This window comes from the organism of the source record quoted next, unplaced genomic scaffold, assembly GCF_019419815.1.
Source record: "Pyrus x bretschneideri cultivar Hongxiangsu unplaced genomic scaffold, Pyrus_bretschneideri_v1 Contig79, whole genome shotgun sequence".
Taxonomy (NCBI): Eukaryota; Viridiplantae; Streptophyta; class Magnoliopsida; order Rosales; family Rosaceae; genus Pyrus; species Pyrus x bretschneideri.
Genome location: NW_025999819.1, coordinates 1543722 through 1615810, shown reverse-complemented (window position 1 = coordinate 1615810; position 72089 = coordinate 1543722). Strand labels below are relative to the sequence as shown.

Genomic DNA, 72089 nt, shown 5'->3' with positions numbered 1-72089 from the left:
CTTTGATTGTATCTCTATTATGATGTCATGTAGGGGACTTTTGAAGAATGCTTTGGGTTGTCGTATGATGTCATCCAATCCACTAACTTAAGGGAAATATAAGGGTTAATTAGTGATGTCACGGTTAATCTGGGGTGTTGAGGTTCATGGTTTATCGGAAAAGCAACTGGAAATCAATTTATGTTTGAATGTATCATGTGTGGAGAAGTATCCCTTGGCTATTTCATCATCCATTGGTTTTTCTTAATTTCGTCAAAATCTGTTTTAAGTTTTTAATTCACTTATTTTTCTTTTAAATTCGTCCAAAATCAAATCCCCTCTTCTTACTTGTTCCAAATCTGTCCAAAAGTGTGTTTTTGAGTCTTTTGAGTCAAAACTAATTGTATTTTCGTCCAAATTGAGTCCTAGAGTCTAAATTGAGTCTTTTTTATTGTTTTGAGTCTTTGAAGTTTGTTTTGAGTCATACAAGTTTAGTTAAGAGTCTTTTGAGTTTGTTTAAGTGTTTTGAAGCATATTTTTGTATCTTTGAGTCAGTTTTCATTAGATTAGCAATCGCTCCTAATCCCCGGCCTAGAACGATCCCTACTTATATCTATACTACAATTGTCAAAAAGAGGGTTTAATTTGAGTGCTATCTTTTATCACATCATTGTCAAAACATCTTTTTGCACAACGAGATTATCTTAAGGCAGAGCTCGTCGTTCTTCGCATCACCAAGATCCAAGGAGCGCCCTATAAAAGGTGATCTCGATCCTAGTCCAATTCGATGAAGGTCGTCAAAAGGTGTCAAAATGGGTGTCTTGAGAATTTTTTTTTCAAAGAAGAGATGCATAGGCTACCATAGATGGAGGCAGAGGAGTATGGGTTGGGATAAGAGGTGACTGCGGAGCCGAGTTTCTGGGTTGACAACTTTTTTAATTAATTATTAAATTATTAAACCTATTTCTAATTTATTTAGTTAGACTTGTAACAAAATATTTGACAGAATTATAACGGAATGACCACATTGATTTAAGACATATGTTTTAGGACTACATTGATCGATTTTCAATTTTAGGGATCATCCTAATGGTGTGGGTTAATTTCAGGGACCATTTATGATAAAATATATAAAAATTAAAAATCTTAAAAAAAAACTTGTGGGATCCATTTATGTGCCACATATTTTTGGCACTTGACTTTTTTATTGGTGTTTTTTGGCCAAGACTATTAGACCCAATTTATCAATTTTATCAGGGAAAATTCTAGGAAAGTCATATTTTTTAGACCACATGATGTGATAATTGATAGTTGGATTCTTTTTTTAATGATCTAAAAAAAGAGTCTAACCATCAACTGCTACATCACATGGTTTACAAAATATAATTCAAGTAGATAGTCTCTCTAGAATAAGTAGAAAACTATTAATTAAAAAAATTCTTAAAAAAATAATTGGGGGAGTTTTATTGTCAACCATTCAATTTGATCCAACAAGATCGTGAGAAGACCGCACCTTAGACCATCTACAATCCATAGAATAAAACTTAAAATATAAGCTTTAAACCTCCCCCTTCCCCCCTCCCCCTAACCATCTCCAACCAGTAGAGGTGGTTCAAAAAATCAAAAATAAAAAATCGAAAGAAACTGAATTGAATACCAAATCGAAGAAAAAAAAATTGAACTGAAAAACAAATCGAACTGAACTGAAATTGGTTGGTTCGGTTTCGATTTCTATGGTTTGAAAATCGAACCGAACCGAACCGAACTAAACTAGTGTGTGTGTGTGTGTGTGTGTGTATTATTAATTATGAAAATCATATGTAGATTTACAAAAACTCAAGGTCCACAATAATCATAATTGGTCACTAACTACAATAATCATCATTGGTCACTAACTACTACACGGAGTCCTTTTACAAGGCTCTCATGGTAAAGTCAGTACAGTAACTTAGCAGGTAAGCAACGATAATATCCTTAGTTTCTTTTTTGTCATAATTATTGAAGGAATTTCTCTAGAACCAAAGGATGTAAACAGGAAACGGATCCTCTCCAGATCCCATCCATCTAATCCTCCTCATCAAATAATCCGGACCTTTGAAATTGATCCAACGGCTAATGTTATTATAACTTTTGAAGTGGATGTTTGTTTGTAGTCGTTAGATCAAATTTTAAAAGTCCGGATTGCTTGATAAAGAGGCTTAATGGAAGGAATCTGGAGAGGATCCATTTCCATGTAAACCATTATGAACAGAAGATTTGTTGTAATCAGAGTATTATGCTTCCATCTACTATTGCAGTCTTGCAGTTGTTAGGTACTAATGCTTAATTGTGGTTTTCTATATGAAACATGTAGGTTTTGACATGAACTTATAGACATAAGATTTAAAGGATCCATGTGACCAGACTGTACTGTTTAAAAAAAAATAAAAACTAAAAAATTAAAAATAAAAAATAAAACCGAAACCGAACCGGAAAACAACTAAACCAAACAAACATAGAAAAACTTTGAACCAAACCAATTAGAATGTAACCCACTCCTACCAACCATTGGGCTAAAATAAGCATTGGGAGAAAATATATCTTTGGGCTAAATTCACCCCAAAAATTAAGCTGGGCTTAAATTATTTTGGACCTAACAATATGTCATATTTCAAACCTTTGTTTGTTTTTTACTTTTAAATCAACGGAAAGAGATACTCTCTGGATCCCTTCCTCCTAATCCATTAAATCAGGGAATCCGTGACATTGAAATTTGATCCAACAGTTACAAACAGAGGCCCACTTTAAAAGTTATAATAACTTCAGTCATTGGATCAAATTTCAATGGCACGAATTACCTGAATTGGTGGATTAGGAGGAAGGAATCCAAGGATCCCTTTTTGAAATCAACGACTGTAATCAATTGAGATTAAATCTAACAGTTACAAAAAAAAAAAAAAGGGATTTAACGGACCAAAATTAAATCTAATGCCTAAATAATTATCTAAATCAAATTTCACTTATAATTTTATAAATACCTATGGATTTGTATTATTTTTAATTAATTATCAAAATTCAAATATTTTTATGTTAAAATGTTCATAAAAATAAATTAGTATAATTTATATAAATTTATTTTTTTTTAAAAAGGTTACCAAAATAAATAAATTAGGCTAAAATTTTAGGGAACTTTCATGAAAAGGGCTTGAGTTAAGTATATTTTAAAAAAAAAAACTATGCCATAACTTTGTTAAAAGAAAAAGACTTAAATTTAATGAAAAACTCTTAAATTTTAATAAAAAGCACAAAAGAAATTAAATTTTAAAAAGGACATAATTTTAATATTAAATTTTTTTTTGATACGCGCGTCCTCACACAAATTGTTTATGAAACTTAATAGTACTACTACATTGTTTATGAAACTTATTACACTTTTTATGAAACTTAACAGTAATACACTATTTATGAAACTTAATGGCATCTCACGGCGCCAGTAGTTTCGTGGATAAAAATTGCTAAAGCATCTCACGGCGCCAGTAGATATTACACTATTTATGAAACTTATTACACTTTTGATTACCATACAATTTCTAAAGCATCTCACGACGCCAGTAGTTTCGTGGATAAAAATTGCTAGGAACATGGCATTCGTCTAATCGGTGCATCATGTAAATCAAAATTGTGTGTATAAAAGGTAGTGGCTTGGTAAATAAAGTTGCACAAGGTACTCTTCAGTGCTTCATATGTCTATAATATATAATATGTAGTGGGTGTTTATGTATATATAGTACAAATATATAGAGGTGTGTGCTTTGTAGATATTGGAGCTGCAAGGTTGGAGTTGCTTCGCAAGGCAATTTTTGGACTCCAATTGATGAGTACTAGAAAAAGTAGTCGAAAGATGCAGCGGCAAAGGAGACTACATGCGCGTTTGATAAGATTCTTTTGTTTGTTTGTTCGTTTTTTTTTTTTTTTTTTTTTTTTCTTCTTGTTCTTATTATTAAATATAAAGTTATTAGATGACTTTTGATTAAAATTAAAAGTTTTAAAGCCCTTTTATTAGTTTTCCTAAAATTTTAGGCCATAACTATTTAAGGAAAAAAAAAGCAATTTCTGGGTTATAACTTAAACTTTTCTAATTTAAAATTTTAAACTTTTATCTCTAATGATTGGAGATGATCTTAGCAGCGCATTCTCAATAATGCAGATGATTTTACAATGAGTAATGTTAAGTAGATTAAATTTGCAAATTCAATAATATGTAACAATAAGAAATAAGGGCATGAATTAACACTCAAATATAATTCAATCATCAATTTTTATGTGTTTTGTTTATTAAATTTGTGCCGTAGCATTACCCTTTCGCGATACTTGGGTTACTCGCACCTATGTCGCCACGCTTGCTTCGTCACCGTTTTCCCGACCTTCTCTTCCTTCCGCGCCTTTTCTTCTCAGTCACAGCGGCCAAGTAATCAAGTTCGCGTCGAGCTCCCCCGATATATCGTATAGTCGTGTATGTAAGTGTTCTTCTTTCGTGAATATGTACATACATACATACATACATACACATATACATACATATATATATATATACACACACACTGACACATATATGTATACGTATATCTGTAGAGTTGATGTTTCCTATTGTCTGCTATCCACCAATCGTTTTCATAGGCTCCTTAAAATTGAAATTCTTGGTTGTGTATGCCTTTGCCAGTTAAGAAGGCGCTGGCCGTTTTTCCCGATTGGTTTTGGTTTCTTGGCAGCGTTGCACACCAAGTGTTTGTTAAAACGTCTGAATATGGTATTGCTCTATTGCATAATCACTTGCTGTATCCAGCTTAATCTCTAGTCATGAAGGGCTAAATGTTATAGGTTTAACGAAACAATTTCGTTTACTTGCCGATGTTATTATACCGTTCATACTAAATGTCAGAAAACCCTTCATACCTATATTCATATTTGTATTTTACTAATATTAATGTAGGATTCTGAACATTTAATAGTAAGATTATTACATCAATGAGGTTGCCTTTTAATAAAAAGAAAATTCTTAGACAAAAAAAAAAGGAAAAAGAAAACATTACGTGAATGAGGTTGTGCATAACCCACATGCCTAAAATATAGTTTCTAAGAAAAATAGTTTCAGTCAAAATTGACCGTTGCTCTATAATTACCATCTCTACTGCTCGTGTTGTATACAATCTCTCTAATTTAGGTGGGTATGTGAATCCCATATCTATTAGAGAGATCGTAATGAAGATGATCGGTTGAGATGGGAAAGAAATAGGACTTTTTACGATGTTAGAGGGTGGGTGGATAATGTGTGGGGAGAGTTGGATTTTGGGCTTACTTTATGCACTTTGGTATCTCCATAATTTAGGGATTATTCTTTTTTCAGTCTGGAGTCTCTCAATGTATTGTACTAGTAGTTCTGTTGCGAGTTTCTTTTTATCCAAAAGAAAAAGAAGCTGGTACAATGCTCTCTTGCATTGGATATGGCTCCTTGATTTACTACCTGACTATACAGAGTGTTGGGGTTCTCTGCGATAGCTCTTATGTATACATTTCTTAGATTGTTTTTATTCTACTCATGCAGGTGTGCTCGATGAGCTACTATGAGCAGTGGCGTGATCCAAGAAGCCGCTAACCAGTGCCCAACTTTTTGTTATTGAAATATACAGAAGATCTGCTATGAGGTGCTCCCCTCAGCTATTTCTATGTCTCCATTAAATATGATTTGCTAAGTTAAATTTCAGTAACCTCTGAGTCTCTTAACTCAATTCTACTACCATTATTCCCCAATTACACACAGAGGGTCATTACAGCTGTTCTATATAAACCAGACGTGGAAATGAAACTAATTCAAACCTCTTCCCATGAAGCTGAAAACCCAATAGAGCTCTCTCTGAGACAAGCCTTTGAACTTCTTGAACCAAAACTGAGGCCCCCTTTTTCATTAACAATTCCAAACCCACAAGAATACTTGTTGCTCAACAAAGCGATCCTTTATGGTGTATTATGTGAAAGCCATGTTGGAAAAACACATATGAAGCACTTACATGCTATTGTCACTGGTGGGTATTTCTGGTTTGTTAGCTTGCTAGTCAAGGTTGTGAATGAACTGTATGTGAAACTTCTTGAACCGGTGAAGTCTCAATTAATTTGGGTTACTAAGGAGTTGATCAATGTTCTAGCAGTAGGTGTTGATGGTTTGTTGGTTTGCTTGTTGAGGCAAATTATTGGAGGGGATTATAGTGATGGAAATCTGTGGCTTTGCTTTGAGATGGTGAGCATTTTTATGACCAAATGGGATTGTTTGTTAGAAGTAGAACCGATGATTTTGACTAGTGGATTGTATACATATCTTCGGTTATTAGCTGATCACTGTAGGTTGTTAAGCAATCCAAAATTAGAGGCATTAAAGCAATTGGAGGTCGATTTTTGCATTAAAGTTTTTAAGGAGAAGTTTCCTTTGTGTTTGAAGATTGGCAGGGATCTTGTTCGACTTCTACAAGATTTGGTTCATTTACCCAAGTTTAGAACAATATGGAAGGATTTGGTATTGAATCGCGGCGAATTTAAGGCTCAGGGATTTTCAGGTATTCCACAACTCTATAACACAAGGACTCCAAGCGAGTATATGTTACTTAGGATTACTCCAGAAATGGAGGCCCATTTACGATTTTTGCTCACTCATGTGAAGTTGGGAAACCAGAAGCGTCATCAGGCATGGTTTTCCAAGAAGTTTCTATTTGAACCAAACAGAGAGACTCTCATAATTGACATTGTTCGCTTTATATGTTGTGCTTACCACCCGACCAATGAAATCATTCAGTCAGATGTCATTCCAAGATGGGCTGTTATGGGTTGGCTTTTCAAATCTTGCACGAAGAATTATGTTGAAGCGAATGTGAAACTAGCTCTACTTTATGATTGGCTCTTTTTCGAGGAAAGAGTAGACAATATTATGGATATTGAACCGGCAATGTTATTAATGGTCTATTCTATACCCAGATACATTGATGTAACTCATACTATTCTTGAATTTTTGTTCCTTCTTATGGACAACTATGACGTGGAACATTACCATATCTTAGCTAAAGGTGTGTCATCTTCTTTTAGTGTACTTGTTAAGAGAGGAGTGATTTGTTCACTCGATGTCTTGACCTCTTGTGATGCATTGTCTCCTATATTGAAAGAGAGGCTTGGTAGGTTTTTGTCAGGTAGGAAATTTGAAATTTCTAAAGAGTTGCAACAAGCTTGCCATCCTGCTGATTTTGTGAGTTCGAACTCTTCATGTATGGAAACTCCATTACCATTAACAGAATGGCAACCAAAATGTAGCCAAGGAGACAGGTTTAGTATCAAATCAGCTGAACCTAAAGTTATGATATCAGATGATGCAGCTCCTTCCCATAGTCCATTAGTAGTGGACAGGGAAGGTCAAGTTCTTGATATAGACAATTTGATTCATAATCTTGGAGAAGCAATTAAAAATTCAAATCCAATGGCTCTTTGTACTTTGGAAGAACTGTTACTTTTATTTGTGAGTTTTGATGGCCAAGGACCAGAGAGTGGCTTCATTCTCCCGGATGTTTTATCTTCTAAAATAAAAAAGTTGTATGAATTGAGTGAGTCCAAATTATTTTCTCCTCTCGATTTTCATCCAGATAGTCCTGAAAACGGTGATGATGTTGGGTCTGCTACATCCTTAATTATCCGTATGTTTGTTCTTTCACAGCATCAAAATATGCAAGCTATGCTTCTATTCTGGTTAAAGAATGGTTTTCCAGTTGGAGCAAGGTTATTATTGTATGCATCAAGACTAGCTTATGAGGCACGCATGGTGGGTCTTTTTGGAGATGCCGTGGTTGACGTTAATTCTATTACTCCAAGTGATTCAGGCATCCGTCTGCTGCTATATCATGTCAATGGGTACTTTTCTTTTTTGCATGGTAGAACTGAAAACTCATATGAAACTATTGAGTCTATTTCTAAAGCAGAAAAGAAGTTAGTTGCAATGTTAGTCGATGGTGCCTTTGCTGCCTACAAATGCTTCCTTGTGTGTTCAAGAACTGCCTTATTCAAGGATACTGAAAATTCTCTGCCGCAGCTCCTTTTTTCTGACATAATGACTTGTTCTGTGTGGGAGAGGAAGCGATTAAAATTCTTGTTTTCCAGTGTCTATTGTCATCTTTCTGATATGTCCATTGGTGAGGAAGGCATCGTCAAGCTACTTGTTGGTCAATTAGATCATGCTGATCTTGTTAATATACAAATTGAGATTGGCTTGAAAAGATTTTCCATTTTTGGTGAGAATACTGAAACAGTTTTCCGCTTAATGAAGAATTCCCTTAATTGGGGTTGTGTGGAACAACATAAATTCTGGGGCTTGATTAGATCAGAGCTAGCGGTTTCGACGGTGCAAGTGCAGGGACTACTTTCAAAGTTTTTCTGGTTAGAGAAATTAGATGCAAATGCGAGTGCCATTGCTGTTGAAGGTCTTCTTACACTCTGTAGTTGCTGTCCACCCACGCCTGAGCTTGTTGGGGCTCTCATGCTATTACCTAACATTGTCTTTCAGGATTTTGCTTCTGCTGTTATGGCTAAATGGGCCGTATCTAATGGCTCCATGCTATTTGAAAGCTTGGCTGAGTTTTCAGAAAAAGTTGAGAGCAAAAATGGGGATCTCGTCATTCATGATTCAGCAGGAATGATAAACCGTTCTGCCATTTTGTGGTTATTGAAGTATTTTAATGGGAGTGACACTGATATTTCTGGCAACTTATCCTTAAATACTATGTGCAAAAATGCAATGCGACAAGTATGACGGGTTATGAAATGTGTTTCATTGGAAGGTAAGCTGTTCAGACTTCTATATCTCATATTGTAAAATTTGATCTTGAGTGTATGATTGATCTATGATACAATTTAGAACTAACAGACAAATCAGACTAGTTATAAATCTTATGAGTTCATTCTATATATGTGACATTTATTAGATTATTAAATGTTACACGACATTTGACTCTTTTATAAGATCTTTGACTCTTCTCTTCAGTGCATGACTATAAATCTGTAAACTGATTCATAATAAGATAAATACAGATTATTTTTCAGATTGAGAAATACAGAGACACACCGGCATATATATTAAGCTTTCTGCATGAGAGTCATATTGTATTGTCAAGGGAATTAGCACATGACTACATGAGTATTTGACATTCAGTGTTCTATTTTTGTTATATTTTATTGGTTAGAATGAAGGCATGTTTGCTTGACTACGATATGCTTTGCAAATGGTTGTGAAAAGTTATAGGACGTGAACCTGTATATATTTTTTATTAGTTTTCTGTTTTCACCTTAGATTTATATATGGATAACATATAAATATCCATTGTCTAGGCCTACAACTCAGCCATTTTTGAAATAACTACAGAAGAGGTATCATCAATGATGACCAAGCTAATTGGCTCTAGTGCAAGTGGGAGATTGTGGGAAATGTGCCCTAAAACCAATCATATGATCATATTTTACGGACATTTCACATGTTAAAGTAATCTACTTTAATATTGATGTGAAAATTATGTTGACACACAAATTAAACCCTATTTGTGACAATTGTAGTATATATGCAAGTAGAGATCGTTCTAACCGGGGATTAACTAGGGATGCTAATCTACTCTAAACTAACTTAAAAACACAAAATTAAACTTTAAAACACTTACCTAGACCTATATGACTCAAAACAACTTAAAAAGACTCAAAACAGCCCAAAACACTCAAATAGACTCAAACTAGACTATAAAGGGTGATTTGGACGAAATTTAACTAACTTAGACTCAAAACACTAATTTGGACAGATTCAAACACTTTTCTAACTAATCTAACACACTTAATAAAATGGAGACTTGATTTGGACGAAATTAATTAAAATGGACAGATTGTAAATTAAACAGATTAGGCACTATACTAGGTGAATTGAATGGGAAAAAGGCTAGTTAGGGGGTCCTTCTCCACACATGCACATATGTAACATAAATTGATTTCCAAATTTCACCCCTTTTAAACCATGAATCACAATGCCCCAAATTAATTGTGAAAAGCACAAATTAACTTTCAGATTTTCCTAGTTTCATTGAATTGGATGGAATACGCATCGACAATCAAATTATTCTTATCAAATTCCCTACATGAACTGCATAATAGAGATAAAATCAAAGATCATTAAGCTTTTTGAAAACCCTAAGCATTGACTAGGCATTCGTAACTATGAATTGCATGATACTCTTGCCTCGAATTTACTTAATACAATCATGACTAGTGATTTCCACTACTTATGAATATAAGGTCATAATGATTAGGTGAAATTTCCGTATATCCTAGCATCAAATTCATGTATGAAAACTAAGTATGCATCCTTAATCAACACACAAGAACAAGTTCTTAATAAATCAATTAAGTAAATCACATCCACAATTCAAGAAACAAAATCTGGAGGAAATCAATTCATATAAAACATATGCCCATGGTTTCGAATTCACCCTTAACTAAGAAAAACTTAGTTACACATGTTCATAACAATTGAAAAGCAAATTAAAATAAACATGGAAACGAAACAAGCGAAGAAAGAACTCTGAAAGTCTCCAATGGATGTAGATTTCTTGCGGCACAAGATGGTCTTTCTCCTATGGAAGCCACGTCACTCCTTCTTCTCCCTAGGACTTGCGGCACAAAGTGTATTTTCTGAATGAATGGTGGCTGATGTGAATGGATAAATGAATTGAAGGATGAATGGCTGCCTAGGGTGTCTAAGAGGGTGTAGCACAATAATAGGTAGATATATATAGCATGGCCGAAACCCTAGCAATCAGATTTAGGGTTAAACCTAGCTGATACAAGTGTTTTTGGGCCCCTAAGTTGCGGCAAGGGTTTGGGAATTAAGTCCTAGCCCAATCAATCTCAGATATGGACTTATACAATCCAAATCCAAGAGAAAAAGGGCCAATAAAATCAGAATCCAATCAGAAAAAGGTTTAAGAATACTCGTCCAAAATTGGGCCTTCTAGAAACTAAGTGTTTTATGGCTGATTTTGGGTGTTCTAGAAGGCATAAAAGAGAGGGAAGGTGTGGCACCCTTTTAGGGTCAGATAGGGCTTCTAGAAATTAGGTTTTTAGGTCCACTTACAACTAGGATTAAGGTGGAACAAGATTAGGTTAGGATAAGATAGGATAAGGTTTGGATAAGATAAGGTTGGATAAGGTTTTGGATAATGTTTCCTCTTTTCTTGCACTTTCCTTATCTTCTTTGTCATGAACTTTCCTTTTCTGATTTGTAGCATGTTTCTAACCTTTTTTGACTCCAAATTCGTCCATCCTTGTTGCTCCATATACAAGCTATCCAAAATAAGCCCAAAACTGCTCTAAAAGGCTCAAAATTGCCTTTTCTTGCCCATTTTGTCATTAGGACCTACAAACAAACAAAAATAGCTCAAAACACTATAATAAGTAGTAATTAGCTCACTAAATGTAAGGAAATAACATAACTAAGTAGCATAAATATGCTCCTATCAAATATAAAGGGCAAAGATTATTGTTTTAAGTCATCTCATATAAAATAGTCACAATCGCATTACTAGGGTATGGATGCTAAATGTCAAACCCCTAATGTGATTATTCCAAGTTATATGATTCAATTGAGTCGTATAGGAATGCCTTCCATCATTACGCTCGATACTTCGGCCGAAGATTCTCGAATCCTATCTTAGAGAATTCTTCCTCTCTTAACGAGGATTAAAGATCCCTTGTTGATCATTCACATGCCCCTGAGAATAAATCACTAACCCCAACAATGCATAGAACACATCCAAGATGAGATGTGGTCACGTCACATTATCAAATGATCAGCAACGTATCCCCAAGACAACTATGATGTCTCAGGTCAAATGATCACTTGCATTATTCCAACCAGTAGAGTTACTTGCTTGATATGTGAGTAGACCTCCATGCAAGAACTTTCGTTTGATTGTATTCAGTGAACTCGTTCCCTTAATGAACACCTACGTACTTGTCTTAGTGTCACTACACGAATGGCTTGAGACTTTCCATCCTTCCCATTTGAAGCAGACACAATACGTACTAGTCTATTTGGATTGTCAGTGTCCCTCTAACAATCATATGACTATGAACCTTTTTGGACATTATGGTTATGTGAAGAAGGTCTCTGTAATCTAACATCTTTAGATTACTTCTTCCATCGATCCATTGTCCATGGACTCACTAATTTTGGACGTATATTGTTCATTGAGATAGTCCTAATAAGTGACTTTGTCTTTTGCTGTATTAGAGCACCTACATACAGACATTGTCCTGAAAGGTTTCTTCCAAAGATTGACTATTAGGGCATAACTCCAACAATAGGAGGATCCCTCCTTTTGGTATAAACGTTCTAACTTTATCTTTCATTGCAATTTACTTATGTTCTGACATCACTTGTGTGATATGGATTTAATCTCGCTGACATGCGCACTTAAAATTTTCACTTTTAGGTTTTAATTTATTCACTCTTTCCACATCACTACACTTTATGGCTTCGTCACCTTCTAGGTGTCGGCCATCACATCGCGATTCAGATGTCCAGGTGGACATTTTGGGTCGGGGTGTGTCACCCTAGAAAGTAATCACTATTTCTAGAAATAGTGATACTAGTGTATTAAAAAAATTTTGATAATAATTTTGTTCAATTTTGACATGTAATAAATAATTCATATTATTATTTGTTAAAAAATATGATTAAATTTTAAATTATATACCTAACAAAAAAAAGAGGGGAGGAATGAGTGACATGAGAGAGAGAATAGGGAGAAATGATGGTGATGGGTGAAAGAGAAGAAAGATGATAGTGATGGGTGAAAGAGAAGAAAGATGATAGTGATGGGTGAAAGAGGAGAGAGAGATGATGGTGAGGCATGAAGAGAGAGGGGCAAAGGTGAGGTAGGATGGGAGAGAAAGAAAGGTGTAGTTTTTTTTTTTTTTTTTTTTTTTTTTTTTTGTTTCATACTAAACTTTTGGAAGCTTTATATAAAGAGACAAAAACTTTCATTATATTTCAAGGAACTCCATTAGTTCTTAAACATGTGAAGGAGAGACAAAGGCATAGACAACTAATGCCCCGCCCAAAAACTTGGAAAGAAAGTTTTAAAATACCAACCATATCCCTAAGGCTTTAGGGCTGTTAATAGAATTCAGCCCTCACAACTTTAACAATATTAATATGTGCCACAAGCTCAATCCATCATGTGCAGAATCATTTTTTGAAATTATATGTAGAATCAGTTTGTATGCCTTATTACTAGAATCAATTCAACCAGTCCTCAATCATTTTTGCATAATCGGTTCAACCCGCCTTTGGCCATTTTTATAGAATCTGACACACCCCGACCTAGATCAGGGCATGCTGGCCGTCATGTGGAAGTGACGTAACCATGTGCACAGTGCGGAAGCTAATAAAATAATAATGGAAATTGTACGAATAAATAAAAACTGGTTTTACATAAAGTAATACCAAGTGCAAGCGTAAGTGTGACGTTAAGTTCAGAGCATGAAGCCTAAAGCAGTCCGGGAGAAAATGACGCAACAAAAGTACACCCGAAGGTGGTCTTACGCTGGTGATTGTCTGTCAGATATGCCGGGAAAATCCTCAGGGAAACCACCAAACGTGCTAGCCAACTAGACCCTGGAGGGGCGCAAAACAAAAGCGTGAGTGGGCAAAAACAAAGCTTTTCGAAAACCATTTAATAAATAAGTTCTAACCCCTCGCCGTAAAACCTGTATACTTCCCAGAAAATAGATATATATATATATATATATATATATATATATATACACACACCAATGCTCAAGAATATGCTATGCCAAAACCTCAAAGTAAAAATGCAAGTGCTCAGGTAAAATCATATCACTGTTATATAATCTGTCAGCCGGAGTCACCTAACGTGACTTGTACGGCTGAATCTAGAGCTCAAATCCCAATCTCACTAATTAGACCTGCACACGAGTCGGAGCCACCTAAAGTGGTCTGTACGACAGGCCTGGGTGTAACATATATATACGCTCAAGTGCTACGATCACGTGAAGGCTGGGCGAATAGTCGCGGGTCACCTACGAGTCGGAACCACCTAAAGTGGTCTATATGACAGGACTGTGCACCTAACTTGGATCCAAGCTGAGCGTGTGGTGCGGGAGGTGAACATCACGTGAAGGACTGTACCCAACTCTGGGCGGGAGCACTGACACCGGGGGTGTAGGTTATGAGCTCTCTATGCATCTCACATCACTACTGAATGTAAACATGAATTACACTTACCTGGCACTTACCTGTGCGTCTGCAGCACCAATACATACACATATATAAATGCAACTAACCATGCATAACAAACGGCAATATAATATATGGCATAAAACTAATAAACGTTTAAATCGATTTCTGGGATAATATAAGTATATAGGTATATACGGAAAACCAAAAGCCCACTCACTGGTATGTGGAAGGGTCGTAACCCCCCTGCCTCAAGTGGCCACGCTCGTCCTCGGGATAGGATTCACCTATATGCGAAACAACTACAAAAACGTTAATTTTAAAACACATAACCAACCTTTAGAAATAACTTCTCATACAATGCTCAAATGGGGTGTATGAATACACCAACGTGATCTACTCAACCTCAGGAACATCCCCATATTTTTAAAATATTTTTTCACCGTCGCACGCGCCCCCATGCGCCGGCCACGCGCAGGCACGTTCTTGGCACGCTGACGGCGTCAGTTGACGCCGTCAAGAATATTCCATTATCCCTAACGGTAACCGTCAACGGTGTTAGGAATATTCCGTCAGTTTTGACGGAATATTCTGTCGTCTTCTCCGGCGAGGCTCCGGCGCCGGAAAATCAGGAAAACTTTAAATCGTCCTATCTTCTTCGTTTTTCAACCAAATTTCACAAAATTGGTACCAAAATGAAGCTTACAACGAGAGGAACAAAATCATACCACTTTCAAGTGCTAAAATCCACGAACTCTCGCCTGGAAAATACCCCCAACTCCGGCCAACCTCGAAACTCGTGATCCCGACGTCCAAAACCTTCAAACGAACCACCCCGAGCCTCCTAAGGACCTCACCAAGCTTCCTACAAGCTTGAAATTCCCAAAAACATGAGAAATTACGTGTGCATGAACAATACCCAAAATCGGGTATCCCGAGTTCGACGTGAAAACGAAGGTATCCTTACCTGAAATGGGTACGATTGGACTCCTACGAGCCTCACGAGCATGGATATGTACTTTGTTTCTTCGATCTATGAAGATTTGATGTGTTTGTGTGTGTGTCCGTACGTTGGAATGGAAAATGGGAAAGGAAAGGGAGCTCGGGACAGGTGCAGGGATAGGGGAAACAGTGAGGGTGAGTGTGGGGAGGAGTGTGTGGTGCAAAACCAGCCACAACAAGCCAAAAAGAACAACTACACAATGAAAAATCACGCTAGGGGCAAAATCGTCTTTTCACGCGTACGTTTTTAAAATTTTCGGAACGGGCTGTTACAGAATCAGTTCAATCAGTCCTTAACCATTTTTGCAGAATCAATTCAACTTGTCTTCGACATTTTTTGCAGAATTAGTTCAACCCATCTTTGACAATTTTTGCAAAATCAGTTTAATCGATCATCGACCATTTTTGCAGATTCAATTTAACCCGTCCTCAACCATTTTTGTAGAATCAATTCAATCAATTATCAACCATTTTTGCATAATCAGTTGAACTCATCCTCGACCATTTTTATTTTTGTAGAATTAGTTCAACCGGCCTTCAACTATTTTTGCAGAATTTGTTCAACCCATCTTCGACCATTTTTGCATAATTAGTTTAACCCGCCTTCGACCATTTTTCGTGAATCAGATCCAAATACATGTCTAATTAGTTTTGTATACTTTTTTAGTAGAATCCATTTGTATATTTTAGTTGAACTAGTTTGTATATTTCAACAAACTACATACATGTCATCAATCCAACCCGTCAAATCCTCCTCCCCATAATTTTGTTTAGATTAAATCAGATCACCGTTCTAGTAGTAAAAAAAATATACTTCCCTATGTTTTCTTTCATTGCCCACTACTGAAAACACAATGGTTCAAAAAATAGTAGACAAAAAGAGATACAAACGTGTTAGTTCTATCTCTACGCCTTTTGAGGAATTTCTCATTATCTTCTACAACAATGTTTAATATGTTGCCTATCAACTGCTTATTCTCTTCAGTCATAAGCTTAATAACATCAACCTTGCCATGCACCACCATGCCATCAACTGCTTCTTATCTTTAGTTTGTAACTTTCTTACTTACATTAAAAAAGAAACCTAAAAAGTTAAAATTAATAATTTAGCTTCTTTTTTTATTTTTTTTATTTTTTTTATTTTTTTTTATTTTCTTGTGTTCTTTAGATGGATCATAGTAGTAGTAATGTAAAACATGTGTGTGTGTGTGTGTGTGTATTTGTTGAATTTTCTTATATGGGGAAGAAGTCGTGAAAGTACCTAGTGTCACGGGCTATATGTTACAAACAAAGAAAACGCCCAAGACATCATATATCTAAGCCCATAAAGCCTTGTCTTCATAGAAGCTTCTGGAACATCCCGGAAAAATCAAGAACATGGCGGAGCGTTCAAGATAATCTAGGGCATTCCGGAACAATCCACACAAGTGTACAAATTCAAGCCTCACCTAGAACAATCTAGATTAGGCAAGTTGTATCTAGAACTATACTAGATATTTTTGGATGTAAGTAGGGATTTCTAGAACCCTCCATTGAGGAGGTTACTTAGGCTTATAAATAGGAGGCAAGGCCATTTGGCCAAGGCATCCAAGAATTGTAAGCAATTGTAAAGTTCTCCTAAGTTTCAATACCAAGCTTCATTTCTCCCATCTTCTAAGTGATTTTGGCATTCTCCAAGCTATCTTAGCTTTCTTTGTGATTCAATCCGGGGAAGCGAGGCTTCGAAGGCTTACTTAGCTTGTTCATCGAGGTATTCAAGTCTAAGTGCCGCACGGGCGGAAGGCTTAAAGAGTCATCCCGTGACAACTGGTATCAGAGCCAGGTTCGTGAATCACTTGAAGGAAAGTAAGATATGGCAAGTGGAGAGATGGTGTCCGGAGTTTCCGATCTAAGGAAGCGTACTGCCGAGGTCCAAGACGTTGCCAAGAGCAAGCCAAAGTTAAAGGACTTGCAAGCATCGATGGAGACCATGGAGGAGCAACTCGAGAAGGTGGAACGAACCATACTCGAGTTCGATACTCGACTTGATGAGGACGTTGTCGACAAGGAGGAAATCCAAACCATGGTGGACAATGGTAAGGATGAACTGCGTGGCTTGGTGGAAGGGCTACGAGATGAGCTCCTTGGCGCCCTCAACACCATGGCAGACAAGATGCGGAGGGAAGTCCAGGTTCACCTTGACAACATAGAGGCAAGGTTTGTGGCGCTTCAAGAAGAGATAAAAGACACAAGGGAACTTAAGGGAGATGTGGCGTTTTGTAAAGGAGCAGTCGTGAAGCAATTCGTGCAAGGGCCGAGGGAAATCAAGGCGTTGGACTCCAAGGTAATCGACTCCTTTAAACCCAAATCCTATAATGGGAAAAGGGAAGCAAAGGAGCTCGACACATTCGTGTGGAACGTGGAGCGATACTTCAAGTACCTGAAGCTTGAAGATGACGAGTCCAAAATCTCAACGGCAACCATGTTCTTAGCGGACAATGCCCTTATGTGGTGGCGTCGTCGGAGCATGGAGATTGAGCAAGGTACGTTCTCCCTCACCACTTGGGATGAATTTAAGAAAGATCTTATGTTGCACTTCTATCCCCAAAATGCCAAGTACGAAGCCAAGGAGAAACTAAGGTGGCTCAAGCAAACGGGGAGCGTCAAAGACTATGTCAACACCTTCGTGAGTTTGTTATTCGAGGTGCCCAACATGTTAGAGGAAGACAAGCTTATGTACTTCATGAGTGGACTGCAAAATTGGGCAAAACTCGAACTACAAAGGAGACACGTGCAAACATTGTCTGATGCCATTGCCGCCGCCGAATCCTTGATTGAGTTTAAATCAAGCCACCAAGGTGATTCCAAGTCCACGGGGAAGAGGGGTAACTATGAGAAAAATGGGGGAGAACATAAGCTGAAGGATAAGGCTGAGACAAGCAAACCGAAGGAGAAGAAAGCCGGTAAGCATGACAAAAGCAAGGGTAAGTCTTGGCAACCCACTTGTTACTTATGCGACGGCCCTCACATGATGCGAGATTGCCCATAAAAGAAGGCCCTAAGGCCATGGCTTTCAAGGAGGACAAGGCCGAGGAGAGTAACGATGCAAAGATGGGATGCATCCGTCTACTGAATGCCATCCAAACAACCCTCCCACAACCTAAGGCTCAAGTTGAGGGAGGATCATTGTTCGTCGACGTCAAGACTGGTGACAAGACAACTCGTGTGTTGGTGGACACGGGAGCAACCCACAACTTCATGACGTCGGAGGAAGCCACAAGGCTTGGCCTCCGAGTCACAAAGGAGCCCGGTAGCGTGAAGACGATAAATTTCGCTGCCACCCCCATTGTCGGAATTGCGCGCAATGTACAAGTAGACATTGGCACATGGAAGGGAAAGATCGACTTCACCATAGTCAAGATGGACGACTATGACGTAGTCATTAGGTTAGAATTCATGGACAAGGTACGAGCCTTTCCCATTCCCTTCTACAATATTTTCTGTATCTTGGACGACGGAAGACAACCTTGCCTGGTGCCATTGGAGAGGCAAGCCAAAAAGTGTACCCAGCATTTGTCGGCAATTCAATTTGCCAAGTCCTGGAAGAAAGGCGAGGCCACATTTCTTGCAACCCTAATGTTGAATGAAGGGGAGGAGAAGTACGGGCCTTTGCCGAAACAAGTGGAAGCCGTCCTTATGGAGTTTGCGGACGTGTGATGCCTAAGGAACTGCCAAAGAAGTTGCCACCAAGGAGAGAGGTCGACCATACGATTGAGTTGGAGCCTGGTGCTAAGCCTCCCTCCAAATCACCTTATAGGATGTCGCCACCCGAGTTGGAGGAATTGAGGAAGCAACTCAACGAGCTACTTGATGCTGGCTACATCCAACCCTCCAAGTCCCCATATGGGGCACCCGTCTTGTTCCAACGCAAGAAAGAAGGTAGCCTAAGGTTGTGCATCGACTATAGAGCATTGAACAAGATTACCATCAAGAACAAGTACCCACTTCCGTTGATCGCCGACTTATTCGATCAACTTGGTGAAGCAAGGTACTTCACAAAGTTAGATCTTCGATCGGGATACTACCAAGTGAGGATAGCCCCTGGAGACGAATCGAAGACGGCGATAGTGACCAGATATGGATCGTTCGAGTATAAAGTCATGCCATTTGGTTTGACCAATGCCCCTACAACATTCTGCACATTGATGAACAAGGTATTCCATCCTTATCTTGACAAGTTTATCGTGGTTTACATTGATGATATCGTTATCTATAGCAAGACATTGGAGGAGCACGTCAAGCACTTGCGCATAGTGTTCAAGACCCTTCGGGAGCATGAACTCTATGTCAAGAAGGAGAAATGCTCCTTTGCCACAAAAGAAGTAGAATTTCTTGGCCACAAGATAAAGGAGGGGAAACTTATGATGGAAAAGGGCAAGATCAAGGCTATTCAAGAGTGGGAACCGCCGACCAAGGTACCAACACTACGATCCTTTCTAGGGCTAGCCAACTACTATCGGAGATTCATTAAAGGGTATTCAGCCATAGCGGCACCCTTAACAGACCTTCTTAAGAAGAACAAGGCATGGGAATGGACGGACCGGTGTCAAGAGGCCTTTGAGAGGTTGAAGAAGGCCCTAATGGAGGAGCCTGTACTAAGGTTGCCCGACCTTAGTAAGCCATTCGAGTTGCACACTGATGCTTCCGACTTTGCCATAGGAGGAGTGTTGATGCAAGAGGGACATCCGATAACCTATGAAAGTCACAAGCTAAACAATGCCGAGAAGAGGTACACGACCCATGAAAAGGAGATGACCGCCATCGTCCATTGCCTTAGAGTTTGGAGGCATTACTTGCTTGGTACTCCCTTCATCATCAAGACGGACAACGTTGCCACTAGCTACTTTCAAACCCAACAAAAGCTCACACCTAAGCAAACAAGGTGGCAAGAGTTCTTAGCGGAGTTTGATTACAAGCTAGAGTACAAGCAAGGAAAGGAGAACGTGGTGGCCGATGCTCTAAGTAGACGAGTAGAGTTAATGGCTACGGTACTCAAGCCGCAAAGCCATCTCTTGGGCCGTGTCCGAGAAGGTTTATCACATGACGTCCAAGCCAAGAACATTGTGGAGTTTGTCAAGGATGGGAAGACAAGAAGGTTTTGGCTTGAGGACGGCTTGCTATACACCAAGGGCAAGCGGATCTACGTCCCAAAGTGGGGAAGCTTAAGGAAAGAAATCTTGAAAGAGTGTCATGACTCAATGTGGGCAGGACATCCTGGCACTCACTGCACGTTGGCTTTGGTGAGCGATGCTTATTATTGGCCACAAATGCGGGATGATGTGGATCTATCTTCGTCGTGGTCGATAGATTCACCAAGTATGCCATTTTCATACCCGCACCTGTGGAGTGTACAGCCGAAGTAGCTGCACGCTTGTTTCTAAAGCACGTGGTGAAGTATTGGGGTGTTCCGAGGAGCATAGTCAGTGATCGAGATGCTCGCTTCACGGGTAGATTTTGGAAGGAGCTCTTCAAGCTACTTGGCTCAAAATTAGACTTTTCCATCGCTTTTCATCCCCAAACTGATGGACAAACGGAGCAGGTTAATGCATTGTTAGAGACTTATTTGCGGCACTATGTTAGTGCCAATCAACGAGATTGGGCTAAGTTACTTGATATTGCCCAATTCTCTTATAACTTGCAACGTTCGGAGTCGACGGGGAAAAGTCCGTTCGAGTTGGCTATAGGGCAACAACCCTTGACCCTGAACACGGTCGTGAATGGCTACATGGGGAATAGTCCAGCCGCTTTCAAAACCGCTAAGGAGTGGCAATTAGCCCACGAACTTGCTCGAGCTCATTTGGAGAAGGCTTCAAAGAAGATGAAGAAATGGGCGGATCGTAAGCGAAGGAATGTGGAGTTCCAAATCGGCGACCAAGTCTTTGTGAAGCTTAATGCGTCTCATGATGCGAAAATTATACGCACACAAATTAAACCCTCTTTTTGACAATTGTAGTATAGATATAAGTAGGGATCGTTCTTAACCGGGGATTAGGAGGGATTGCAAAATCACTTGGAAACTGACTCAAAAACGTAAAATAAAGTTTAAAACACTAAACTAGACTCAAAGAGTGCAAAACTAAACACTTAAAACACTAAAACAAACCAAAAGACTCAAACAGCACCCAAAACACTCAAAACTGCCTTAAAAACACTTTCTGGGCAGTTTTGAGCACTTTGGTGAATTTGGACGAATTTGTGTAACAAATTGAATCAAAACACTTTAAAACATAAACTAAACAGATTCTAAGCACTAAAGAACAAGAAAGTAAAGGGGGGTTTTGATTTGACGAAAATTGAAATAACAAAACAAGTTAATAAACTAGGCAGATTGTAAAACGAATTCCTTGAAAACAAGATAATGGATGGATTAGTTAGAGGTCCATTCTCCACACATGACACTTTTGTATATGAATTGATTCTCCAATTGCTTTTCACTAACTATGATGCTCAACACCCCAAGTTAACCGTGATGCACTAATTAACCTTCAAATCTTCCTTATGTCAATGAATTGGATGATGCATGCGACAATTCAAATCATTCTCCAACGGTCCTCAACATGAATGCATAGAATGTTGGAAATGTGCCCTAAAACCAATCATATGATGATACTTTACGGACATTTCACAAAGTTAAACTAATGTAGTTTAAATGTAAAGGGCAAGTATTATTGTTTGAGCCGTCTCATATAAATGTTATATGCTTAAACGATAAGTCCAAGGAATATGTGATTGGAAGAATGCGATCTAAAGAAGTTAGATTCATGAGACCATTCTTTCGTTGACACATCCTAAACGTTCTTGATCATAGGATTGTCAATTGGGCATTGACAGTCCGTTAAGATCAGTACGTGCTATGTCTTCTCTCAGGGAGAGTGACTAGTCTCGAGTCATTGGTGTGTGTGACATCAAGACAAGTACGTAGGTGCTCAATAGAGAATGAGTTCACTGAACAAGATCAACGAAGAGTTCTCATATTCATGTCACATGAGAACTCATGGTTGGGATAATGCAAATTAGTCTTTTGACCTGAGGCATCACAGTTGTCTTGTGGTTAGGTCCTTAATCTTTGATTATGTCAAAGTCACTCCATCAGGAGGGTGTCCACGGCATCGTTAGGGTTAAGCCACTTAGCCATGGAGGCAAGTGGATGCGCAACAAGGGATCTCTAACCTTCAAAGTGTTTGAGGGAGAATACTCTATGATATGATTAAGAATCTTTGGCCAAAGTATGAATGAGATTTAGGAATGCGTTCCAAATCACATTCAAGGTAATCATATAAGCACAAGACTCACATTGGATAGTAGACATGAATAAACTATCAAACCAAACAATGTGGTCAAGAGTATTGTATTAGAGAAAGACCGTATTGCATTTGTAATCCTAAAACTGAATAGGTTCTCCACCTCTTCTGATTAGCTTGGGTAACCATGACATGCTGCTAGGCGTCAACCATGGTTTGTGGAAGCCCTAAAAGTGTATTATCACTAACGGGAGAATTGAAAGTAAGTTTCAATTCACAATTGATTAGAAAGAGTTTTAATCGCCCACTGCCTCGCTAAAAGGAACCTAATGGATCGTTCACCGAGTAAGGTAGAGTTTGAAGAAACAACGGAGATGAGTAAGAATAATTAAATGGTTTAATTATTTATCTAAGGCTAGGATTAATTAATATGTTAATTAATCAAACGAATAAGTTCGTTAAAGACCTCGGGTTAGTTTTGGGCCGCAAGGCCCAATGGGATTTGAATGTCAAGCCCATTAACTCAAGTTGTATGACAACTTGAATAAACAAAGGGCTTGAAAGCCCAATAAACCCTATAGGCCGGCCATGTTAGAAGAATAGGGCTTTTGGTCCATTAGGTCACTTATTTGAAGGGACTATATAAAGGACTTTATAGCCTAAAATTCATTAAGGGTTGTTTTTGGGGAAAGGATGAGAACACAAGCTCTCCTTTCTCTCTAAAATTTCGGCCACCTTGGAGGGATCATCTAGCAATCAAACTCCTCCAAGGTCACTCATTTCTTCTTCATTATGCCTTGGTGATGAATCATTAGAGGTTCTCAATTTTGGGAACTTTGGAGAAACCTTTTTCATCCATCCAAATCCATAGATCTAAGATGCAAGGAATGAAGGCCCTCTCTTTGGGTGATTAGCCTTTGTTTAAATACAAAGAGGAATCTACAAAGGTATATATTTCAACTCACTTTGTTTTGAGTTGATTATTGGTTCACCATTTTACTAGGCTTTGAACATTCATGGGTAATGTTTTGTTTTTAAGTGCATGCTAGCATGATTCCGCCTTTAATTTGTTAATTGCATGCTAATGATGTTGCTTAAATGAACATGTCATCTTCCAAAATAATCCTTCAAGTGGTATCAGAGCCTAGGCCTAGTTTATGGTGGATCCTTTTGGGTTTTGTGATTTTTCATATTTTGTGATTTAAGTGTTGTAAATGTTACAAGCTTTGTTCTTGCTTTGAATATAAATTTTGCTTGAAAAATTTAGCATCTCAAATGTTGTAGATGTATTTCATTAAAGCATGAATATTGGAACTAAAAGTTGGTGCCAAGTGTTTTGGGATTTTCGGCCAAATCCAAAGGGTGATTTTTTGGGTTCTTGTTAGTCTTGTTAAAATGGTTTTAAAGTGCTTTTTGGAACCCCTAAGTACCCTAGGATATTAACCCTCTTTTGAGTTGTGAAAATTTGAGTTTTTGGTGAAAGAAAACATCCATGGAGCTATTATGAGTTTTCATGTATGTTCTTCATATTTCTTGAAGTTCTTGCCAAGAACAAAAAGGTTTTGAAGTTTTGATTCAAAAGTTTTATGTTTTTCATAAAGTTTTGTTTTTCAAATGGTGGGTGATAGTTATTGGTGAGATGTGACTAAAAGAATTTTAAAGTTTTATAAAAAACATTTTCTTACAAACCATCAAAGTCACCTTTGTCTCACCTACCAAAAACCACTTTCAAAACTTTAGATTTTTTCAAATTTTCAGCAATATGGCCGGCCACCTTTGGAAAAGGTGTTGGAGGGACTTTTGTGCAATTATATAAAGTTTTGATACTTTTGTGTATTTGCATTTTGACCCCAAAAAAAAAAAAACAAAAATTTTTTTTTTTTTTTTTTTTTGTTTTAACAAAGTGACCCAAATTGTTGTGGTCATTGTTTTTGGCCCAAAACAAAATGAGAACAAAATTGTTTTGTCTCTTTAATGAGAATTTGATTTTCATTATATTTAGTTCCATTTAAATCAATTCTATGGATCCAAAAACCAAATGATAATTGTTGCATTCAATTTAATTAGTTAAAGTGTTAATTAATTAAAGGGTGATTATGAACCTTAGCCTACGATAATTGAGCTATGTGAATGGCCGTTTCAAATTTGTTTGAACCATGGGAATGAGTAGATTAGATTTTGGTTGTAATTTGATTTGATCAAATGTTGTAAAAGGGCATAAGCTCTTCTTTACTTTAAAGTAATTAGTTATATTCAATTGTTGTAAAGAGCATAAGCTCATATTTACTTTGAAGTACTTCTTTCTTGCTTTATTTGATATGCATGAAATGAAGTAGTTGGGTCCAACGCCCTAAGACAACACGCCTTAATGTGATTAAGCGCGTAACTAAAATCAATCTCCATCCCTAGTCCGAGATTCAACACAAGGCTCGTGTTGGATCTAATCAAAGGTTCATAGTCATCCTAAGGCCCTAAGGCAACTATATAGTCCATCAATGAATGCAAACCTTATGTTAGTAGTATCATATACTTTTGCTTTAAAAACCGTTTTAAAAGCTTAGTGGGAGTATTATATACAACTAAATCAATCATATGGACCAATAGTTGTAATAGGACCAAAATTGTTTTAATTATGATTAAAATGAATATATATATGTGATGAGACCTAAAACCCTCAACAAACCATTATTAAGTTGATAAGCGAGAGATGCTTTGAACATTTCTTCGTAGGCCTTCCACCGTGGTGGGCTCCAATCGTTTGTGACTTGTACACCGGCTTCACCCTATCATGGGGGAGTACAAAGTGCATGCTTACACTCAGGAGGAGTCCATAAACATATGATGAGGTAAGTGTAGGCAACGAGGATGGCCGATATCATATCATTGTGAGGCTATTCTTGAACCCCTTCATGAACTAAGCATGGTGGGAATAACTTAACTAAGTGCAATGGTGCCAATATCGTATCATCGTGAGGCCACATTCTCTAGAGGCCAAACTAGATGGGTAATTACAAGAGTTGTAAATGAGTAAAGTGTTATTCTCTCATCATTATTTTTGCTAACTGATATCGTATCATCGTGAGGTGGGCTTGGTAATGGTGAGTCTCCCATACCCCGCTAAGAGTTCAACAAAACTCTCGAATTCCGATGAGGGATATGGAATTTGCGAAAAAAAAAAAAAAAAATAGTGGGTGGTGCTATTTGATTTAAAGACCCGAATCAAATGGCTTAAAATCAATCAATTTATATTCATTATGTATTTGTTTACCAATATATTTGCAAACGCTATCCAAAACTTGACAAAGAAAAGCCGAATGCTTTAATTTCCGGACTTAGTTCTACAATCCCGTAGATTGTCTTTAATGGCTTGTAGATGTAACTAAGTAGTCTCATCCTCACAATCTTCCTATTGATAATGTATCATTGGAAGAATATGTTAGATAAGTCTAACATGAGAAGGACAACACTTTTAATGTCATAATTCTTCAAATACAAATTGTTGTATGAAGAAATAAGAGTTGCTTTGAACAACCCTTAATCAACACAAACTTTAGTGCTTGTTTCTTTGTTACATAAACAAGGAACTTTTGAAGTAAGCACAAGGGCATGGACGCTTTATGTGCCATGATTCTTCACTTACAAATTGTTGTATGAAGAAATGAGAGTTGCCTTGAACAACTCTTGAAAGTTTGTAATTATGTTTAGAACATAATGGTTGGTTGACAAAAATAGTCCATCAACATGGACTTATGATGATTTTGAATCATTGAGTGTTGAAGTGTTAAACCACTTAACGAGACGGAAATTAGGCAAGGACTTCACCTTTGTGTCCCTATCCTAATGGTTCACTAAGTTTATTGTAAACTATATAGTGAACAATAACCACACACTCACCAAATTGTTTGATGTGTATAACACAATTGAAATAAGTTTCAAGAGAGATAGTGGGAGTTTAGGGACCATGACTATTGTAGTCAAAGGAGAAGTCCAATGAAGAAGGCAAAATAACTTCAAGGGAACAAACTTTCTTTATGAAAGGATGGACATTGGAAGGGGTATTTGCAAGAAATGTCTTGCAAGTGTCAAGAACACACCTTTCGAAGGTGTTGTAATATGTTCTTGAAATAGTTCAAAACAGTTGGTTCTTCTACTTGAATGCTTGATTTCGTATTAGTAACTATGTTTTACAATTGTTGTAAAAGTGTGCTAATAAAAAGTAGAAGATTAATGAGAGAAGAGAAAGTACTTCACATTCGAAAAGTGAATAAAATATAGATCTCTGCGAAAGCGGATTGTACTTACTTCCTCATATGAACTACCAAAGAAATTGGAAAATACTAAAGATTGTCTTTACATTCCAATTTTAAGGAACTTAAATCCGTCACTATAGTAGAGATGGATAAATGTTTTGTTTGACAAAACATTGTTCTTTATTAATCAATAATTAGATTATTGTAATTTAATTGGTTGTCTCTATAGTAGAGATGATGTGGTAGTTTAACTGTTTAGAATACGATGATGCTTAAAACCCAAAAGGTTGCAAGGTAGTGACTAATCCCAACTGAGTTGTGATACCTCTAAAACATAAGTTACGAGTTGGTCATAGATGGATGCTTTGGATCGTTAGATCCGGATCCAATACCTTCTTGTTAAAATTGTACAGAGGCGAAATGTTCGAATCTTTATTCTTTTGGAAAGAAGAAAGAATCACAAAGTTGTTGAGGTTAATTCACTTAGATGTTAGTGGCACTTGTCCACAACATAATACTACTCATGTTGTATGACATTCACCGAAGATCACTCTCGGTTGGACTATAGTTTATTTTGAATAAACACAAGTCCGAATACTTTGCAAAAGGTTTCAAAGAATTCAAGAAATGTAAGTAGATGAGTAAGACGTCTAAAGTATTTACCTCCTTAGATTTGATCCAAGGAAAAAGTAACACTTTAGATTAATTTCCTTGAAAAATATCAAGGAAAGTAGCATCGTAAGATAATGAATTTCTCCATTAGGAGAAGAATGAACATGAATAAGATTTAGTTCGTTGGACATTATCAATTACCCATATATATATGATATATACTTCTAAGACAACCTAGTTCCTATACCACAAGCTCCAAGGTAGTCCAGAAGGATTTATAAAACTGTCTCAGTTGAATGGTTTGAACTTTATGACTATGTCATAGAGTTGCACCTCTTAATTCGAAAGAAATAAGAATGAAAATCCTTATGACTACATTGAGTGTATATACGATATATACTCAAGGAAATAGTAAAGTACCATTTGACCCGAAATAATGAAACCTTCACAGCTAATTGGTAGCTTAAGGTGACTACACTCAAAGAGAATGGTTGACTTTGAAGAAACCATCTTTGACGTAGTCTTGGTTTCAATTAATTCGAAGATTGCTAGCTACAACTAAATGGTGATTTAATGTTTGGACATAATATGGGTTTCCGAAACCATTATTAAGATAGTCTTGATAATATATGTCTAAAACTATAAATCACAAGACAGGTTAGTTGTAGAGATCCATCCATCATGGATCTTAGCAAGCTAGTGGGAGCTATAAGCGTCTTATGAGAAAAGATCAATTGTTTGATTTCTCATAAAGATGTAAATGAATCTTTTGTTTACTAGGTTTACAAAAGATTAGTGGGAGTTAATCGTATTCCTAAATTTAAATATATATATATATATATATATGATATATTAATTTTTGGAAATGAAAAGAGTACTTCTTCGTTAAAGTTATTCTATAACGATATAATGTATATGGGAGATATAGTCTATATAATGGAATGGAAATCTATAATGATATATTTCAAGATATAATTGGATTATATCAATCCCTAAAATAGACAAGAGATGCTAGGAAGTTTCTCATTTGATGATAAACTTCAATTAGAATGACAATTCTAGTGAGACTAGGAAGTTGTTCTTCTCAAAGGGAATGTACCCTTTGACTCCCAAAGAAATAATGCGTAAATAGAATCCTTTATGCATAAGCAGAAAGGTGATTTATGTATTTCATATTGTATAAAAAACATTGATATAAGATGTACCTAGAAAGGTACAAGACAATATCAGTGCAAGCCCAGGATCAGAACCATGGCAACTGTCAAGTGAGTCCTTAAGTATTTGAGAAATACTAAAGGATATATTACTCAATAATTGAGAAAGAATTAGAGTAACGTAATGGAAGCGTAAATGTATTAGATTATGAATCTAATCCATCATTGGATATTTCTTCATTATGAATGAAGAGATAAACATATATCTCTTTATTATGACTAAAAAGATATTTGGATGGAAACATTAAAGTAATGACTTTAGTGTGTTCCATTATGAATGCAAAATATATTGCCATATAGAAGTTTACAACAATGTTGTTTGGATGGGAAAGTTCATTTATGAACTCTCTATTCGGTTCCAACCAGAAAGTGTATGACACTAATGGGGCGATAGCTCAAGCCAGGGAATCAAGGTCTTATCAAGGTCCGAACTCAATTGAGAGACTGAACCACATGATTAGGAATCATGAATAATGGTGACGTCGTAATTCTCAAGGTTGCTTCTATGGATAACATATAGATATCCATCTTGTTTAGGCCTATTACTCAGCCATTTATGAAATGAATTATAGAAGAGGTATCATCACTGATAACCAAGCTGATTGGCTCTAGTGCAAGTGGGAGATTGTTGGAAATGTGCCCTAAAACCAATCATATGATGATACTTTACGGATATTTCACAAAGTTAAACTAATGTAGTTTAAATGTAAAGGGCAAAGATTATTGTTTGAGCCGTCTCATATAAATGTTATATGCTTAAACGATAAGTCCAAGGAATATGTGATTGGAAGAATGCGATCTAAAGAAGTTAGATTCATGAGACCATTCTTTCGTTGACACATCCTAAACGTTCCTGATCATAGGATTGTCAATTGGGCATTAACAGTCCGTTAAGATCAGTACGTACTATGTCTTCTCTCAGGGAGAGTGACTAGTCTCGAGTCATTGGTGTGTGTGACATCAAGACAAGTACGTAGGTGCTCAATAGAGAATGAGTTCACTGAACAAGATCAACGAAGAGTTCTCATATTCATGTCACATGAGAACTCATGGTTGGGATAATGCAAATTAGTCTTTTGACCTGAGGCATCACAGTTGTCTTGTGGTTAGGTCCTTAATCTTTGATTATGTCAAAGTCACTCCATCAGGAGGGTGTCCACGGCATCGTTAGGGTTAAGCCACTTAGCCATGGAGGCAAGTGAATGCGCAACAAGGGATCTCTAACCTTCAAAGTGTTTGAGGGAGAATACTCTATGATATGATTAAGAATCTTTGGCCAAAGTATGAATGAGATTTAGGAATGCGTTCCAAATCACATTCAAGGTAATCATATAAGCACAAGACTCACATTGGATAGTAGACATGAATAAACTATCAAACCAAACAATGTGGTCAAGAGTATTGTATTAGAGAAAGACCGTATTGCATTTGTAATCCTAAAACTGAATAGGTTCTCCACCTCTTCTGATTAGCTTGGGTAACCATGACATGCTGCTAGGCGTCAACCATGGTTTGTGGAAGCCCTAAAAGTGTATTATCACTAACGGGAGAATTGAAAGTAAGTTTCAATTCACAATTGATTAGAAAGAGTTTTAATCGCCCACTGCCTCGCTAAAAGGAACCTAATGGATCGTTCACCGAGTAAGGTAGAGTTTGAAGAAACAACGGAGATGAGTAAGAATAATTAAATGGTTTAATTATTTATCTAAGGCTAGGATTAATTAATATGTTAATTAATCAAACGAATAAGTTCGTTAAAGACCTCGGGTTAGTTTTGGGCCGCAAGGCCCAATGGGATTTGAATGTCAAGCCCATTAACTCAAGTTGTATGACAACTTGAATAAACAAAGGGCTTGAAAGCCCAATAAACCCTATAGGCCGGCCATGTTAGAAGAATAGGGCTTTTGGTCCATTAGGTCACTTATTTGAAGGGACTATATAAAGGACTTTATAGCCTAAAATTCATTAAGGGTTGTTTTTGGGGAAAGGATGAGAACACAAGCTCTCCTTTCTCTCTAAAATTTCGGCCACCTTGGAGGGATCATCTAGCAATCAAACTCCTCCAAGGTCACTCATTTCTTCTTCATTATGCCTTGGTGATGAATCATTAGAGGTTCTCAATTTTGGGAACTTTGGAGAAACCTTTTTCATCCATCCAAATCCATAGATCTAAGATGCAAGGAATGAAGGCCCTCTCTTTGGGTGATTAGCCTTTGTTTAAATACAAAGAGGAATCTACAAAGGTATATATTTCAACTCACTTTGTTTTGAGTTGATTATTGGTTCACCATTTTACTAGGCTTTGAACATTCATGGGTAATGTTTTGTTTTTAAGTGCATGCTAGCATGATTCCGCCTTTAATTTGTTAATTGCATGCTAATGATGTTGCTTAAATGAACATGTCATCTTCCAAAATAATCCTTCAAGTGGTATCAAAGCCTAGGCCTAGTTTATGGTGGATCCTTTTGGGTTTTGTGATTTTTCATATTTTGTGATTTAAGTGTTGTAAATGTTACAAGCTTTGTTCTTGCTTTGAATATAAATTTTGCTTGAAAAATTTAGCATCTCAAATGTTGTAGATGTATTTCATTAAAGCATGAATATTGGAACTAAAAGTTGGTGCCAAGTGTTTTGGGATTTTCGGCCAAATCCAAAGGGTGATTTTTTGGGTTCTTGTTAGTCTTGTTAAAATGGTTTTAAAGTGCTTTTTGGAACCCCTAAGTACCCTAGGATATTAACCCTCTTTTGAGTTGTGAAAATTTGAGTTTTTGGTGAAAGAAAACATCCATGGAGCTATTATGAGTTTTCATGTATGTTCTTCATATTTCTTGAAGTTCTTGCCAAGAACAAAAAGGTTTTGAAGTTTTGATTCAAAAGTTTTATGTTTTTCATAAAGTTTTGTTTTTCAAATGGTGGGTGATAGTTATTGGTGAGATGTGACTAAAAGAATTTTAAAGTTTTATAAAAAACATTTTCTTACAAACCATCAAAGTCACCTTTGTCTCACCTACCAAAAACCACTTTCAAAACTTTAGATTTTTTCAAATTTTCAGCAATATGGCCGGCCACCTCTGGAAAAGGTGTTGGAGGGACTTTTGTGCAATTATATAAAGTTTTGATACTTTTGTGTATTTGCATTTTGACCCCAAAAAAAAAAAACAAAAATTTTTTTTTTTTTTTTTTTTTGTTTTAACAAAGTGACCCAAATTGTTGTGGTCATTGTTTTTGGCCCAAAACAAAATGAGAACAAAATTGTTTTGTCTCTTTAATGAGAATTTGATTTTCATTATATTTAGTTCCATTTAAATCAATTCTATGGATCCAAAAACCAAATGATAATTGTTGCATTCAATTTAATTAGTTAAAGTGTTAATTAATTAAAGGGTGATTATGAACCTTAGCCTACGATAATTGAGCTATGTGAATGGCCGTTTCAAATTTGTTTGAACCATGGGAATGAGTAGATTAGATTTTGGTTGTAATTTGATTTGATCAAATTTTGTAAAAGGGCATAAGCTCTTCTTTACTTTAAAGTAATTAGTTATATTCAATTGTTGTAAAGAGCATAAGCTCATATTTACTTTGAAGTACTTCTTTCTTGCTTTATTTGATATGCATGAAATGAAGTAGTTGGGTCCAACGCCCTAAGACAACATGCCTTAATGTGATTAAACGCGTAACTAAAATCAATCTCCATCCCTAGTCCGAGATTCAACACAAGGCTCGTGTTGGATCTAATCAAAGGTTCATAGTCATCCTAAGGCCCTAAGGCAACTATATAGTCCATCAATGAATGCAAACCTTATGTTAGTAGTATCATATACTTTTGCTTTAAAAACCGTTTTAAAAGCTTAGTGGGAGTATTATATACAACTAAATCAATCATATGGACCAATAGTTGTAATAGGACCAAAATTGTTTTAATTATGATTAAAATGAATATATATATGTGATGAGACCTAAAACCCTCAACAAACCATTATTAAGTTGATAAGCGAGAGATGCTTTGAACATTTCTTCGTAGGCCTTCCACCGTGGTGGGCTCCAATCGTTTGTGACTTGTACACCGGCTTCACCCTATCATGGGGGAGTACAAAGTGCATGCTTACACTCAGGAGGAGTCCATAAACATATGATGAGGTAAGTGTAGGCAACGAGGATGGCCGATATCATATCATTGTGAGGCTATTCTTGAACCCCTTCATGAACTAAGCATGGTGGGAATAACTTAACTAAGTGCAATGGTGCCGATATCGTATCATCGTGAGGCCACATTCTCTAGAGGCCAAACTAGATGGGTAATTACAAGAGTTGTAAATGAGTAAAGTGTTATTCTCTCATCATTATTTTTGCTAACTGATATCGTATCATCTGAGGTGGGCTTGGTAATGGTGAGTCTCCCATACCCCGCTAAGAGTTCAACAAAACTCTCGAATTCCGATGAGGGATATGGAATTTGCCAAAAAAAAAAAAAAAATAGTGGGTGGTGCTATTTGATTTAAAGACCCGAATCAAATGGCTTAAAATCAATCAATTTATATTCATTATGTATTTGTTTACCAATATATTTGCAAACGCTATCCAAAACTTGACAAAGAAAAGCCGAATGCTTTAATTTCCGGACTTAGTTCTACAATCCCGTAGATTGTCTTTAATGGCTTGTAGATGTAACTAAGTAGTCTCATCCTCACAATCTTCCTATTGATAATGTATCATTGGAAGAATATGTTAGATAAGTCTAACATGAGAAGGACAACACTTTTAATGTCATAATTCTTCAAATACAAATTGTTGTATGAAGAAATAAGAGTTGCTTTGAACAACCCTTAATCAACACAAACTTTAGTGCTTGTTTCTTTGTTACATAAACAAGGAACTTTTGAAGTAAGCACAAGGGCATGGACGCTTTATGTGCCATGATTCTTCACTTACAAATTGTTGTATGAAGAAATGAGAGTTGCCTTGAACAACTCTTGAAAGTTTGTAATTATGTTTAGAACATAATGGTTGGTTGACAAAAATAGTCCATCAACATGGACTTATGATGATTTTGAATTAACGCGGTTGTGACTAGCAACCTTCACTACTCATGTTTATAAACTTGTGACGATTAGGTGAAACTCGTTTATAAACTAGCATCGAGTTTATGCATGAAGACTAAGTATGCATCCCTAATCAACATACAAAACAAGTTTTTAATAAACAGATAATTGAATTGCAATCACAACTTAACAAATCACAATTGGAAGAAATCAATTCATATTTCAAACATGTTCATGGCTTCAAACTTTCCCCTAACTAATTAGGGGTTTAGCCACTCATGATTACAGCAAACTTAGAAGATAATAACAAAGTAACCATTGAAATCAAGGAAAGGAAGTACACCTAAAAATTCCAACAACTCAAACTTGAATTGTATGAACGTTTAGGCCTCTTCTCCTCCTCTTTGTTGTTGCGACACAAGGGGTTTTGATGAGTTTTGGGGGTTATGGATGATGTAGAATGATGTGTTTAGGGTAGGGATGGATGTAGGGGACGGCAAAGAGTGTTTTTGGGCAGAAAATATGAAGAATGGTGAAGTATGGCTGTGTTAGAGAGAGGGAATGAATTTCTGGCGTGAATGGTTGTGTATGAGAGATGGTGATCTGATATAGGGGTTAATATGAGTATATATAGGCACTTAAAACCCTAGGGTAATCAGATATGGACTTGAATTAATTAATGGGAGAGCATGGGAGTGACAGCTAGGGTGAATGATTAAAGGGTGCTGCTAGGTTGGAAAGGTGTGTGGATTGGCTGGAATGAAGGGAGTAATGCACGGCAAAGGGTGAATGGGTGATGGGATGCACGGTTTTGGGAGAGAATGGGAGTGCATGTGGCTGCAATGGATTAAAGAATGGGAGTGCATGTGGCTGTAATGGATTAAAGAATGGGAGTGCATGTGGCACTAATGTAGCCTTCTAGAAATCAGGTTTTTAGGCCCCCTTGCAGCTCCCTAACTGAATTCAAGCCTTTCAAATTCGTCCATCCTCATGCCTCCATGCTTGCACTATCCAATCTTGGCCCAAAAATGCTCTAGAATGCTCCAAATTGCTTCTTTTTGCATACTTTGACAATAAAACCTGAAATTGCACGAAAATAACTTTAAATACTATAATTAACATAGTTTAACTAATTAAATGCAAGAAAACAAGCTAACTAAGTCGTATAAATATGCTCCTATCAATTTCCCCCACACTTAGCTTTTGCTAGTCCTCGAGCAAAACAAAACAAACAAAACATAACCTAACCTTCCAACATTTGCTTCAGGGATTTCCAACGATACATAACATGCCAAAGATCATTATTCCCACAGATTTTAGTCATCCCTACTCTTGAGCATATACTTAATCATAGTTACCATTCACTAGCTCACATTTAATCGTTTAAAACAACATTATGGACGTAGTAACATGCCTTAGAGAAACCACTCAATTCCTTACTGGATACACTCTTATTTTCACACAGATTTTCTAACTACACTCCCTATACTAAGTATATGTGAGAAGATTGATGTAAATATGAATTCTAACACTCACATATGTTATATCAAAGAAAGCATTTTCTGGATTTACGACAATGACATGAATATGATCTCATGAATGGAATGCTACTACTTAGAATGAGAACCAGTGATTTGATGCTCAAACCAATCCCAAACTCCACATATTGAAATACATAACACTCAAGATAGAAGTTAAGGATTGTAACGGGGCTAAGGGGTATTGGCTAACAAAGAAAGGTTAAGGATAAACAAAAGTTCTTAAAGCGATAGCAAACAAGTAATGAACTTGACACTTAGAATTCACTTTTGCGTGCAGAAAATCACTTAGACACACAAGGGGATGAAATACACAATACTTAGGGTCTAATTTAACTTTTTGGACCCTTTCTTCAACAACCAACACTTGTGAGTTCTTTCTCACTTATTTTGACCTCTTTTTCATTCTTTTCACATTTTTTTTTCTTTTCTCGTGCCCAATTCTTGTTTTTGGCACAAATTCCCACACATAAATCCCTTCCCCCACACTTGTTTTTTGCACAAGAATAATAAAAAAGAATTCATTCTAAGTCATGTTCACTATGCTTTAAGAACAAAGGCATGGATGGTCCTATTCTAGGCTAGGTAAGGATAACGTGGGTTAACAAAGAACATAGGCTAAACAACGCTCAACGGGGCTTAAACCTACAAAACAAATGAACATGGGGTACGGCTATTTGGCTCTTGGTTCACTAACAACTTCATCTTGTTATGTGTTATGCTAATCAATTTTATGCTTTGAATGAAATGGGCATGAGTTCTAGTATTTGGAACTAAATGATGAAACGCCTTCTAAGTAGTAACCAAGCAAAGAATAATGAGATCATGCAACGACTTTAGAAGACAACAAATGCACAGATTATTAACTCTCCAAAGAACATTAAAAGCTCAAGTCTCTCAGGGTTGTAGCGTTAGTTTGAGTTTCTTCCTTCAAGCATGTTACAAAAACTAATTTTTCTTTTGATTACATGTGAATTCATGAACTATAATTACAACTAAGCATAAACCAAAGAGCATATCAAACTTTCATCCATGTTTGTAACTTACTTCAACAGTTATGCAATTAAAAACCAAATCCTCATCATTGTGTTGGAAGGTACCCTAAAACACAAAAATGACTCAAAAACGACTCTTTTTGGTATTTTTCAAACTTTTTCGAATTTTTCTAGGGTTTTCTGTTTTCTGTTATATGACACTAAAACACATCAAAACACACTAAAAACACTTTAAAACAGTGAGAAACAACGTGTGAAGTGATAGGTGATAAAATCCCACGAATTTCATGCAAAAATAGCTTGTTTACCCCCCCACACTTAAACCAAACATTGTCCTCAATGTTTCAAACTTAGATTAACACAAAAACAATCAACTAACACAACTAGCAAACATAACACAAATGGCAAAGTAATAGCAATAAAGAGATAGGTTAGGGACGCAAATCTAGGTTTGGAGTGAAAGTTCCTTCTTCTCGTGTTTTAACACATGGGTTGCCTCCCAAGAAGCGCTTGCTTTAACGTCTTCCAGCCGGACGGTACCTCCGTTTAAGCTTGACTAGGTTCCACGGCATGGAGGGGTACCTCCTCCACGACATGCTCCTCAAACGTCTCGTAATAGGGCTTCAATCGATGCCCATTCACTTTGAATTCTTGTTGCGTCCTTGAACTTTTGATTTGCATTGCACCATGAGGGAAAACATTAGTGACAATAAAAGGACCAACCCATTTGGAACGCAACTTACCCGGAAACAACCGAAGGCGAGAATTGAACAACAACACTTTTTGCCCAATAGAGAACGTCTTGGCACGAATCATCTTGTCATGGAATGCCTTCGTTTTCTCCTTGTAAATCCGGGCATTCTCATATGCTTCATTTCGGATTTCATCAAGCTCACACAATTGAAGCTTCCTATGTAAACCTGCGGCATCAAGGTCCATATTGAACGTTTTGACGGCCCAATGTGCATGATGCTCTAATTCGACGGGAAGATGGCATGGCTTCCCATAGATGAGCCGAAAAGGTGACATCCCAATGGGGGTTTTGTAGGCAGTACGATACGCCCACAATGCATCGTTTAAGCGCAAACTCCAATCCTTCCTTGTAGGCCCCACGGTCTTCTCAAGAATCTGCTTGATTTCCCTATTCGAAACCTCGGCTTGCCCGCTCGTTTGAGGATGATAAGGTGTGGCCACCTTATGCATGACATTGTATTTCTTGAGCAACGCCTCGATGGTTCGATTACAAAAATGGGAACCTCCATCACTGATTAGCACTCGTGGCATTCCAAACCTTGCAAAAATGTTAGTTTTCACAAAATCTGCAACCACTCGAGAATCATTAGTTCGGATGGCTTTTGCTTCCACCCATTTCGACACATAGTCCACATCAAGAAATATATAAAGAAACCCATGTGACGAAGGAAAGGGACCCATAAAATCAATACCCCAAACATCAAAGATTTCAACACTAAAAATGGGGGTTTGCGGCATTTGTTGTTTAGGACCAATATTGCCCGTTCTTTGGCATCTATCACAAGACATGCAAAATGTTATAACATCCCTAAAGATGGTAGGCCAATAGAAACCACATTCTAACACCTTAAGTGCTGTTCTTTGAGTGCCAAAGTGTCCCCCACAAGCATAAGTGTGACAAAAGGTTAGAATAGCATTAAACTCAGAATCGTGCACACACCTACGTATAACTTGGTCAGGGCAATATTTCCATAAATACGGGTCATCCCACACATAAAACCGTGCCTCTTTCTTCAATTTATCACATTGGTGTTTAAGTAATTCACTAGGAACATGTTTAGACACCAAATAATTCACCAAATCAGCATACCACGGTTCACTTACCTTGACGGACATCAGTTGCTCATCTGGGAATGTCTCTATGATAGGCACGACATCCTCCTCATGCACCATACGGCTCAAGTGGTCAGCCACCACGTTTTCACTTCCCTTCTTGTCCCAGATTTCGATATCGAATTCTTGGAGAAGAAGCATCCAACGAATGAGTCGTGGTTTGGCCTCCTTCTTGGTGAACAAATACTTCAATGCTGCATGGTCAGTATAAATAATAACTTTAGTACCAAGCAAATAAGAACGGAATTTATCTAAAGCAAATACAACAGCAAGAAGTTCTTTTTCAGTGGTAGAATAATTCAATTGTGCATCATTTAAAGTCCGAGAGGCATAATAGATAACATGCGGCCTCTTTTCCTTCCTTTGCCCCAAAACAGCTCCTAATGCATAATCGGAAGCATCGCACATAAGCTCAAAAGGAAGGCTCCAATCCGGTGGAACTATGATAGGGGCCGAAGTTAGCATTTCTTTGAGGTGATTGAACGCCTTCTCACACTCCTCGTTGAAGTCAAATGCCACATCTTTCTGGAGGAGACGGCAAAGAGGGTTTGAGATCTTGGAGAAGTCCTTGATAAATCGCCTATAAAATCCTGCATGACCAAGAAACGAACGAACCTCTCGAACCGAAGTAGGAGAGGGTAAGTAGCGTACAGGATCTATTTTCGATTTATCCACTTCAATTCCTCTTTCTGAAACAATATGCCCTAGAACTATGCCTTGTCTAACCATAAAGTGACATTTTTCCCAATTAAGCACAAGGTTAGTTTCTACACATCGTTTCAAAATTATTGTGAGATTTTCCAAACAACCATCAAATGAATCACCAAGCACACTGAAATCATCCATAAATACCTCAATAATCTTTTACACAAAATCTGAAAAGATACTTACCATACACCTTTGAAACGTGGCCGGAGCATTGCATAAACCAAAAGGCATGCGACGATAAGCAAAAGTACCAAAGGGGCACGTGAAAGTTGTCTTTTCTTGGTCATCCGGCGCTATGACAATCTGATTATATCCAGAATAACCATCAAGGAAACAATAAAAAGAATGACCGGCTAACCTTTCAAGCATTTGATCAATGAACGGCAAAGGGAAGTGATCATTCCTTGTGGTGACGTTGAGCTTCCTATAATCAATGCACACTCGCCAACCTGTTTGGATACGGGTTGGCACAAGCTCATTCTCGGCATTCTTCACCACTGTCACTCCGGACTTCTTTGGAACACATTGCACCGGTGACACCCAACGACTATCAGAGATCGGATAAATCACTCCACAATCAAGAAGTTTGATAATCTCCTTTTTCATAACTTCCATCATTGGAGGGTTGAGACGGCGCTGAGCTTCTCGAGTTGGTTTAGCCCCCTCCTCTAGAAGTATGCGATGTATGCACGTAGTCGGGCTAATTCCCCTAATATCGGCTAAAGTCCACCCAATGGCCGTCTTGTGCTCTTTCAACACTCGGATCAACTTCTCCTCCTCTATGGCCGTGAGTGATGAGGAGACAATGACGGGCAATGTCTCGTTGTCTCCCAGATAGACGTACTTTAAATGATCGGGCAACGGTTTAAGCTCAAGTACGGGTGCCTGAATCACTGAGGGTAACAACTTATTAGTGGAAACTGAAATTGAAATTGGGTTAGAAGGCTTACCATGGTGTTGAGGTAGTGACTCAAGGGCAGCCACTATCTCGGCCTCCTCCACACCTCTAGGCACGGCAAAACCAGATTTTTGCCCAATTCCTTGTGCAATTGTTGTTTCAAGTGTATCCCTCTCCAAAGAATCGAGAAAATCCTGCGCCAAATCATCAATTATATCAATAGAAAAGCAAGAATGATCGTCCTTAGGAAATTTAATACTTTCAGAAAGATTGAAATCAATGACTTCCCCATCAAATTCCATCGTTAAAGTTCCTTTAAACACATCTATCTTGGTGCGGACTGTTTTCATGAAGGGCCTCCCTAATAGAATCGGCAATGGGGTGGAATGGGGTGAATCCTCCATGTCAAGCACGTAGAAATCCGCTGGAAAAATCAAGTTACCAACCTGTACCAAAACATCTTCCATAACACCCTTTGGATATGCATTAGAATGATCGGCTAATTGAATTATCACACCATCATTTTTAAGCTCACCTAAGTTCATAGATGCATAAATAGAGTATGGCATAACATTAATCGAAGCCCCTAAGTCTAACATGCATTGTTCAAACTTAGTATTACCAATAACGCACGGAATTGTAAAACTACCCGGATCTTTGCATTTAGGGGGTAATTTCCTTTGTAACACAGCAGAGACATTTTCACTTACTTGAACCACCTCTTTGTTTGAAATCCGTCTCCTTGTTGTACAAAGTTTTTTTAAAAACTTAGCATACCTCGGGACTTGCTTAATCGCATCAAGGAGCGGGATATTGACTTGAACTTTCCGAAAGGTCTCTAGAATGTCCTTCTCGGCTTCTTCCTTCTTTGATTGCCTAAACCTGCCCGGAAAGGGCACATTTAGTGGAATAGAACTAGAAAAAGTCGAATTTGGACTTACCTTGGTGGTTTGGGACGGTTTAGGAGGACTAGATGAATTCGGCAAGGTTTGGTCATCCTTGGCCGTGGGCTTTGCTCCCTGTGCTTCTTCTTGCAGCAACTTGTCCTCCTCGTCTTGACTTGATTTGGATGTATTTGAGTCCGTTCCAACCTGTTTACCACTTCTCAACATGATGGCCTTAGCAGTTTCAAATCCTCCCTTTGGGTTCATAACGGTTGAACTAGGCAATCTGCCTTGTTCTCTAATTTGCCCCATAAACTCGGCAATTTGACCCATTTGCTTCTCCAAATTATCCACCCGTTTGTCTTGGATTTGTCTCTCCTTATTTTGAGTTTGTACTTCCTGCGTCAAAGTAGTAAGTAACTTAACAACTTGATCATTATCCAAAGACATACCTGAGGTTGTTGGGGCAGATTGCACTTGGTTTTGATTGGGGACGAATGGCTTTGTATAAAAGCCCGGTGGTTGCTGCCTAAATCCTCCTTGTTGTTGGGGTTGTTGAGGATCCCGCCATTTGAAATTTGGATGGTCCCTCCACCCCGGATTGTATGTGTTGGAATATGGATGATTCCTTGGTTGATTGTGGCTCGGAAATCCAATGGCATTTGCACTCTCCCTTCCCCCATTCTCAATCAATTGAGGGCATCTTTCCGAAGGGTGTCCTTGGATAGAACATACACCACATACAATCGGTCCTTGTATCTTCATTCCCTCGGCCATCTGAGACACAATAGAAGTAAGATTAGCTAACTGAGATTGAATATCGGATTGAGAACTTACCTCATTCAAGTGTTGCCGTGGGGGGTCCCTTTGCCCAAGTCCTTCATATTGTTGTGCATTTAGAGCACGGTTTGCAATTAGGGTCTTGGCTGCCATAGGAGTTTTGTCCACCAATGCACCTCCCGCCGAAGCATCGAGCATTTGCCTTTCAATGGGAAGAAGGCCCTCATAGAAATATTGAAGGAGAAGCTCCTCCTTCATTTGATGTTGAGGACATGATGCAACAAGGGCTTTAAAACGCTCGTAGTATGCCGGAAAAGATTCTCCTTGGCTTTGTTGGATTCCGCTAATTTTCTTCCTCAAGAGAATGACTCTTGAAGTAGGGAAGAACTTCTCCAAGAACGCTCTCTTCATGCTCTCCCAAGAAGTAACGGTCCCGGGTGCCAATTCATAAAGCCAATCCTTAGCCTTTTCCACAAGAGAGAATGGAAAAGCTTTCATCTTCAAAATATTCCCATCAACGTTAATGGGTGTCATGCTTGAGCATACAACTTCAAACTCCTTCAAATGCTTGTTTGGATCTTCCATGGACAGCCCATGATACTTGGGAATATGATGCAGCAAGCTTGACTTCAATTCGAACTCATCGGTCTTGCCTTGGGCCGCCCTAGGATATTGAATGCATAATGGCATGGCATTATCTAATCCCGAGGCAGAAAGCTCCTTGATTGTTCGATTCTCCATCGCCATGACCTGTTCTTCTTCCTCCACTTCTTCTCTTCAGATTCGGCCTCAGAACTAGAACTAGGTGGATTAGGTTCTGGTTGCTTCCTCTTTCTTCTCAAAGTTCGTTCAAAATCATCGTCAAACTCCAAGATATTCTCACGAACGGGATGAGAACTACGAGTCATACACTTGTACCTAGAACAACGGCGCCAAAATTTGATGCGAAAATTATACGCACACAAATTAAACCCTCTTTTTGACAATTGTAGTATAGATATAAGTAGGGATCGTTCTTAACCGGGGATTAGGAGGGATTGCAAAATCACTTGGAAACTGACTCAAAAACGTAAAATAAAGTTTAAAACACTAAACTAGACTCAAAGAGTGCAAAACTAAACACTTATATGACACTAAAACACATCAAAACACACTAAAAACACTTTAAAACAGTGAGAAACAACGTGTGAAGTGATAGGTGATAAAATCCCACGAATTTCATGCAAAAACAGCTTGTTTACCCCCCCACACTTAAACCAAACATTGTCCTCAATGTTTCAAACTTAGATTAACACAAAAACAATCAACGCCTCTTTGTTGATGCGGCACAAGGGGTTTTGATGAGTTTTAGGGGTTATGGATGATGTAGAATGATGTGTTTAGGGTAGGGATGGATGTAGGGGACGACAAAGAGTGTTTTTGGGCAGAAAATATGAAGAATGGTGAAGTATGGCTGTGTTAGAGAGAGGGAATGAATTTCTGGCGTGAATGGTTGTGTATGGTGATCTGATCTAGGGGTTAATATGAGTATATATAGGCACTTAAAACCCTAGGGTAATCAGATATGGACTTGAATTAATTAATAGGAGAGCATGGGAGTGACAGCTAGGGTGAATGATTAAAGGGTGCTGCTAGGTTGGAAAGGTGTGTGGATTGGCTGGAATGAAGGGAGTAATGCACGGCAAAGGGTGAATGGGTGATGGGATGCACGGTTTTGGGAGAGAATGGGAGTGCATGTGGCTGCAATGGATTAAAGAATGGGAGTGCATGTGGCTGCAATGGATTAAAGAATGGGAGTGCATGTGGCTGTAATGGATTAAAGAATGGGAGTGCATGTGGCACTAATGTAGCCTTCTAGAAATCAGGTTTTTAGGCCCCCTTGCAGCTCCCTAACTGAATTCAAGCCTTTCAAATTCGTCCATCCTCATGCTTCCATGCTTGCACTATCCAATCTTGGCCCAAAAATGCTCTAGAACGCTCCAAATTGCTTCTTTTTGCATACTTTGACAATAAAACCTGAAATTGCATGAAAATAACTTTAAATACTATAATTAACATAGTTTAACTAATTAAATGCAAGAAAACAAGCTAACTAAGTCGTATAAATATGCTCTTATCATCTCAGCACAAGAGTACCCGTGGCTTGCACAAGAGCTTGTTGCAGAAATATGAGGGACCATTCCCTATCATCAAGAAGGTTGGTAAAGCCGCTTATGTCATGGAACTCCCACCCCGTCTCAAGTTTCACCCGGTGTTCCATGTGAGCAACTTGAAGCCTTATCATGCAGACAATGAGGAACCAAGCCGAGGTGAGTCTCATCGAGCACCCCCTTTGATGACGGAGGCATTTGACAAAGAAGTGGAGAGCATCAAAGCCAAGCGTGTCGTGGTGCGACCAAGACAACCAAAGCATGTGGAGTACTTTGTCAAATGGAAAGGGCTACCGTACTCCGAAGCAACATGGGAGAAGGAGACGTCCTTATGGCAATATAAGGACCTGATTAATACATTCGAGAGGCAAGAGTCGACGAGGACGTCGACGGCTTAAGTGGGGGAGGATGTCACGGGCTATATGTTACAAACAAAGAAAACGCCCAAGACATCATATATCTAAGCCCATAAAGCCTTGTCTTCATAGAAGCTTCTGGAACATCCCGGAAAAATCAAGAACATGGCGGAGCGTTCAAGATAATCTAGGGCATTCCGGAACAATCCACACAAGTGTACAAATTCAAGCCTCACCTAGAACAATCTAGATTAGGCAAGTTGTATCTAAAACTATACTAGATATTTTTGGATGTAAGTAGGGATTTCTAGAACCCTCCATTGAGGAGGTTACTTAGGCTTATAAATAGGAGGCAAGGCCATTTGGCCAAGGCATCCAAGAATTGTAAGCAATTGTAAAGTTCTCCTAAGTTTCAATACAAAGCTTCCTTTCTCCCGTCTTCTAAGTGATTTTGGCATTCTCCAAGCTATCTTAGCTTTCTTTGTGATTCAATCCGGGGAAGCGAGGCTTCGAAGGCTTACTTAGCTTGTTCATCGAGGTATTCAAGTCTAAGTGCCGCACGGACGGAAGGCTTAAAGAGTCATCCCGTGACACTAGGCATTTGGAAAGAACAGATTTTGGAGAATTGTCATTCGGGGTAGCAGTGGTGGGCAAAAAATTATTATTAATAATGTTAGAAGAAATGGTGGTGGCTCTGGTTGGTGCTTTTAATTCTACAATTTCATTGAAAGATGACAAATTATCTGTTGCTCTCAATACTGACCACGCTCTCTCTCCTACCCATATGTGTTTTTTCACTCATTTTTTTATTTTGAAAATTTGATAACCCAATTGTCTATTTTGCTGAATTGAAAAAATCAATTGTTTGTTTTTGGTGAAATTAAATTTCTTTATCCTTTTCATGCTATGTCGAAATTGGCTGTTTGTTTACTGTATGAATGGTGAAACGGGAAAGGGAAGGGGGAGAGAGAGAGAGAGAGAGAGAGAAGGGAGCATGAGAGAGAAGTGTGAAAATTCACTAAAGACAAATGGTATATTTGTAACTTACACTTCATAGAAGAAAAGTGTTGTCTTAATATGAAATTAAGAATTAGAAGCATACTCGATGTGTAATTTTTTCTAAATTTTTGTCATTTTCATTGAGTTTGAGATTCAAGCATTTCATATTAAATAAAAGGAAAACTAATGAAAATGACTTGAAAATTTTGAGTTTTAACGATAAAGACAAAATAAAGGATAAAGTGAATAATACCAGTATTGACTTTTTAGTGTAAAAATGTAGTTTTTTCATTAAATTGAACAGTACCAGAAACTTTTCGTTAAAGTTCCATTAAATAGAGTTATTAAGTTATTTTTTTGTTAAGAAAAGTTTAGAGAAACCTTTTTATTAAAGCTTCCTAATAATGAGTGGTCCATAAATTACCTACCACGCTAATTATTTACCATGCCAATCGTGACAAAGCAGTGCGATATTAAATTGCTTCTCTATATATCTAATGGCTCGTGGACCAACATTTTCCAAACCCATAAGCATTTTCATTCAACGTTCTCTGGATCGAGTAGTAGTGAGATATCAGCTTCTAGCGAGCTCGGTTTTGCTAGTGCAGATACGAGTCATAGAAAATAGCAGTAGTGACTAGTGAGAGAGTCTGCTATTATATACCATATGGGGCGTTGGGTGAAGATTGTGATGATGCCCTGTGGAGAGTTCTTGGGGAGAAAATGGAATTTACAGGACCTAGTCATAGCGGGTACCCTTTCGTCGATGCACTTTCTTTCTTTATTTGCACCCTGTTATTTTACTTGGGGTGCATTTTGGGTCGCCTTTGCACTCCATATGTTAACCACTTTAGGAGTCACTCTGTCATTCCATAGAAATCTTTCACACAAGAGTTTCAGGCTTCCGAAATGGCTCGAATACTTATTTGCCTACGTCGCAGTTCTATCGCTTCAGGTACATTTTAGCATCATTCTGTGCCTAAATAGTAGCTTTTTTTTTTTTTTTTTTTTTTTTTTTGTTTTTTTCTTGCAATAATATTAGGGAAAATGATTGAGTTTGGTGTGTTGCACGTATATGCAGGGTAGCCCAATAGAATGGGTGAGCTCACACCGTCACCACCACCAGTTTACTGATACACCGAAAGATGTTCATAGCCCCATTCAAGGTTTTTGGTTTAGTCACATTGGATGGATCATCGATAGCGGTTCACGGTTTGGAAAGGTAGCAACAACATACACAACTATATATACACATATCCTACAAGCATATATCGTCGAAATATTAAATTAACATTGGAAATTTTGCAGTACGGGGGACTAAAGAACGTTCAAGATTTGAAAGGGCAGGCCTTCTATAGGTTTCTTCACCATACTTATGTTATACATTCAGTTGTTCTACCTGGAAGTTTATTATATGCCTTTGGTGGCCTTCCCTTCCTGGTTTGGGGACTGGTGAGATATATTATTAATTGCTTCCTCCTAAGTTTAGCTTTGAAAAAATTGCACAGTTTCTATGTGGTCATATATATAAACCTCACTTGCAAAAAATTTGTTTCTCGGTCAAAAAGTTCATTTCATAGACATTTTTGCACCCGTATAAACCTAACTTGCAACTTTTGGATGGAGTTTAAACTTGAGATTTTGACTAAAATTCGGGCTTAATAGATACTTCTTCCATTTGTTCTTCTTCTTTAATTTCTTTTTCTTCTTCATGAATGATGTGGTCCAAGTGCCCGACCCTAAAATTTTTCAGCTTAGCAAAGATAAACAGCAAGATCATTGTATTATGAAACTTAAGTCCCTTTTGTGATTGCAGGGAGTGAGGATAGTAACTGTTCTGCACGTAACATTGCTAGTAAATTCTGCTGGCCACATGTGGGGGAAACAAGTATACAACACCGGAGATTTGTCCAGGAACAATTGGTATAAATTTTCACTTTATTTTCTTCCCCCTCGTACTACCACATATATGTAAGTACTCTTTGATAAATTTGGAAGTTAATTACATGTTTTTATTTAACTGTTTTAGGTGGTTGGCAATGGTTACACTTGGAGAAGGGTGGCACAACAATCACCATGCATTCGACTACTCAGCACGACAGGGTTTGGAATGGTGGCAGATTGACTTAACTTGGTATGTAATCAAAGTTTTACAAGCAGTTGGATGGGCAACAGATGTGAAAACTCCAACTGAGTCCCAGAAGCAAAGAAAGGTGTTCAATGGTGAAATGGTGCCAACAGATGTGAAACCTCAACCTCCGACTAAGTCCCACAAGCTTGTGTCCTAATGTAGCTCCGCCTACCTGTTGCCCATGTCCCTTGCTCCGCCCACCGTTTGCAAGTGGTTTTTTTGTTTTGTTTTTCGTCCAAGTAGTTTTGTTTCCAATTGTGGTAATATAGTATTAATATATTTCTATATGTTCGTAATTGTAATCGTTTTCGAGAAATGATGACCGATTAATGAAATATAGTTGAGTTTTCTCTAAATAAACCTACAAATCATTATTTTACTATTATTAGGTGGACAAAATCCATATTTTGTTTTTAATGTTCCACGTTTAAGAACCACTTCAAAATCTTAGTACTTTGACAAGATCGGAATTGAAAGCTCAACAATTTAAAAACTTCATTTCTTAACCAAAATCCAGCCATAAAATGCGAAAAACACGGCGCACAAGTGAAAGGCCTCAAACCATTTCATCTTCTTCAGATCTTACCTCTCTTACTAAGAGGCTTTTTTTGTTGGAGTGTATGTGAATTGTTTTCAGTATTTATGGAATCAAACAAGTGTTTATTTTGGACACTTTGAAACTCAAAAATACACATCTATATGCTACTTTGCCCCTCAAAATAAGGGAAAGGGATCCCTTCCTCCTAATCCATCAAATCAGGGAATCCGTGCAGTTGAAATTTGATCCAACGACTACAAACAGGGGCCCACTTTAAAAGTTATAATAACTTCAGCTTTTGGATCAAATTTTAACGACACGAATTCCCTAATTTGGTGGATTAAAAGGAAGAAATCCGAAGTGGATCCCCTTCCCAAAATAAGTACCTTTAAACCATGGCTCCTAGAATGCATAGACATGTATATTATGTACAACATAACATACATTCATATCAGCCTACCCTATTTGAGGGTTAATGAGAAAATGGCTTTTTGTTTTTTTTTCTATATACCAACGATGTTCTAGTTGTATGGAAGAGAAGTAATTTATCCGAAATTGAGGGATGATTGAATTAGACTATAATGAGCTAGCCACTTACTAAATATTAAACTCAACACAAATGGTCGAAACTAATAATTTTGACTTGCGAGTGAAGAATAATGCAATATTAATGCGTACCTATCGTGTCGCATCCTGGCCCGGGTCCCCACCACATCTTGGGCTCGACTCCACCGTAGCACAATATTGTCCGCTTTGGGCCCCACCACACCCTCACGATTTTGTTTCTGGGAACTCACACGAGAACTTCCCAATGGTTCACCCATCATGGGATTGCTCTTGCGCACTACTCACTTAACTTCGGGGTTCCGATGGAACTTGAAGCTAGTGAGCTCCCTAAAGGCCTTGTGCTAGATAGAGATGAAAATATACATATAAGGCTTACAGGATCCACACCTCTGAACGATGTGGGCATTGATTGATGAGATATGGATAAGTCGTATAGGTCACTATAGGTGACTCCCGACTTATATGCTAGCATTGATTGATGAGCTATTGCTTCAGCTGTACAGGCCACAATAGGTGGATCCGGCTGACATACCATTTCGTATTGATTTATTTCACCTGGGTTACTTATTCTTGTTGAGATATTTGACATGACAGAACTGTGAGACTGTTATTTTGGTTTTTCTTTTGAGTTATAGTCATGCCTGTGAGTTATGGGAAATTATACGGGTGTTACGGCGAGGGGCTACTGCCTTTGGTAATTGAAATTGGTTTGAAAAGTTTTGTTTTGCTCACTCACATTTTCTATTTTTGCACCCCTCCAGATTCTAGCAGCAGAGTTCCGTATCGACGAGGATTCGTGGCAATTTTCAGTACAGATGTTTCTTATGATGGTATAATCATTATCTTACCTTACCCTACTATACGTATGCTCTGTATCACGCGTGAAATGGGTCCAGACCCGCTCATCACGCACTTATGTACTTAAGCACTTATAGATTTTAATTTATTCATATTTTATACACTATCACGCTTTATGGCTTCATCACCTTCCTGGTGTCGGCCAACATAGCTCGATTCGGGGTCCTAGTAGACATTCTGGGTCGGAGCGTGTCATATCGCCCACTCAATTATTTTATTTTATTTTTTTTTTAAATATGCCAAGAAAATTATTTTGTTAGACCATATTTTGTAGACCAAATTAATGATGCAGCTATTGATAGTTAAATTCTTTCTTTAATAATTTAAATTTAAATATCAACTATCACATCATTTAGTTTTATAAAATATGTACTATCATAACTTTTTTTTTTTTTTTTTTAATAAAAATGATCATTATTTTATACTCTCTCTCCAGTGAAAATATCAACTGTATGGAAAGTGGAAACACAGCCATAGAAAAGCAATATTTAGTTGCTGGCTCTCACCAACTAATGTCCAAGATATTCCGAGAGGCAACTATCAACCACATCCTGACAAGCATGGCATATATTTAATTTTCCAAGTTTCTCCATAAGAAGATAATGCATTTGTAGCTCATAACTTCTCCATACGAACATAATGCATTCGTCGGTGAAAGATTTGATTATTCGATGTATCTTTGATTTTTGGTTCCATTAACATGTATTCTCTTTTCTTTCAACTGGGTAGTTGTCATAACTTAGAAGCACACTATTCAACTCTTAACATGCCATGCATTTAATTATAAGATTGCTCCAAGTATACTTCGCTCGGATATAGAATCAATCCATATTTATGCAAAGTATGGGCAGCTTTTGAGGGTCAAATTACAAAGTAGCTGCTAACTGTGACTTCTTTATTTTCAATTTAAGAGATGCTGGCAGAGTTTAGATACAGACTTTGTGGATTCTTTTAGAATTTTGAACAAAAACAGGTTCTTTTATGTCATAAATAGTAGTGTTCTAGGAATGTGTGTGTAAACTTATAATAGTATTAGATGGGATGTAAGATCTCCCATCGCCCAGGGGTGAGGATCCGGCAAGTCTTATATGTATATTTCTATCTCTACCTAGCACGAGGCCTTTTGGAAGCTCATTGGCTTCGGGTTCCATCGGAATTTAGAAGTTAAGCGAGTTCGTGCGAGAGCAATCCCAAGATGGGTGATCCACTGAGAAGTTCTCGTGTGAGTTCCCAGAAACAAAACCGTGAGGGCGTGGTTGGGGCCCAAAATGGACAATATCGTGCTACGGTAGAGTCGAACCCGAGATGTGATGGGGGCGTCGGGATGTGACATAGGATCTAAGAGCATCTCTTAAAACTCTTATAGAGATGTCAAATATGAATTGTCAAAATTTTATTTGAAGGTTGATGTGATAATTTAAAATTGATGTCAAAAATTTTTTCATTCCAATGGGCATGTTAAATTATTATTTTATCTAAACTACATATTATAGAACCCTATTTGTCAACCAAAGACTAATGAAATCACTATTATATCGTTTTATGCATAACTGTAAGCAAATATCAGGAAAAAAAAACGGTCATTAAAATAATTTCGCATAAACAAGTTTTTTTTATTTTTTTTCTTCCCTCACCCACATCTAGGGTTCATCGAGGATAACGTAATCTAAACACTTCAATTTTCATACTCACTGCTTGAGTCTAAAATCATTCTCTAACTTGACCGTCGGAGAACCTTTGGCCGACACACTCCCCCAAAGATAACTTTACTGTTTTGCAACTTACTTATACTTGACCACCGCTCACAAAGATGCACAAATTTAGTTCCAACACAAACTTTGTCAGCGTAACTACGACAAATGCACGTGTAGCTCGACCATTTCGACCATTTCAAACTTGAATATGGCTAGTTTCGTGTCCCATATTCATCCTATTTGCATGCATTCACCACAAGCTAACAAGCCTAGGTTGCATGGCATTAGTCTGTATTTAATTTTGCAATCTTTTTGAACGTAATGAATGACTAATGAAGACATATGTATGTGTAGCTACTCGACCAAGTCCACGAATATGGTTCCCTTTTTTATGTAAGATATAGCTTTTATTCAATTAGGGCGAATACCTTGCAACCTAATGTTATTTTATAAGATATACTACTTTCCGGTTGAGCTGTTTTATAATGGTCTCTAAGGTCTTCAGTCGAATTTTTCTTCTTTCCTGTAGTAGTTCATCTGATGAGTTCGTCGTGCAATTTGAGTTTAAGCATTGGGCTTCTGAAAGCTATCTTCTGTAGGGATTCCCGATCGCCTTGTATAACTATTGATCAATGGCTACCATATATTATATAATAATAATAGTAACTCAGGGCATCTGTACTATTTAGCGTGTACGGTGAAGGCATATGCATGTGTAGCCACTCGACCATACCATATATTATTATATAACTCTTGGGATCTATACTATTTAGCGGGTATGATCAACTGCTTGACTGTACGGAAGAGGAAATTAAAGGCCAATTAGTCATTTTTAATATTCAAATCTTAGTGCTCTTATTTATAAGTGGAAATGAACCGAGACCGTAATACTAAATGACTACCTTTTAACATAAAATGAAATACTTTTTTTTACTAGAAGTTAGTATATAATTATGAGTTTAACTTCCTTTTGGGAAGTTAATATAGGCCTGGTTTGGAATTTTGGTACTTTTATAAAAACCAGTTTATCAAAAAATCAGTAACATTAGATGTGTTTGGTTAAAAAAAAGGTATTTTTTTTAAAAACTATTGTCAATGACAGTAGAACTCGTAGAAAAGTAGAAGTAGTGTATTTTTTATTTATTTATTTATTTTTATTACAGCAATGCCAAACTAGCCCATAATTACAACTTTAACTTAGGTGATTGGCAAGAGCAGGCTATTTTACTCTTATGTGCCATATATAGTTGGCATTTAATAAAATTTACTTTCTTCAAGTAGTTGGTTTGGAGAGCACCATGATGTTAGCACCATGTTGGACGATAGGTTGCCATTGCTCTCCTTTAAGTTCGCTATCGACTGCTTGTAATACCACTATATAAAGACATGGTCATCGTGCTGGGTAATTAAATGTAAATCAAACTTAGATGATCTTACAATTGCAATAAGAATATATGATATTGAAGGTTTAATTCTAGAATTGTATTTGATTTCTTTGTATTAGCTAAATGGATATTAATTTGACACTTAGGAGCATTTTCAAATGAGATTTCAAAATCATGGGTAGAATTCCACCGTGCATATTTGACATCGAAAGTCTATCCAACTGAACTATTATTTGCTGATTGGATTTGAAGGCTTTTTGATTAGGAGTCAAATTTGACATCAATGTCAAATTTATTTTTTATTTATTTTAATGGTGGATCCCTTATTCCACTAATATTTTAACCAATAAAAGTTTTGTTTCAATATTTTTTTAATAATTACAATTACTTAAAACTCTATTTAAATATAAAAAAAACATTTGACAACTCGGTTGGAGAAATACAAAATTTAACATAAGACTTTATATTGCCACATCAACCATCAATTTATAATTTAACTCTTATAATTTGACATTTCCTCTAGAGATGGTCTAAAGTGATTATAATATCCCTAACGTATAGGCAGGATCTGTCCAAAGTTTCCTGAGGCCCATGGCAAAATTCCTCTTTAATGACATATTAGTTAGACAATTTTATTTCTAAAAAAATACTAATTAATTTCATTCATAATTTGTTTTTTCAACCGACTCCTTCTCCATATGGTCTAGTGGTATTGCTATTCACTTGTAAGTGAGAGGTTTTAGGTTCGATTCTCGCCAAAGGTGAATTTGAACCACATTATTGTTAGCCATTTTGAGGTTTAGCCCATCCACTCCCCTTAGTGTAAATACAATTGTTTGTTAAAAACAAAATAAAATAAAATAAATGAAACACAAAGTAAAAAATAAAAAATAAAAAAAAATAAAAAAATAAAAACCCTACTCCTTCACACTCAGAGCAATTGGAGGAAGCCAAACCCTGATAAACGCCCTCGCTATGACTACGAACTAAGAAAATCTAATTAGATTATTTGTATGACTACAATCCAAAAATAAAGCATTACAAATTAGGGGAAAGACTCCAATAACACATCATGTTGTGTTTGGTTTAAATAATGAGTAATGCTAGGGAGACTAAATTTGATAAACTAAATGACATGTAAGTTGATAATTGGATTATTACTTAAACGTTGATAAACGTGTTTATTTCTTATTGGTGACACATTATTTAGTTTGCAAAATAAGTCTACAAATTTAGTCTCCCTAGCATTACTCTTAATTAATTGTAAATCAAACTTAAATGATCTTACACTAATAACTACAATTAATCTTTTTGATAAAAGAAAACTACTACAATTAGTCTACTATAGTAATAAGCAAAAAAAAAAAAAAAAAGAAAAAAAAAGAAAAAAAACACCAAGAACTCCAGGTAGCAAATCACCAATACAACTACGAAAAAAATAAAAAAAAAATAAATACTAGCAACGAAAAAACAATTTAAACAAAATTTATTTTTTTATTTTTTTTAAAGAGGGACTAATTGGTGGTTTCGTCGCGACAGTCTACTATTTTCGGGGCTAGGAAAATTATAGACATTTTAGCTACCTCTTGAGCACAATCATGTGATTCACTAAAGCCAGGAATCTAACCCAGAACGTGTCATGTGGAATACATGCCTGAAATTCGTCTCTAATCACTGAATCACCTTGTGGTGGTTAAATTAAACAGAATTTGAATGAGTAAAAATCAAATACCTTTAACTAATATTGAACACAGTTGCAAGTAGGGTACTCAGTAGACTTGAACTTTTCATTTGGAGGTAAATTCATACAAACAACCTCACTTAGCGGAATAAGGCTTGGTTGTTGTTGCTGTTGACTTGATTTGATTATGAGAAAGAGGAAAAGATTTAGAAGAATTTTAAAATAGTGAATCCTTGAGATTGGTGGATTGTTTAATAAGTGATGCTAGATAAATCTTTTTACTTTTATACCAAATTTGCAAACCATAGGACGTGTCACCAATAAGAAATTGGACGAAAGGGAGATTAGGGTTTTCTTCACTAGGAAAGAGAGGGAGAGATAGGGTTGTCTTCGCTGAGAAAGAGAGGCAGAAAGAGGGAGGTGGTGAAGGGTGTGAGCACTCGATTTCATGAGGATTGAAGATGTGCTTTGATTAGAGTTGACAAGGGTAGTTCATCCTGAACATCTAAAGAAACCTAGATTGTGAAGGTGACTCTGTGAAGAAATCCAAAACCTCTGTTATAACCCATTTCCATTGCATTTTGGTTTTTATAATTATGGGATTTGAATCCATAATGGATGGTGGTTACCAGTGGATTAGTTGAAATTGTGAAATTGGATTTTAGACATATAGGTGCAAAACTTGTGCTCGGTTTTGATAAGTTGTGTTATAGTTGTGTAGATTTGCAGCAGGTAGACATTGGAGTGTAACTCAATTGAGGATGAGTTAGAAATAAAAGAAATTGTCGTGGAAAGAGAGGGGGTAAATGGTAGATGTAGAGGATCAATTTGGTGTTGGGGATCAATCTAGTGCAGCGAGGGTTGGATTAGTTTTCCAATGGTAGACGATGAGTTGAAACCGAAATTGAAAATAGAGTTTGATTTGTTAGATAAAGGATATACTTTTTTCAACACTCATGCACTTACAGCGAAGTTTGAGATTTAGGAGCATAGTAGTAAAAAGTCCAGTGACGGTAGTTGTTGGTTAAGGAAACAATTTGTTTGTTGCAAACAAGGAAAAAAGAGGGTGGATGCTAATCCTAAACCCAATTGGAAAGGTAGGAGAGGAGATGCTAGAACTGAGTGCAAAGCGAAACTTGACTAAATAGGGAATTGGTTGTGAAAAAGTTTGTTGTAATAGTTTTCAATGAATGACACAACCACCATATGTCAAGTGCCTCACATTTATTTAGATCACATCATTGAGTTTTGGAGGCAAAAAAGGCTATGATTGAACAATGTGCCCAGACAAATATTTCTATAATAAACAAGTGGGTTTATTGAATGTGCAAAGTGGAGGAATTGGAAATACTGGTTGTACCTCCAAGGATATGTATACTAGTGAATAGCAATTGCGAGCTCATCTAATTGGGTATGATGAAAAACCATTTTGAGGATGAGAAAGAGAAAAACGATGATTTCTATTTCAAGATGGAGATTGATGAAGGCGGACCACTTGGTAATTTCTTTTGGGAGGATGCTAAGTCAAGACGTGGTTATGGGCATTTTGGTGATGTGATTGTCTTCGACATCACTTTCAACACCAATGTGTATGACATGATGTTTGCTCCTTTGTTAGAAGTTAATAATCATGGCCAAGCCACGATATTGAGTTGTGCATTCTTGAAAAAATGAAAAAAAACTAAGCTTTGAGTGGTTGTTTGAAGAAATTCTTAAAACTATGTTGAGTGAGCCGCCCAAAGTCATAATTACAAATCAAGATGGAGCCATAGCAAAGGCAATTAACAACAAATTTAGAACCACCTTCTATCAGTACTGCATATGGCTTATTATTAACAAATTCAATGACAATGGTTGGGTTGAGGGCGTTTTGAAGGGTTTGCATGAGTGCATGTGGGATCTCGAAACCAAAAAAGAATTTAAGGCAAGGTGGAAGACATTGGTAGAACAACATGAATTGGTTGATAAAGTGTGGCCTGAGGACATGTATTATGTGAGACTATGATTTTTTTAGGGCCAGAGTAAGTCTAATCCGAATGTTGTTACCTTAAAAGTCCAGTCATGGACTCACCAGCTCTGAGTGGAGTTGCATAAGACAGAGCAGGGTGCCACCATCATTCTACTCTAAGACATCAGGTAAAGTCATAGTAACTCCGCTAGATGACTATGTTTGTTCCGTAAGACATGCGATCAGATCTGGATATGGACAAAATCAGGTTCTATAAGTCTTGGAGTCCTTACAATCTACGGATAGTCGTGTGTTGCAAATAATCACAACTTCTAAGAGGATACAATATCTACTGACTAGATAATAGATATCCTCTTAGATTCTTTCACCTTAGAACGAGGATTCTATCCTAAAAGGGTATCTCTCCCACGGTATAAATACACCCACCTAGGTTTCATCTAAGGTAACACAATCTATACACTTCAATTCTCTTGCCTATTGCTTGAGTCTAAAAATCATTCAATAACTTGACCATCGGAGAGCTTTTAGCTGGCATACCCAGTCATCCGATCTAAAACTTGCTTATGGTTGTTTTACTGTTTTGCAAGTTGCTCAGGATTATTCAGAGTTATGCTCAATCCCTTCACACAGAGGTACACGAATTTAGTTCCAACAACTGGGGTTTCATTGAGAGAGAACTCATATTCCTTTCGTCTAGATCACTCTACCCCATGTAAGCAATGCCTAGAAGATCGCTCGTGGTAAGGCCATAGACTCAAATGGAGAATAAGCCTCATTCATCAATCAAGTTTGGGATGACGTACTGAAGATACGCAAGTCAGTAAAAGATCTTAAAAGGAACCTATAAATCAAACAAAGGTTGAGGCTTGCTAGGCTGAATGAAAAAATGAAAACTGTAGAAGGCACCCTCAGCCTAATTTGCAAGTTTCGCTGTTTATGCTTCCTTGGTTGGGGATGACTACATGCTATGGGACGGTTCCATTTGAAGATAGGATCCTACCTCGCTACTTAAGAGTAGCGCCGAGCAACGAAAGGTCTAACAACTTAGAAACTGAAGAACCTATGCTGAGAGGAAGAACCCTTACAAGGGAAGATTATACCCCTTGCAAACCTCTCCAAGTGACTTAAAACGAAGCAAAGCACCACATAAACTACACACAGTTTGATTCCCTTCCCAGAATATGTAGCTAGCCCTTTTTGGACCCAATCTAAATGCCGTCGTCTGCGTGAATACAAGTCCACTGAGAACTCATCTCCCAACGCCCCAACTTTGGAATAAGGCCCAAACTTTGAAAACAACGCCTAAACTTGAAAAATTTGCAGGAATACAAGTCTAAAAAAAGTTCAAAGTTACACTGTTAGAGGAGCTTCTTTTAGCCCAATCAGTCTGGAACGGTTTGCATCTTAGGAGACTCAAACCGTAATAAGCATAGCAACAATAGGCGGGCAATGGACAGGAATGGAACTACAATAGGACTAGGGCGGATGCCCTTACTAAGATTTTTTTTATTTAAAAAATTGTCATTAATAATTTATTTTAATGACTCATTATGCATTCCAATTTCCTATGACCAACATTAATTAAATTACAATTAAAAATTTGGGAAGACAATTTTTGCATCCCCAATGACCTTCACCTTTTGCATCCCCAATGATCCACCCCCACGTCATTAAATTTAAATTAAAAAGTAATTTAATTGTTGCTCGGTTGCTCCCCTGTTTCATAACCCTAGTTCTCTAGACTCTAATCCCCACAAAATTCATCACGCTAACCTCTTCATAATCTTTCCCTATTTCCTCCATTTTCAACCAAAACTCAATTGAATTTGAGTTTCATAAACATTCAGATTATCAAAATTCGACACAAAAGCTTTAATGCACAACTGCACAAGGCATTTTATTATATGGCTTTACTTTATTAATTCGCTTTTGGCATTATAATTTAAAATTTAGCTTTCTAATTTTGAGAATTTTTATCCTATAAATTCTACAAATTACGTATGAACCTTATATGTTATTGGTATCAATATGACTGACTTTGCAAATTGGAACATCATGGAGAGGTTTTAAAAAAATATATCAGCCACCACCATCCCCCGTTATTGAGAAACATAAAGATAGCTGAGGACAAGATAGGGACATAATTTATTTTCTCAAATCTTCCATCAAATCCTGGTAAGCGAATTCAAATTTTGGATTACAATGATAATATTCGAGATCAAGTATGAAGAGCGTAAATGCTAGCTGGTCCTTAACAACCTAAAACCCATAATTTCCCTTACAAGAAATATGGAGACACACAAAGATGATTTAACCTTGCTTGGTTTGATGATTTTCCTACTTGGTTGGAATACAATGTAGAAAAAGATGATGCCTTTTGTCTGTGTTGCTACTTCTAACTCATAATGAAGGTGCCAATAATGCACACAATCAAGCATGGAGTAATTTTGAAGCTTTAAGGAGTCAAAAGCAACATATCCAATCTTTTTCTCTAAAACTCATGATGAAGCTTGAATTCAATATAGAGCTTGGTTGAATGCATTAATTGATTGTTGTTGATTTCTTCTGAGACAAGGGCTTGCATTTTGTGGTAATGGTGAATATGAGCATTCAAGCAACCATGGAAACTTTCTTGAGCTACTACAGTTTCTTGCTGACCACAATAAGAAAGTTAAAGCCGTTACTTTGACAAATGCTCTAAAGAATCACATATTGACATCCCTAGATATTCAAAAAGACATTGTAAATGCTTGTGCAACTGAGACTATCAAGGCCTATTATTAAAGATATTGGCACTTCGTTGTTCTTTATTTTGATTGATGAATCTCATGACATATCAACGAAGGAACAAATGGCTATTGTATTGCGTTATGTGGATAAGAATGAGCATGTTGTTTAGCATTTTATTGATATTGAGTAGGTTACTAGTACTGCTACTCTTTCACTCAAGGAAACCATTGATGACGTATTTTCTAGGCATAAATTGATCATGTCTAGGTTGCATGGGCAAGATTACAATGGGGCCAGCAATATGCAAGGTGAGTTCAATGATCTTAAAGCTCTTATGATGAAAGACAATGGTTGTACTTATTATATTCATTGTTTTGCACATCAACTTCAATTAACTCTTGTAGTTGTGGCAAAGAATAACATCCAAATTGAGTCACTTTTCAGTATAGTTGCTATTTTGGTAAATGTTGTTGGATCTTCAGCGAAGCGTTGTGATGTTCTTTGAGAGAAACAATATATTGTAGTTATTAAAGCACTAAACAATGGTGAGTTTACAAGTGGGTAAGGCAAAAATCAAGAGACTACTTTCCAACGTGTTGGCAAAACACGTTGGGGTTCACACTTTGGTATTGTAGTAAGTATAATGACTATGTTCTCATCCATACTTGATGTACTTGAAGTAGTAGCAAATGATGAAGTAAGCTCTCAACAAAGATGTGAAGCAAATAATTTTTTGGATTCCATGCAATCATTTGATTTTGTGTTTAATCTATACTTGATGAAAGATATGCTATGAATTGTCACAAGAATTGAAAAGGAATGACCAAGATATTGTAAATGCCATGAAGTTAGTTAGAGTTTGTAAGTAAAGATTGGAGATATGAGGAAAAGTGTTTGGGATTCTTTACTTGGTGGAGTCTCTAAATTTTGTCTTAAACATGATATTGATGTGCCTAATCTGGATGGTATGCTTCTTTCTCAAAGTCAAGGGCAATGAAATGCTCAAGCAGTCACAAATATGCATCATTATTGTGCTGGGATATTTTATGTTATTTTGGATTGGTAGGTTCAAGAATTAAATAATTGTTTCAATGAGACCAACACTGAGTTACTTCTTTGTTTGGCATGTTTATGTCTAACTGACTCCTTGCTTTTGTTAGCCAAAAGCTATTGCATCTTGCTCACTTTTATCCTAAGAACTTCTCTGTGCATGACCTGGTGATACTTAAGATTCAACTTCAACTTGATACTTGCATTAAGTTTTCGAGTTTAAAAGGGATTGGAGATCTTGCAAAAAAGAAATGGTTCAATGCAAAAAAGACAAGGTATATCTGCTAGTTTACTTGCTTGTGACATTAGTACTAACTCTTCCAGTTGCTACTCCACCATTGAAAGAGCATTTTTGGCCATGAAATTTCTAAAGAATAGATTGGGAAATTGGATGGGAGAACAATGGATGAATGATAACATGGTTATTTTTATAGAGAGATACATATTTGATGGTATTGGTAATGATGTTCTCATGCAATGCTTTCAAAACGTGAAAACACATTGAGGTATATGTAATATGTCGTATGCAAAACTTTATGGATTAATAAATAAGTGTTTTTTTAGGACTCATTTTGCTCCGATAAGGCAAACATCGACACCTCAGCCAAAAGCGAAGAAGGTATCGGCAAACCAGCTTCTTGAATCTTCTCAAGCAAACAAGCAGAGTCCCAACAATCACGATGATCATGACTTGTGCAGCATTGACATATCCTTGATTCCTTGATTACACTCATGCATAATGTTCTTTTGGTATGCTTGTCACAGCTCTGCAACTTCCTCCTCATTCTGTTGGGAAGATTCCATTTGGATTCTCTTAATTCGACTTACTTCCTCCCAAGCATCATCCAAACACGATTGAAGAATTAATCTGTAAACATCCTATAAACTCCGCTCCAGTCTGGAACGGTTTTCAAGAAACGCCCTCTTCATGCTCTCCCAAGAAGTGACCGTTCCGGGTGCTAACTCATATAACCAATCTTTGGCCTTCTCTAATAGTGAGAACGGGAAGGCCTTCATCTTCAAAATACTCCCATCAACGTTGATTGGAGTCATGCTCGAACATACCACCTCGAACTCTTTCAAATGCTTGTTGGGATCCTCCATGGACAGTCCATGGAACTTCGGAATGTGGTGCAACAAACTTGACTTCAATTCAAATTCGTCGGTCTTGTCTTGAGCCGCCCTTGGGTATTGGATGCACAAGGGTGCGACATTGTCCATTCCCGAGGCGGAAAGCTCCTTGATTGTACGATTGTCCGCTGCCATGGTGCGGACCTCTTCTTCCTCCCTTGTCGTGGGTTCTCCTTCCTCCTCAAGATTGGTAGCCGAACTTGAACTTGTTGGGTGAAATTCGGGGTTCTTCTTCTTCTTCCTCAAAGTGTGCTCAAAATCGTCGTCAAAATCCAAGATGTTTGCACTTATAGGTTGAGAACTATGAGTCATAAACTAGTACCTACAAACAAGAAAAGAAACTAGGTCAGTAGCTAAAACAAAAAGAAAACAAAAAGAAACAAAAAGAAACAACGGGGGATTAGCAAACTTGCTAATCCCCGGCAACGGCGCCAAAAATTTGATGCGAATTATATAAGCACACAAATTAAACCCTCTTTTTGACAATCGTAGTATAGATATAAGTAGGGATCGTTCTAGGCCGGGGATTAGGAGGGATTGCTAACCTAATGAAAATTGACTCAAAGAAGTGAAAATAGGCTTTAAAACACTTTAAATAAACTCACAAGACTCTTACTAACTTGTATGACTCAAAACAAACTTTAAAAGACTCAAAACAACTTAAAACAACCAAAAAGACTCAATTTAGACTCTAGGACTTAATTTGGACGAAAATACACTTGGTTTTGACTCTAAAGACTCAAAAAGACTCTTTTGGACAGATTTGGAACAAATAAGAAAGGGGGTTTTGATTTTGGACGAATTTAAAAGAAAATAAGTAACTTAAAACTTTAAAACAGATTTTTGACGAATTTTAGAAAAACTAATGGATGATGGGATAGCCAAGGGATACTTCTCCACACATGATACTCTCTAACATAAATTGATTTCCAGTTGCTTTTCCGATAAACCATGAACCTCAACACCCCAGATTAACCGTGACATCACTAATCAACCCTCAGATTTCCCTTAAGTTATTGGATTGGATGACATCATACGACAACCCAAAGCATTCTTCAAAACGTCCCCTACATGACATCATAATAGAGATACGGTCAAAGATCATTACGTTCAATGGAATTCATAACTATTGACAAAGCACTTGTAACTATGACATCATGATACGCATGCTAGGAATTTACTTAACATGATTGTGAAAACAACCTTAACTACTTGTGAATATAAGTTTGTAACGATTATGTGAAACACCCTTATATTCTAGCCCCAAATTCAAGCATGCAAATTAAGTAGGCCTCCCTAATAAACATACAAGAATAAGTTATCCATCAAACGGTTAAGTAAATTGCGTTCATAATTTATGAAATCACAACTGGACTTAATCAACTCATATTATGAATGTAATCATGGTTTCAAAGCATCCCTAGGCTAAAACGAGTTTAGCCTCTCATGTTCATGACAAAACAAAGCAACATAGATTTAAACATTAACAATAAAGGATAGATTACACCTAAAAATGTCCAACACTCCAACTTGAATGTACAAACGCCCAAGGCTTGGTCTTCCTTCTCCTCCTCCTTGCTAGGTCACGGCACAAGGGTCTATGGTGAGTTTGTGGATGATTTTCTGGGTTTTGGATGGGTTTAGGTATGTATGGTGGTGCGGCAAGGGGTTATGGTGGTGTATGGAGGTTGGGATGGAGGTATGGAAGTAGGGGAATGATGGATGGGTGGTTGCAAGGTCACGACAAAGGTTGATTTCTGAAGGAATGTATGAATGTTGTGTGAAGGGGTGGTGGTGATTAAATGGCACGGCAAGGCTGTTTATATAGGCTAGTTTGGCACACTTAGTGTAGGAAAAGGATTGCCTAAACCCATTGGAAAAAGGTTAACTCAAGGCAGAAATTAAGTGGGATTTGGAATAGGGAATTCGGCTAGGATTTAGGGAGTTCTAGAAGGCTAGGTGCGGCACACATGTAGGGATAGGATTAGGTGTTCTAGAAACTGTGTTTAAGGCAGATTTCCTAATCCTAAAGGGCCTAGGACATGTGATATAGGAGTAGGAAAAGGATTGTGATTCCTAAACCTCCAAGGAATGGTGATTTGCGGCATTGGTATGGATGAGTCTTCTAGAAACTGAAATAGGTGTTTAAATGTGTAATTGATTCTCCCTAAGTAGCTAGGTTTAGGTCCCAATCTGATTTGGATAGGATAGGATAGGATAATGTTAGAGATAGGATAGGATAATGTATGGATAAGGTTGGATAAGATAAGGTTTGGATAAGATCCCTTGTTTCTTGCTTCTTCCTTATCTTCATTGGAATAGAACTTCTTCCACCAGATTTGTAGCCTTTCCTAGCTCTTCTATTCTTCAATTTCGTCCATCCTCTTTGCTCCATGATTAAGCTATCCACTCCATGCCTAAAAATGCTCCAAATAGCCTCAAAATGCACTTTCTTGCTCCTTTTGCCATTAGGACCTAAAAACACACGAAAATACTTTAAAAGACTGAAATACATAGTAATTAACTCACTAAGTGTAAGGAAACAACACAACTAAATAGCATAAATATGCTCCTATCAATTCCCTTTCTTGCACTCCTTTGCCGCAAGTTACATGCCTTTCCCTTTAATTTTTGACCTTGTGTTTCCTTTTCCTTAGGGATTTGGGGTTAATTCCTTTCCTAAACTAAGTAATAAAGCCTTAGGATTTTTTCTTCAACATATATACCCAATGCCGCACCCTTATTGAACCCTAATCACCCTTCCACACAACCTGCCTTCATTCACTCAGAAACATAACCTTTGCCGCAACCTTCCATCAAACTTTCCACCATTCTCCTACTTCCATACCTTCATCCAAGCCTCCATACACCCTCCATAACCTTTGCCGCACCACCCTACTCTCCTAAATCCATTCAAAACCTAGAAAATCATCCACAAAACCACCCTAGACTCTTGTACCGTGACTTAGCAAGGAAGAAGAGAAGGAAGACGAAACCTTGGACGTTTGGGCATTCAAGTTGGAGTGTTGGAACGTTTTTAGGTGTAATCTATCTTTTGTTTTCAATGTTTAAATCTATTTTCCTTTGTTACGAACATGAGTGCCATTGCTGTTGACGGTCTTCTTACACTCTGTAGTTGCTGTCCACCCACGCCTGAGCTTGTTGGGGCTCTCATGTTATTACCTAACAGTGTCTTTCAGGATTTTGCTTCTGCTGTTATGGCTAAATGGGCCGTATCTAATGGCTCCATGCTATTTGAAAGCTTGGCTGAGTTTTCAGAAAAAGTTGAGAGCAAAAATGGGGATCTCGTCATTCATGATTCAGCAGGAATGATAAACCGTTATGCCATTTTGTGGTTATTGAAGTATTTTAATGGGAGTGACACTGATATTTCTGGCAACTTATCCTTAAATACTATTGTAAACACGAAAAATTCCTGAAACAAAAGACAAGAATTCGTGTACAAAATATATTTTTTGTGTTTAATGATTTTGGGGTTACAATCTCATTGTAATTTGATCCTCTGATTCTATCTTCGTAGGGTGTAGTTTTGTGGATGAGCTGTTGATCCAAAGGGCCGTCGGGGCTTGATCTTAGGGATGAACAGTTGATGAACGGATCTTCGAGGGCTTTTGGGCTTGATCTTGAAGACTGGGTGTATGGATTTCTTCAAGGGCTTTTGGGCTTGATCTTGAAGGTTGATGGATGAGCGGATCTTCAAGGGCTTTTGGGCTTAATCTTGAAGAACGATTGGATGTGTGGATTTGTTGAGGTTGTTGATCCAAAGGGCCGTTAGGGCTTGATCTTAGGACGAACGGATGATGAACGCTTTCTTCAAGGGGCCGTCGGGGCTTGATCTTAAGTTGGCGGAAGTTCTTCAAGGGCCGTTGGGGCTTGACCTTGAAGGAGGGTTTGACGAAGAACGAAGAGTGTTTTCTTGATCCTTCGGGATTTGCTTGAGAGCTTTAGAGTTTCAAGGTTTCAAGGTTTTGGTGTGATGTAAATTCCCTTCTTTCTTTCTCTTCCTCCTTCTTCCTCCTCAAATGAATGTCTTGGCTTCCTATTTATAGAATTCCAAAACTTGATTTTTGGATTTAAATAATCAGGTGAAATAAATCATTTCTGCCAGGTATTGACACGTGTCCTATTTGATGACTTTTCCAATTTATTTCGATTTTTTCGTTGAGTCACACGCTACATGTAAAATTTATGTGACACGTGAGTGTTGAAATTTTAATTATTGGTCAACATTCATTTCACCGAAATTTTGATGTCTACAAATGCCCCCACTTCAAGGCGCGTCGTAGACATGTGCTTGTCACGTGTAGAAGATGCGTTTTGAAGTCCCTTAATGTAGATGTTAACCCAAGGGCCGTCGAGGCTTGATCTTGAATTGAGCTGGAAATTTCTTCAAGGGCCATCGAGGCTTGATCTTGAGTTCGACTGGAAGATTTACTGGTGTCCTCCAATCGTTGATTTTCCACAAGCTTAATCTTGAACTGGGCTGGAGGATTCTTTTGGTCTCCTCCGAAAGTCTGAACTTGCTCCTTTTATCTGGAGTTGAATTTGATTCAAGGGTGGTGAACACTTGATTTTGAATCGGACTTGTGATTTCTTCAAGGGCCATTGAGGCTTGATCTTGAACTGGGCTGGAGGATTCTTCTGGTCTCCTCCGCTCGTTGATTTTCCTTTGTGCTACTCTTGAACTGGGCAGCAGGATTCTTTTGGTCTCCCCCCGAAGGTCTACAAGCGGTTTCAGGATATGGCAGGCAAGTACGAGGTGGAGGTGCTGACCTGTTTCTTTGTTCAATCTTTCCAATTCGTATTGAATACGAATTGGAAAGATTGAAGTTTCCTTGTCCCTTCTCTGGCAGTGTATCAACCGTTGAAGATGACTACTCGAGAGCAATACTAGGTAAGCAATCAGGAATAGATTCCAGGTAGTCGGTTCCAGATCGGAAGACTGACTCCAAGTGCCGCTGACTGCTCTCTTTCACTTTGCCATGCGAGTAATAACAAAGACAAAGGAAAAGACAGGGAAAAAGCATGATATGAGATACCTTTGCTTTCGAAGAAGCAGCGAATGAATCAGCACATATATTTGTTGTGTTTGTCTCCACATGCTTCGATGTATCATTTTCACTTGCCTTATTTGCTCCATTTGCAGAAGTGGTATTTCCTTATGCAGGTTTAGCATCTTCTCTTGTAGTATTTGTCCTCTGATGCAGGAGTTGAATGCAACCTTTGCATTTAAATGGTGCTTCACTTCTTGGTGGCAACTGGTTTGAGTGGAGGTTCCGACATATTGCTTTCTCTGTCCTTGTCTTGGCAGGTGAGAACAAGGGCAAAGGAAAAGATAGGGAAGAAGCAGGATATGAGATACCTTTGCTTTCGCCCTTGATGATATGAGATACCTTTGCTTTTGAAGAAGCGGTGAATGAATCAGCACATGCTTCAATCTATCATTTCCTTCTGGGTCATCTGTACTCCAGGCATCTGGTATCTTCAAAGGTTGAATAGGTTTTCTCAAAGGAAGAAGAAGAATTGTGTATTTCGAGAGGCTTTGCTGGGAGTGCGCCCTCAGAGGTGAGGAAGAGTTGGGCATTTTCTTCAGGTCTGCCTTGCCATAAAAGATGAAGGTCGACGTATATAGGGATTTCCAATAGCAAGTGGTGGTACTGTTCTTTTACCCTTGTCGACAAACGTCTCTTCGATTTTTGAACAAGCGTCTATTCGATTTCTGAGCGAGCGCCTCTTCGAAAAAGTAGTCACGGGTGCGGCTCTGTCACCACGCTTGTTGGTAAAGGCGCGTAGTTGGGATGATAACCTTCATGGGTTTTCAACTTTGTCAGAGATCTTTTGACAAAGTTGAACGCGTTATCTGAAAAGTCGCGAACGCGTCGCCGAACTTCACGCAGGAAAATCCGGATTTTTTGAATCGGTGGTCGTGTCGCTTGGCTTTTTATAGAGGTATCGATCACCCCAACATTCACACTCTGAAGATTGCCCATTCTTGAAAAATTGTCTCCGACCCTTTGAATTTTTTTTTTTTATCCCTTCTCTTTGAACACCTTTGAAAAATGACTAACTCATCGAACCTTTGCTTAGATTTGAGTCTCATCAGCGATCCGGTTGTGCCCCGTCGAGGTAATGTATGGCGCCCTTCTTTTTTATAAGTTTGCATGTGCTTGCAAATAACTATTCGTCGGGCATGAAAAGGAAGCTTGATGAGCTGCAAGAATCCAATGGTCGAATGCAAAGTGACCGTCAAAGTGACCGTCACAGGCTTGCGACTTTCTTCCAGAGGCACCTTTTTCCTGGGTCATCTAGCGTTCCACCCAGTATTGAGGCCTGGAATGCTCTAGCTTCAATGCCTCCCGCTCCGATGTCTTCTGCTCCGATGCCTTCCGCTTCTAGAGTTTTGCCAAGTAATGGGGCTTCACGTGAACATCCTTTGTGAAAGCTCCATCTTTTTTTTTTTTTTTTTTTTTTTTTTTTTTTTTTTTGTACACACTTGTAATTTCTTGGAGATTAATGGACATGCTTTATTTTATTCAGTGTATTGTGCTAAATACAGATAAAACATATACATCACCGTCCATCATCATTCCTTTTTATTTTATTTTATTATTTATTATTATTATTATTATTTTTATTTTTTTACTTTTCTTTGCTTTCGGTGGCACTGATCCACCATTCATTTATACATATATATATTTCAGATGGTGCCAAAAGCACCATCATTTTTTTCTTTCTTTTTATTTTATATATATATTTTTTTCCTTTTTGCACATGGTTCCAGAAGCACCATCATTGTTTTTTATTATATATATATATATATATATATATATATTTTTTTTTTTTTTTTGGCGGTGCTGTCCATACAGATTCCATCATTTTTTTTTCTTTATATGGTGATCTGCAAGGCTGAGTTTGTGGGTGAAAACCCAGGCCGAGTTCGAGAGAAGACGGAGGAGATCTTTGGGTGTGAGTTGACAAACTTTGATTTTGTCAATCACATTCAAAGGCAGCAGCAGAGGCAAGCAGACGGATGAGATCTTTGGGTGTGAGTTGACAAACTTTGATTTTGTTGATCACATTCAAAGGCAGCAGCAGCTATGGCGGAGGTGTAGAAGCAACCAGATCTTGAGGCAGAGTGTAAGGCGTCGAGTTTGAAGACCGGCTAGTCGTTTGACAGCGGTCAATGAAGCTCTTCGTTGATTTTGATCATGGTGGCCAGAGTGAGGAGCTTGAGGTTTGTTGGCAGCGTGAGGAGACAGAGGAAGAAGCTCCACCATCACCATTGAGCACAGGTAAGGAGCACAGCCACTGAGCACAGGTAGCAGTGAGTTCCCATTTGTCGCCCCTTGCCTGAAGATCAAGATGGTTCGTCATGCCCCAATCGACGATGGCACACTAAACCCACCACAACATCAGAATGGAAAGTCTGGCACCATTCAGCGGCAAGCTCATCATTCGAGGAATTATTCTTAGAAAACACAAAGGTACTTTCTACACCAGACCCACGACCTTTAAAAGATTACAAAATGAGGTGCAGTGCATTAGCCCAAACTTCAACTACAGATTGCAGTGCAACAGATCAGTTCAAACTTAAATTCATATCGCACGCTCGGCTTCCTTTCTTTCCAGGCTTCCTTACTTTTTTCCACGCAGCTTCGCTCCAAGAGCTCTTTCCAACTTGGTAATCACCTGCTGATTTGGGATCGCCTTCCCAGATTCGTACTCTTGGATCACTTGAGGCTTCTCATTGATGTTCTGAGCAAGTTGAGCCTGGGTAAGCTTCTTATCAGTTCGAGCTTGCATGATAGTTTTTTTTTTTTTTTTTCAGCTCACTTGGCACCCGTTCATGAGCAAGGTTCTCCGTTTCCTCGTGTTCAAAGTAGTGCTGCTTGAGGCAGCTTTATTTGTCCCAGTAGCAGCTTTCTTGAGGGTTTCGATCTCAGCTCCGGAGCGGCGAGCGGCGTTGACGGCTTTCTCATCTTTCTTTCAACGAACCATTCAACGACCTTCGCAATTCCCATGGCGGTAAGCAGCCTTTCAGGGGCGATTGCAAAAATAACGAAGATGATGATAATTGCTTCTGCCTCATCGAGATAGAAGACAGGCAACTGAAGGTGCTTCTCAAGCTCCTCTTCTCGCTGTCGTATGGTTGGTGGTTTGGGTCGTGTTGTACAGCAGAAATCTTCAGAGATTCCGGAAGTACGCAGTTGCATACTGAACCTATTCTTGCCAGTCGATTCACCCATTTAGGAATCGATTTTCCAGTGAGCTTGCGACAAATATCCCTGCAGAAATGGTTGCAGTTCTTGACAATTAGGTGATATGTATCACCATTATAGCTCAAAGACTGGTGCTCCATAAACTCTCGAACCTGAGTAGGGTCCAAGCATGTTGTTCCGATTAAAATAGACTTCCTGAACTTGAACCCTGGGCATTGGCGAGGTTCAACCTCAAAAACGCCACTTGTAGGGTAGTCATGTGCTCCGAATGCATATTCTACACCATGAACTTCAACACCAGAGTGAAAAATTCCAAAGCCTGCCTAATAGGCATATCCATTCATGGGAGTCAAATCATATACATTGAGATAAACTGGTGCTTTTCCTGATTCAGCGCTATCAGACTTTGATTTGGGAAATATACAAAAACGTCCCGCTGATTTCGTCTTCAATTGAAGCGGGGAAATGGATCTCCATCTCTTTAACTCAAATTTCATGTTTCCTTACTAAGTATAACCAGAATGCACTCAATGCTTGCCTCCGGCCGATTCGCAGAGGAGAGCCATTGGAGCCCAGCAAAACCCAACCTCCTTGAACTCTAAACAGCTGCGTTTCTGTATTTCCCTTGACGACGACAACAGGGGTCTTGGAGTGGAGCTCGCAGACTCTGTGCCGCCGATGATATTCCTGACAACGGCTGAGGTCCGCCCTGCAACCGTCGACCAAGCATAGAACTTTCAGATGATCACTTCCATTGTTACTGCCATTAATCCTTCTCGACGATGAGAGCTTTATTGGATCCTCCTGCAATTTCTTGAAATCCAATCCTAGAGATTCAGCTGGTCGATTCTTCATCTGGGGTTGACGAAGATTTTCCTGGGTAGAATGGGACATCAGGCCCATCAATAATCTCAACGGCAACAACACCGGCCCACTGATAAAAGTCAGCTTAAGAGAGAATAGGGAACTGTTGCTTGATGGGTTTGGGCTCGATGACGAACCTGTTCGTCTGTAGTTTCTTCTGCTGCTGTGGCTGCTCTTTTTGTTTTGTTTTTTTTTTTTTTGTTTTTTGTTTTTTTTTTTTTTTTTTTTGTTTTTTTTTTGTTTATATATATATATATATTTTTTAAAAAAAAAGAAGAAGAAACTGTAATATATATATATATATATATATATATATATATTTTTTTTTTTTTTTTTAATAGAGAATATATATATAGTAACATATGTATTTTTTTTTTCTTTTCTTTTGTAATAAAATTGACTTTCTTTAATGAAACATTTATTTATTTATTTTGATGTGACTGTACTTGAAGTTTTGAAGTTTCAAGTTGCCTACGTACTCTTCCAAAGAAGAGATCAAGTCATAACGTAGTTCAAATGAGTGATGGTTTTGATGATGATTTTGCCGTACACAGTTTATGCTCTTGCGGGCCAGGAGCGTTTTGTTGTCACTTTTTATGCTCGTGCGGACAGTGAGCTTTTGGTGTCGTTTGCAGTTTTAACTCGTGCAGACAAGGAGCTTTTAGTGCCGTTGCAGTTTCAGCTCATGCAGACAAGGAGCTTTTGATTGTCGCCTTTTAGGCTCGTGCGAACGAGGAGCTTTGGTTGTCGCCTTTTAGGCTCGTGCGGACGAGGAGCTTTTGATTATTTGTCAAACGATCTTAGAGAGGCATTCCTTGCAATCTTTATAGCAAGGAGTCTTGACTGAGTGATTGAAGAAGTCTTTGGGGGAAGAAATCGCGCATCGTGATGGCAACGGACGATCTTTGTGTCATAACTTCATCATCCTCAACACTTTCATGTAGCTTTGAAGGTTGACGGTAGCTGCTTTGCCCCCTTTCCGATTGGTGAACTTGTGGAGGAGACCTATGTTTCTTGTGCATTTTCTTTGGAGTGACATAAGTCCATCCTTCAACTTCACTTGTCTTGACTGACATGGTTTTGGAGCATGCCCCCAGCGGTTGAGGTGAAGATTTTGAGTTCAAAGAGCCAGAAGTGACGGTGGTATAGTTTGACTTCACCACATCATTAAGATCTAGCTCGATGATCCCTTTCTGAGCCAACTTCATGATGAGATCTTTTAGCACAAAGCACTTTTCCGTCGGATGACTAATGAAGCGGTGGAATTTACAGTACCTTGGACTGTCAGTACGGTTCATATCTTCTGGCCGTTTGCACTCAGGTAGGTCGATCACCTTTTTGTCAAGCAAGTCTTTCAACATGGCAACCACGTCAGAGTCGGGGAATGGATAAGTCTTCTCCTCAAGCTCCTTCAAAGTGCGTTTACGTATCTCTTGATCACGAAAAGCTTCGGTTTGAATCGCCTTGCTTCGTGTATGGATTTTGACTGGAGTTGTGTTGACCGTCATTGCTTCCTTGGTGGGTTTCCACGACGGGTGATGCTTAACTCCATATCATGGGCGCGGGTGGCTAACTCCTCAAATGTTCGTGGTTTGATGCCTTGAAGGATGTAGTGTAGTCCCCACTGCATGCCTTGAACGCACATCTCAATGGCGGAGGTTTCAGAAAGTCGATCTTTGCAATCCAGGCTTAATGAACGCCATCTATTTATGTAGTCGATGACAGGTTCATCTCTCAACTGTTTCGTACTGGTCAGCTCTAGCATGCTTACAGTACGACGAGTGCTGTAGAAACGGTTGAGGAATTCCCTTTCTAGCTAGTCCCTACTGTTGATAGACTCAGGTTCGAGGTCAGTGTACCAGTCAAAAGCGTTACTTTTCAGCGAACGCACGAACTGTTTGACGAGGTAGTCTCCCTCTGTCCCAGCATTGTGATAGGAGCATATTCATGCGACTTAATTAGCTTGTTCTCGTGCATTTATGTTGTGTTTACTTAGCTATTTTAGTGTTTAAGGCTACTTTTGTGTATTTTCAGATTATAAGGCCAAAGTGTGCAAGAAGATGCAAATTGGAGTCTTTTGGAGCGAAAGAGGAATGAATGAGTTGAAGATTTGAAGAAATGACAAATTCCTACTCCAACAATGAATTCTTACCAAAACGAGGAATCCTACTCAAACAAGGTTTCCTACTTGAAGTAGGAAAGTTAACCCTAAGTTTCCCGTTTTGGTAACCTTTCCTAATCTAACGTCCGTATTTTCTAGCCACTTTGAAGACCTTGTAGGTACTTTAGGACACAAAACGAAGACCCTAGGCTCCTTATCCATCCTTGCCGTGCCCTTTTATTTTCTTCCCTTCCCTTGCCGTGCAAGGGAGGGCAATTTTGTCCTAGGGTTGCA

General features: G+C 37.9%; 2 protein-coding genes and 1 pseudogene across 4 annotated transcripts; 2 read left to right on the top strand and 1 right to left on the bottom strand.

Annotated features, from left to right (window-relative positions):
* Positions 1 to 4283: 4283 nt before the first annotated feature.
* LOC125472976 (integrator complex subunit 3-like) lies at positions 4284 to 8951 on the top strand. 3 transcript variants are annotated; one of them, XM_048575165.1, is made up of 4 exons: positions 4284 to 4475; positions 4679 to 4765; positions 5561 to 5660; positions 6061 to 8951. In XM_048575165.1, the coding sequence occupies exons 3-4, from the start codon at positions 5656 to 5658 to the stop codon at positions 8792 to 8794; spliced, it is 2739 nt and encodes a 912-aa protein (XP_048431122.1). In that variant the 5' UTR covers positions 4284 to 4475; positions 4679 to 4765; positions 5561 to 5655; the 3' UTR covers positions 8795 to 8951. The 3 variants fall into 3 exon arrangements, with proteins under 3 accessions (XP_048431122.1, XP_048431123.1, XP_048431121.1); XM_048575166.1 differs by lacking the exon at positions 4679 to 4765 and having other exon boundaries at positions 4284 to 4471; XM_048575164.1 differs by lacking the exon at positions 4679 to 4765.
* A 36419-nt stretch (positions 8952 to 45370) lies between these two features.
* LOC103941597 (palmitoyl-monogalactosyldiacylglycerol delta-7 desaturase, chloroplastic-like) lies at positions 45371 to 47343 on the top strand. The gene is made up of 5 exons (XM_048575198.1): positions 45371 to 45811; positions 45938 to 46078; positions 46165 to 46308; positions 46673 to 46779; positions 46886 to 47343. The coding sequence occupies exons 1-5, from the start codon at positions 45524 to 45526 to the stop codon at positions 47142 to 47144; spliced, it is 939 nt and encodes a 312-aa protein (XP_048431155.1). The 5' UTR covers positions 45371 to 45523; the 3' UTR covers positions 47145 to 47343.
* A 21243-nt stretch (positions 47344 to 68586) lies between these two features.
* Positions 68587 to 69448, bottom strand: LOC125472982 (annotated as a pseudogene).
* Positions 69449 to 72089: the final 2641 nt, after the last annotated feature.

What these genes read in the sequence shown, in the direction of transcription:
- LOC103941597 (XM_048575198.1), top strand. Translation starts at nt 45,524, where the DNA reads ATGGGGCGTTGGGTGAAGATTGTGATGATGCCCTGTGGAGAGTTCTTG. An exon ending in GCGGTTCACGGTTTGGAAAG is followed by an intron (nt 46,079 to 46,164) that starts GTAGCAACAACA and finishes GAAATTTTGCAG; the next exon opens with TACGGGGGACTAAAGAACGT. An exon ending in GATTTGTCCAGGAACAATTG is followed by an intron (nt 46,780 to 46,885) that starts GTATAAATTTTC and finishes TAACTGTTTTAG; the next exon opens with GTGGTTGGCAATGGTTACAC.